We start from the raw sequence: 67,732 nt of genomic DNA on the forward strand, positions 1-67,732 counted from the left end.
AAACCGTAGCTATTGTTATTATATATCTACTATTAAATTGGAATAATTGAAATCAAATAGTTTAGCTTTTACTATTAGGCTGAAGTTCAATAGAGTTCAAACTATTTTTGAATTTTTGCCGCCAAAGAACGTATCATTCATCGACTATATAGGGCAGGTTTTCACCACCGACAATGGCACAACGCGTGCTTCTGGTAGGCGTTTTTAATAAACTGTCCACTATTGACTTACTGAAAGGTAATTGCTAAACATGATCGAGTATACGAGAAATATGGAGCGCATCTGTTAAGCCAGAAAAATCCTTTTCTATACAACTGTAGTGCTTACGAACATGGCTAAGTCTCAATAGCTGAATACTTTAAAGACCGACCCGTCGACTAACGGGTAATCGGACATAATTGAAAATCTAAGTGTCCCTTTTGGCCCAATACCGTACACGAGTCATTCTATTGAAGGTAGCCGACATGTAATACATTAGGGCGCGAGCATTTGTCATGCTTCCGAGATAATTTTCCTGCGGACTTTTATATTAATCTACAATAGCTTTCTACAACGACTTGTCAAGCTAATCTCAACATTTGGTAAAACTTTAGCAATTTTGCGTTCAAGATGATTGATAGTCTCGCAAATACTCCGACCGACCGACGACGTTGACCATTGTCCGATTGCTAATAGATGATTCAAGGCCATCACTAAGCTTTACTTAGGTAGACCATTCGGACGTCATATCTTAAGATCGCCAAGTTGTCCTTAGCCATCACGAGCCTATATCTAACAAAAGTAGCTCAATCTGCACGTGTTAGTATCCTGAAGTTACTTCATCGCGTTATTTCGCCGAGTGATCACTTCTTAACAAGGCAGAGCATTTGGGCAGTATTCTACGCAGTCAATGAGAACTTCTGACTGCCTTCGGATCAACGCAGTTAATAATTATGTAGCATTCAAAACTGTAAATATCGCCTGATCGGTGCGCATCGATACACACTGATGGTGGAACGGTGTCCTAAGCTAAAGCTGGTTGCAATGTGACAATACAGGACAAGGCCTTCATGTTGGTGCAGTGGTAACGTGTGTGTGCCTAATATTTTTGGAGACACGTCAGACGGTCTGGGTTTGAAACCAGTACTTTGTTTTCCGTTGGGAACCAGCTCTATGAAACGATTAACGGCAGTGAATTCCGAAACATTTTCCTAGTACTACGGCACCCCCGTTTTTGCCTTCCGCCTGGGTCATATTCTACTCAAGGCCACGAAGAAGTTCCACAGTATCAGCAATTAACGGATCACTTCGAAAATGGCGCATGATTGGTACTCGGATCGAATCATATCGCATTTGCTTCTATCGGCGGTCTATAATCTTTCTTGGAAAACCTTAGACAACCAAATCGGATCACATCTTCAAAAACCCATCAGTCTTTATCCATATGTCTGGCTGAATCACTTTATGCGTGAGTTGGTACGCTGGCTGAATTTTTGTCAGAAAAAAAAATTTCTTTGTCATTGGACCACCTACTGACGCTTCGTTTCTTATAATAATCGAACAAAGGATGTTTGCGTTGAGTTCTGCTTTCTGACAAACAACGGGTTGGATCCATATAGCAGCGTCTCGAGGGTGTCTGCTGAACGTGATTCCATATTGGCACCACTGACGATCTGATAATACGTCATAGTAGATCATTCGTAATATGGTTTAACTAGTCCAATTTTACCGTGGAGTTTTTTGTGTCTGCTATAATTTTGTAGTGCCATTGCGCCCAGTATATTATCAAGAGTTTCTCATTAAAGTAGAGTGGAGGCGTTAAAGGGTGCTAACTTCTGATTTGACAGGACGTTGTTAACAGATGTGGCACAAAATTTCACTACGAAATTAGACTCTAGTTCTGTAACTTGTTTATTGTAACTTCTATAATTGCTGCTATTGCAGGCCAAAAACTCTCGCTATTTAAGATACGGTTGTGGAGAGCGTATGCATTCTGTCTCAAGACAATTGAAACAAATTCGACCGAGCAGCAAAAAAGTGAGAAATAGACTGAGATGTACCTCTATCAGTTTCTACTTTTGAAGCTTACCATAGATAAGTATATAGCCATTTTGCGGGCTATCAACTATAGTCAGAATGTTAAAAAAGTTTTCAACATGGTAACCTCTTTACATCTTTGAAGCAGATTGAGTAGCTTTTTGTTTTGCCGTATCTTAGTTAACCGTGTAGAACCAATATAGTGTACAACATCAAGCAAGATGGACCTGACATGCGCAGGTAAAATGTCCGTGTTCATTTCATTCCTACAACTCCATAGGCATGCTTATCTATGCTTTACAAATTCGTTCTATTTCAAGGAATTTGTGACTTCGAAATGAGTCGCGCAAGTTATAATTGTTAATAACCACAGGTTAAGGACGTGCTCACTTTCAACTTGGTAAAAATTTGCTTCTATATTTCTACTGCAACTTATTATTTGTAGGCAAAGATCTTCGTCGGGGAGAGAATAACTAACAAAAGTAATCCTTCTTACTGAATAATCAATGATTTCTATTAATGCGGTAAGAGAATACCAAGCTTGTAGACAGCTTCCGATCGGGAAGGGCCTACACCCTGATCGATGCGAAAAAAATGCGGTTTACGTGTGGATGTCCATTTTTTTATCCATGATATTGCTCTGCATATCTTTGAAACACTGCATATCGTGGGAGCGTAAACGGGAACATAGACTAACCACAGAAGCTCGATACGGCAGCACTAGTATATAAAAACACCGAATATATTCTGGGAGACCGAGGCAATGTGATGGCTGAGATGACCATAAGCGCTAAAATTGACGGTCACGATGTCCGGCTTGCTTGCGGCCCTCACAACAACAGCAGTCATTAGTCCAGTCTGCAGCAGTCACAGCTAAGATTACACGGAGTACCTGTGTTTAGCCAATCGACGACCATATTTTCGAAACTTAGCTCCACTTCGGTAAGCAGATGATTGAGAGTGGCCAAAATTATGGCGTTACACACCGCTGCTGCTCGAGGGGATCCTCAAGGAGGTAAAAACACCAGTGTAATTTCCTATAGATGGCGGCCATTGTTGGCACTCTAGAACAATGACGTAACAATCGTTTGTTGAGATGGCCTTGCTAATTGAGTGGCTATACATTGGGTAATCGCAGCACTTCTTGGGGCCAATGGTACTGAGGGAAGTAGACAAAATGGTTTTAAACTATGTTGCTGAACAGCCAGTAGCAGCAGGGCAAACGGTGATCAGACATCTTGACTGTTTTCTAAAAGGGGTTAACGGCTCATGCATTACGCAAACCAGACTTTAGCATTAAGTAATATCCGTCCGCTACTCTTAGATGATCATCCACGAAACTTTGTGCCTAAGTTTTGTTTAGAGACTGATTCTTAAGTTACCACGTTTAAACAATCGTTTTGATTCAGCTAAGGTAAAAAGCTCAAATGTAAGATACCATAGATTTGTATGAGCTGTATAGAAAGCTGCAATAATAGTCTCCTCTGGGACACACCAGCACTTCGCTATTATCCGCAGGCTCAATGATTCGTCTTTCCTAGACAACTAGACGCGAATGATACATTTAGATGTCTTGGAAATTAATTTAATCAACATTTGTGACAAATACGAAAAATGAGTGCGTAGAATATTATATCAATGAAAACCATTTGAATGATTACAGGCGTCGTTTAACCAAACAAGGCCTCCTTAGGCAGTGGGTACTTCTAGCTCTATTTTTCCGGTATTTCAAATAAATTGTCATTAAATCAACGGTATGTTTGGTTGAAAAAAATATTATTTTTAATCGATTTTCCGTATGGCTCACAGCTTCTTTAGAACTTTAGACTTAGAACTTTAAACAGGGGCTAGAAGGTCGGCCGTGCATCTGAGCCTTCTAGACCTATGTCCTCATGGCGTTTTTGACAAATTAAATTACGGCAGCAACGATCGCGTTGTTGTCCGTGACTGTTCGGACTACTTTTTGTTGTTTGTCAACAATACAAGGTCATTTTAATACTCCTGACGCTTTCCGCAGTTGAGCTTCAACTGACGTTTGGAATTTCAAAAGTGAAAGTTAATCAGCCCACTGTCGTATATACCGGCGTCTATATATATAGGTCGGCGTACCTATATATGGCGATATATACTCATATGGCAGTTTCGAAATTTAAATCTTAAGATAGCTTCCCTTTGCACTCTGCCATGACTTTAAATGTGTATCTAGCTGACAAAGATTATAGCACTAAACGAAGCAAGGGAGTGCATTAGTCCACATGATCTGGTACGCACCTCGTTCACTCGGCCTTTTTCAAGATCGTTACTGCGTTCAAATTCACTAGCCTATGCATGGAATAGGGCACCCAATAGATGTTCGGCTTGCTTCTATTCGGTAACTTTTACGTCGGTTTTTTGTCATTCAAACAACAGTCTAGACACGAACGATAAAAGGGAGCTGGTACAAGAACATGGCCGTTTGAGAATGATGTCGCTGTCTAGCGGCACTATTGCAATGGCGCTTTGCCTTCCTACAGGCGTATAACAAAAGCGCTAGCAGCATCAAATGACCTTACGAAGCAAAGAACTAGCTTACCCCTTGCGTAGAATTCGGAGGCAAAGTGACATGTTTTACGGTAATAATATCACAGTAACGCAAGTCATTGTGCCAGGTAACGTCTTGCATTCTTCACTTCCTTTGTAAAAACTGTTGTGTAGCTGTTGAGCGACAACATATTGTGCCAGTGCCTAATATGGGCCCGAGGATCGGCAACGAAGGCCACTTTAGAGGCTGGCATCTCCGAGGAATCGCAATATTCTAGCAACTTGTTGCTTCATGAGGCTATGTGTTATGCATCGATTGTATACCCGTCTGCTCGTGCATGTGTCGCCTCCATGTACATGCTGGAGAGTTGGCGGCGGAAGCACGACTCGGGCTAGCGCTTTACGCCGCATACCAAGCAGATATTTTCATAGGACTTCGACATGACCACCGTTTCGTCTCCGTTCACTTCCCTTTTACCCCCAACCCATGATGCTTGTTCCCGACCGCTATTGCAGCTCTCAAACTTGCCAAAACGCCAACTGATTCGATTTGGTTGCCATGCTCTTTTGTCCCCTTCGCTTTTCCTGCAAATAACAAAAAGTGTGAGCGCACTTGCACTGTGGGCATGACACGTGAAAGATCTAATAAAAAGAAGGTGAGCGGAGTAGAAACCAGGCATGGGAATACCCTGCAGGATTTCTCGTCGAAATTACTCTGTTGTTCAGTGGATAAGATCGGTTCGAGTGAAGCCTACTCTCAACGTTCGGTCGTAGCTTTCGAAGTAGGGTGGGTGAAATGTTCTTAAAGCCTAGCAAGCTGCCAGTGGTAAACAGCTGATTTTGTAGATATTACAGCCCGACAGGTAACAGGATTTTTCCTAACCCTGGAGTTCATAACTGTGATGAGTTTTCCCGTCATGTTAGGTTAGGTGCAGAATCTACGTTTCAAATACAAAAGCTCTTTATGGGAAAAATGTATATTTACTTTTAAAAAATCAAGGGCAAAGAAGCAAGCATATCGCAAATGAAGTCTATCAAGATATATCACATTACACAAAGCGTACTCGTTAGTTTAATGAGAGGACTGAAGAACAATGATCACTAGAAGAATCAGCTACAGAATATTCATATATAAACAGTTGGTTCTCTAAGATTTCCTACTGTGAACTTGAGATCAATCAGAATCAGAAGGTGAGTCCTCTTCATGTCTGACTTTTTATAGATAATCCTGGGTTTCCCTCTTGCACAACTTTTTTTTATTAAAACATTTGAATTCTAAGACGGCGAAAACTTAACTTATAAATAAAGATCCCAAATTGATCGACCTTTGTCAGTCCGTCGTATCTGTACATATCCAACTTGCAATTAGAATCTAAAAAGCTGCTACTGTTATTTCGAAACATGCCTTCCAAATCTCCAATATATTATACGAAAAAAAAAACTCTTAATCACTTACCCTTATTTCACATGCCTACGTGTGATGCAGTACATCAACGTATACTCATTACCGTAGCTACGAATATTGGCCTGGACCACCAGTTCTCTATCCGATTGAGCACTCCGGCCAGGTTCCCCTCTATGAAAATCCTGAGATTGGCTAAATCGGGTCTCGTTGTGGTTTGAACGAGAAGAAAGAACGGAAAAACGTATGAGATCCTCCATCCTTCATCTATCGTTTTTTGAGTCCCAAGAAACGGATTCCGATGAATTCTACTCAGAACAAAATAAAGTTTCAGATGACTTTTCTTATTTAACCATTACCGCTGCTCTTGCTGGTGCTACTTCTTCTACAATGGCTGTTACCACAGATGTGGCGAGCAGCCGTCCGCTTTTGAACGGACCAGAAAACCGTTTGATTTGGGTGAGTTTGTCCGCCAAGTCACGAATGGGGTAAGGGGTAGCGCGCTTGTCCCGGTTATCTTATCCCAGTCGATGGTAAGTGCTTCTGTTGAGCAGGAGAAATAATCGTCTTTTTTCGTCGATATCTTCGAAGACAAGGTAGCCTACAGCGATATTTGTGAGTCTGTAGAACTGTATGATCGTCTTCAAAGACCACTTTCTCTTACAGACATTAAAGTGATTCGTTTTTCCGTAGCTAGCAGTTAATACGGGTTGATATTTTGAATTATGCAGTATAGAAATAATTAAGGATCTGATAACATAATAAATAGGTAAAGTATCAGGAGCGTTAAACCACACGCTTAGTAGACTATACTTCCTATTTCCATTCTGGTACAAATAATTAATTTTTGATAAAAGAACTAATTTCGCGTGTTTAAGAGATTATCACACGCTCGTCACCACTAAGGATAGAATCGATCTATACTATCGAGATTTTCAATACTGCCCAGGATACCTAACAAACTAGTATTGGTTTATGATCACTATACAGATGGCATTGCAGTCATCTACTCAGTGATCCTTCGATGCTAGATTTTTGGGACATCTTAGATAGATTGATAAAACTTTCAGACTCTGGCAGCGAAAGAGCAATGTATAATTGCGTTATCTGCACTACTATCTATATACAGATAAAGCTAGTGGCTGCTGGCTTATAACGTAAACATACGGGCTACGCAACCGATACGATGAGCACCGAACTTGCATTACTCAGATCCCCTTCAGATGGTTCGACCCTTCGATGAAGGTCTCGGATCACTCAGGTCGAACATTTTGTCTTTCCCAACTTCGTCCTCTGCAAATCGCGTCATTCCTTTCGCTTGTGAGTTAAAAGTCTCGAAAAGACCGAACAGGCGTCTATTTAGCTACGCTCCGCCCATGGTCTAATGGGTCTCTATTTCCATATTAAACAGGAGCTGATGGTATGAATGGGTACCGTCTCGGACTGTTTGGGAACGATTTACTTGTGAAACCTTGCGTGATGATGCAGTAAAACTCCACCTGTTTTATGTGGATCCTCCACCCCTTCCGCTCTCTCATTGGGTCGTCTTTTAACTTTCTGATGTAGTTCCACTGACCTGTGTAGGCTCTTACATTATACGGTCATGGGTCAATCCGTTAAGATCGTCAAATATTGCTGGCCTTTTCTGAAGCTTTTTCGTCGTTAGGATCCTTGTTAATGGCGTTTCGGCTCCGTTTTTGCAATAAAAACGCTTCGCGTGTTTTCGTAGAATATATTACATTATATATATACAACATACACAAAAAGAGAGATTCTCTAGTTATTACAAATAAGCATTTCTCTACTGGCAAAATGCACCAACATCGCCCCATTGGTGTCACATGAAAACGCACTGTGTATATGAGTAACTTAACATTAGCCAACTAACACGAATAACATGCAAGTAGAACTCACTTAACTTAGGACGTTACGCTTTCCGGTAAATATCTCATATGACTGCCTGTTCATAGCATCTTTAGGTGGCAGCAGTAATCGTGAAAAGTGCCAGCGCTGAACAGGAGCGCCTTAGTCAACATATAATGGCCCAAATATGCCGAAAGATAGTGTAGAAACAAAGGAACTGGGAATTTCTTTAGTGATGAATAAGGCACAGCAAATTTTTTTAAACAACTCTTAATCCTAGTGTAGAAGACGGCTATAATGTCCACCTGGCACCGATTTGTAACTACTCGCGGATACGCCCTCCAATAAACAGCATCATACAGCTCAATACTATACTTTCCGTATCCTACTCAGCTACTCTATTGCGGTTAAGGCAATACAACGAACCGAATTAGTCTCGTCATTGCCTTCTATTATTATACGTTTTGATTTCGAGGAAGTTGACAAGCCGCAACTTTTTAATGGTGCATGCGCTTGCATTCGGCACGCTCTTTCTTTTCGCTTACGTTACATTCCCGCCCGTCGGGCCCTGTGATCAATCAATCTTCAAGTTCTTCTTCTGCAAGTTCTTCTCAATCAGTCTTCAAGTTCGCTCCTCTCTACAGCTGCTCGATACAGATTCGGCGAATTCCAGTATGCATTATTGCCTGTATCGTTGCAGTCTTCGATGAGATAGTACGGCGCAGTCGTCAAACGCCGGCTAAGATGGCGAAAAGCAAGGTCACTCACGTACAGATGATGAAACAGAGGGAAATAGAAGACAAAGAGGTAGGATAATAGAAAAGAGGCTTAAGGCCAAAAAATCTGTTATTAGAAGATGCTGTATCTCGACACATGAAGGCTCTAACATTGCCGCTAAAACCAACACGAAAACATTATTTCGCTTGCTCCGTTTTCACTACGGTGTAAAATGTGTTGTACACATGTTCAATGCTCAGACAGTTACAAAGACCTTCTTGATTTCTCGCATCTCTTTGATGGTTTTTGGCCACAGCCGCATATATGGGGCTTCTCTACCAGTTGCGTCCAAGAAGTATCTACTCAATCCGGTAATCGAGCCGACATACAGCTACACAAACTTAACCCCATGTTACCATACACATGCAATGGATATAGAGAAAGATAGGGGCAAAAAACTTTTCTTCTCGGGTAGTCCACTTTCTGGGTCGAGCTTAGCCGGTCCAAGTGACGTGTCCGCCGAAGGTGGCAGCAGGTGAACGACCGACCCGAATAGCGTTTCTTGCCGGATGGAAAAATGCTGCGAGAAAAAAGAAAATCGACGTATATCAGGCGAAGTAGAAGTGCAAGCCTTACTGCAGGCAAAACTGCTACACAGCCATAGGTCTGAGGCCAATGGGAAAAACAGTAGCCAGGATTCGAGTGCTCCGAAGTCCTGGCAGTTCTAGGATCCCAGCTTAGCGGCAGAGGTGGCCGTGTCTTGCAGTGGTATCCCTTCGCAGTAACAAACTAGTTCTAGTCAAACTAGGTAGGCTTGTATAACAGTCGAAATAGCAGGGCTAGTGGCAGGTCGCTGCTTTTCTCACGCGGTCCTTCCGGTATTGGCCGAGGTCGACGGTCGCGGTGGTGCGCGGAGACTGACTGCCATAGACGGAAACCTAACGTCGACGTCTGCGAATATAAAAGAACAGGCGTATCTGGCCTTGTTGGCTCGCCGCCAACCACAACGCCGACAATGTCTACATTTGCCGGGTCTGTCGTGCTCTCGCGCCGGCTACAGCCTATGTACGCGAAATTGTCCTGCAGACCACCAGACTGGCTGCTTATTTGACGCCTGCTTGCTTGAAGAGCGATTGGGAGAAGAGTTATATCGAGCCTTAGCCATTTGTCCGTCAGAGTCAGTTCTGCTGCGTTTCATACTACTACTGTTGACACTGTTAGTGGGGCTGGTAAAACCGGCCAAGCAATGGTTCTCGAAACATTCGCAGGAGAAGGTTGCTAACCGAAGCTAAGGGATAGATGAGAGTGCGTACGAGGCCATACGATGGGTTATCTTGCCGTATGCTCGCTCGCTCGCGTATAAGCACCGACAGCGTGCGCATGTATGGATAAATTAGGCTATTCCGTCTGTACGTCGGTAGGCAGAGTTTGTCTGTCTGCCGAGTATACCGTCTACGACCTGAGGCTCAGCGCAAGCGACCGAATGCTCCGCGCAGAAATAGAAGATGGATCCTCAAGCAGTAGTGAGATAGCTGTTCTTCTACCACAGCAAGTCTACGAAGGAGGAATGGTTGCACGGAACGGTAGATTAAATCGAAAACTTGCTCGTACCATTGCAACAGCTACGTATGAGCCGTCGCACTTGTATTTACCATCCAACAGAGATAGCAACACAACAAGATAAAGGTAGATTTTAGAATTTTCCTTTCGTTGTATATCGTACACGCCGTTGCATGCCCCCATAGCGTGAAACGCATCTGAGGCGCTGAAAACTGCTAGTGCTGGTAGTAGTGCAGTCTCTTTGAAGCGGCAGTTACTGACATTGAATAACGTAAAAGCTCGAACATTTCTTAATTTAGTTAATGATAATAGTGATGCTACTGGTGAGGTCTAAATTTGTTGTTTAGTAATCAATTTTCCTTTATATAAATCAAAGAATGGGGTATTAATAAATGATGGAGTAGAAGGTTTATATCACGAGACGTATGAGTTATCATGGCTGCTTTAATGCGATGATGGCCTGAACTCGAATGGCCAATATAGTTTTACGGGGCAAAAAGAAATCTAAAATTCAGGCAAGTGTAAGTTTGCAACGAGGAGAAATAGGCCCGAAAAATGGTGTGGGGTCGGAGTTTAGATAAGTGTTATAAAAACAATACTTCGCGAACTTTCTCTAACTGGGAGGATCTACAATATTTCTAACACAGAAAGTATGTGATTCATAATTCATCTTTGAAATGGGGTGGAAACGTAACTTTATTTGACTTGCTAATTTTCTTACTAACATATTCTTTGAAAAGCTTGAAATTTGTAGCGCTAATATCCGTACAACTGATATCATGCCTCTACCAAGTAGAGGGCTAACTGACAGCATATGAGGGGGTTGAAAGCATAATAGTATATAAGCTTTGCCGCTAAAATATTTTTTAAATATTTACAACTGTCACGTGAAACCTAAAATATGGTCAAATAAAATGCTGGCTTTATTTTCTTTAAAGCTCTATATAACTACAGGAATACTACACGGAAAAATAGAGAAAAACTACATAAATGGTGTGAATAAATAAACTATATACAATCAAATAAAAGATAACAGCCAATGGTCAATGACGATCATACTAATCTTCATCATATTATGATGATTATTGGGTAACCTATAATTTTCCCATTTCCTTTGACCACCTCTACTCTTGCTATTATTTTTTTGCCGCATTTTAAAGGAAGTCGGTCGTTTCCTTCACGGGTTTCCTTTTGTGTGAGGTTTCCTCCTCCTGAGAAAAGTGTAAGAATGGAATCTGCAGTATCAGCAGCGGCTATGGCTGTTCCTACCACCGCCACCCTAGCAGGCCAAGCCCAAACGCGCCGTACGCTGCGTAAGAAAGAGAGCTGCGACTTTGGCGAGTCTGGCTAGTTGCTGTAACCCAACCCCCTGCCGCCAAGTGGAGGCAACCCAAGGGCGACAAAGCTGTCGCCTCTTGAGCGCCCCAGCCTGCCGCGTATCCGCCATCCTTTTCTCCGTCTGGATTGCTAAAGGCGCCGACCGCACGGTGTCGTCCTCGTAGTAGATACGAAAAAAGAGGCGACCCGGTCGGTTTAGTCGCAGGCTTTCTTCTGACGGCTAGAACCAGCACCGATTCACTGCGCAGAAGGCGCCAGTAGGCAGTAAACTGCACATGCTCAAAGGCTCTCACAGGCCTCAGGCTACACAGCATTGCCATCGCATCGACTACCGCCACTTTTCGACCTCCTGTCTGATCTGAACGCCTTCTCTCCATGTCCCCTCCCATTCCGGAGCTGCTCGAATGTCCCTCCTACCAGAGCACCCCGCTTGCCAAGGAAGTGACTTGGAGATCGATCGGACTTCATTTTCTATTTATCCAGCCGATTTGAGCGGAAATCCCCTCTAGTGCTCAGTGACTGTCGGTGTCGGGGCACGATCTCTCCTTACCCCGCTCCAGAAAGAGCTCAGGGTCCTGGCACGGCCATCCCGCTTCGCCGCCAATCCGTCTCTGCAAACTCTCTGTATTCCTTGAACGTATAGCTAGGTATTTCGAACTTGAGGGCTACCCTTTGCCCTCCTTCCACGTATGCCCCTAAGCTGCAATGATAGACTTCATTTCAGGCATTTGGCTTTTCAAAAGGAAAATATTCAAGATACAAGCGCATATTAGGATACTTTTTGTTTTCAGATCATTGAATAATAATATTTATAGACACCTGAAACGTTTTAGTCATAAAATCAATTAGAGCGTTATTTCAATCTTGAACTACGACAAGGCATTACAGAATCACTACTATTTCTATCGAGTTTATTATTTTTGTTGTCAGCGCCTTAGATACCATTATAGGCGGTTGTTGCTGAAGAAACAAGTTAAAAAATCATTTTTATTCACCTATCACGTCTATATCGACCTAGTTTGTGTATCAAGTGTATCCTGCCGACGTCTGCTGTCTATTTGTTGTCAATCCAAAACGTATTATCTTAGTGCTGTTCAGTCCTAGGGATAAAGTTGTTACCCCAGCAGCAACTACTATCATTAAAGCTGGCTCATGGAGCTTCATCATGGGACCAGCTTTATACAATATAGCCATGGCCAACGTGGGGATCAGCAGGTCAACAATTATTTTTCGGCAAACAGGGTTCAGTTAAGCACACTATTTTCGCAATCGACACCCCTTCTTCTCTTTTTACCGCTTCTCCCATGATTAAAAAGGTCGAACAACGAAACACAAAGGTTTAGATAGACAGATAGGGAAACCAACCCGTCGAACAAATAGCACGACTTCTCACACTATCCCTATCACCGCCGGAGCATGCCCGTCGTACGGGGCTTGTCGTATAAAATACACATGTACTTATCTCGTGCTACGATCACGCGACGACGAAGTAAGCTAGTCGGCCAGCTTGCCAATCCATTGAAAGCTGTAGGGGTTGCGGCTTTGATCGTTAGGCCTGAGCAGGCTTAGGCAACATTTGGTAAGCTGCTCGGTAGCCATTGGCTACGCGACCTGTCGTGCTACCTATCTCACGTTCATATCTATGCTAATGAAAAAGCCACGAGCAAGTCGCGGGCGTTAGCCGGGCAATTCTGTTTGAACAAGTATGCCAGCATCGCCCTCTATCCCTCGATGGCCCCTCGATAACCTCCTCTCTGGTGACCCACCAGAAGCGGTGAAGGGTCCGCCAAGAGAGTGATAGAACGCACACTGAGGATACTAGCGATGGTGAGATATGACCATCCGCGTCTTTCACGTGAACCATTTTTGCAATTATATCCTTAACCCTGCGGCGTGTTGTGGAGTGACGTTCCCCTGTCGACTCACGGACTAGTGGTAAATAAACACACTGTAATCATTTCATTTTTTAATGTAAACTAAAAATCACTCCTATGATATGCCTATGCGTGTATTTGTCATTTAGGTAAATCCCTATCTATATGTATAGGAACGTGTGTCTTTGTTGGCTTAGTATGCAGTGATCTATAATTGTGTTTTGTATTATAAAATGCGCTATTATTACGGTTTTTATCTGAACCTACGGCGAAATGGCTGTGGACTTGTCTTACATTCTACCTATACTACGAACTGAGAATACTCATACTATGATGATGTAATAAGGGTTACAGCCTGGATTTGGATTGTTAAAGTACAAACGAATTCCACGCCCCTTCATCAGACTAAACTTCACAGATATGTCATCCTGTTGATCACCATTATATAACTACATAATATTGGTCGCTTGTATCGAAGATATATGGTGGTGCGTGCGTTTTGCTAATGCGATTAAACTGTCCGCTAAGCACCTGCCGGAGACTCCCGGTCGTCCACTGCCATATTAGCAGTGTGTGAAAACTTTATTCCTTTACAGAAGTGTAATAAAATCTAGTTCTGGTTTTAAATCTGCCTTCTCTGCACGAATCTGCAAACTCGAGACAACGTAATGGTAATGGAAAATAACGAGTTTTCTATAGAGGCCTATAAGTAAGCCGTTCGTCGCTTCACCTAACGGCGTTTGTTTAGAACCTAGCGAAAACCGATGTATCCTTCTAAAATATTTGCTTTGCCAACTGTGGAGCTCACATACTCACTAAAAAACTCATCTCTAGGCCTTGGGAGTTCACGCCGGACTCGCTACCTAAGATTTTTACCGGTTTCGTTACCTAGGATTTTTCCCAAACTAATAAGTCAAACAGGTCTTCACAGGGGATAAGTAAATAGTCCTTTCCTCTATTTACTCTGCTTTTGTCATCCCCTTCGTGTCGCTATGTGCCCATTTCTGTGTGAAGTCTATCGCAATGTTACATTTGCTTTATCCATAGATCATCGCGATCAGAACCGTGACTGCTTTTATTATTATTCGTTCAAGCATCTACCTCAGCTGGCCTCTGTTACCGTATGTGCCGAGGGCCCTAATCTGACAAGGTCATCTATTATGTTCAGGCAAAGAAACTGTACCCTGGGAGCGCGTGAGATTGGCCATTGAGACTAATGGATTCATGATGAGCCGACAAAGGGCAGCGGTTCGGGCTAAATGATGACCTCGACATGACACACACACACACACAAACACAGCCTCGACGAAAACGCGCTCGTGAGCCATAGGATCGTAAGCGATGCCGTTCCAGTCACTGGTGAATACACATGGCTGCACTGAGTAAAAAGCTTAACCCTGCGTTGTAACTTGGCGTTCAAAGACTATACTCCAACGCGAACGAAGTAATATCGCCAAGAAGTCGCTCCACATCGCTATTACGACAAGTATAAACGAGAGCCCGTAACACTAAGTAGAATTTGATTACTTCGCAGATGCGGCCTGCTTTTTGACTCGAGTCAGGACCTCTTTTTCGCACTTCGTCTCGATCTTTCGCTTCGGCAAGCGGTGCGACAGCAACGAGGTAAATAGAAATGTTGAGCACAAACGCTAGTTATTTGAGGCAAAATGAGAAGTACGTCAACGACTACTTGAACGTGCGAACAAAAGACTCGCTACAAAAATAACCGAAATGCGTTTATTAAGGAGATCAGGACATGTTCGAGCGTGTCGTTCTAATATGGAGCAGGTTATCGCTTTTGATTTGCTACAGAACGGGAAAGCCGTTTTTAGCGTGACTGTTTCACGATCCGTGTTGCATGTTCTCATACAGATATTTGTCATCCCTAGAAGATGCCCCAAATCTGTTTCATGACGACGGATGTAATTTTACGTCAGTACTTAACTGGCTTGATTTTTCGATATCCTCCGGCCTTGGCTGACCTTGCTCAACCATACATCGATAGGTCTTATCCCTTAAACCGGTAAAAATTATAATCCGTGCATTTTCTTGATAAACCTAAGGACATATGCTATATATATATATAAAGATATGAAAATATAAGGATTAAGGATATATGCAAAATAAAAAAATTACGCAAAGACCCGGGAACTTTTGAATTTGCTTACTTAAACTGTTTTCTTAATTGTACTTTACGGGCCAAAGGGCATTGGCACGTGCTTGCTGTCCATGTTCGCATCCTATCCTCACATATCAACGTTGTACTGTCTCCTGCGCGCGCTTCTTGCTTCATTTAATCAGCTTGGGCTTCAATATATCGCTGATTACGGAGGATTGCAACGAAGACACGATACGCGAACACCCCTTACAAAGATCGATCAACCCGTTGATTAATTTTCACCTCCTCGGTACAACGCCCTTACTCACCCCTTCCCGATGCCCCAATTCAGGCAACGGGACGAATGAGCCGCTGTTATGGTGTCCGTCCTCTTCGCCTTTTTACATAGACCATTGTGGATACCGCTCATTGAATGATCTTTTTGAGCGTAGAGCGTGGGACTTAGACTCGCCGCCCTCCGCAATGTTGGCCTAGTATTTGTAGCTATAGGACATCATCCGGCTTAGCTGTACCCTGAAAGACCGTTCCTGCGTTCTCTCCATTTCTTCTAGCGACGCCGCCCACTCAATGTCACTATTACTACAGAAGAGGACAATTCGATTTTCAGTGAGAAAGGTCGAGTCAGCTCGAGCCGAAGCAGCCATGATGAACGAGGGAATTTGTGCTCTGTAGAGGCAAATATCGTCGAAAGAAGCATCAGAACATGGCGGGACAAGGCCTTAGCAAACAGAAACGTCTAGCCCTCGTACGGACTACCACCTGGAACAAACAGCCCAAGAAGTCGAAGAAGAAGAAGCTAATCGATAAGCAATGCTATATAGGGAATCTATAGCTCGCTAGCGTATTTTCCTAGATGGAAAAGTGCCAATGCATCGCAATACGTTTAGCATGTGACGAGAAGCTTAACAAGATTTGAAACTGTTGAGAACGAAAGCTTTGCTACTGCACAACTTTAAGCCTTTTGTAAGCTGTGACAGTACTGATGAATAATACAGTCAGTCAGTCAGTCAGTCAGTCCGAGTTTTATGCAGGTTATTAATTAGATTTTTTTTCAAACCACAAAAATTATGTTGCCACCGCGACACAAAAATGCCTAACTCGAACTGAGATTGAGTTTTCTTATAGAATTATAGATGCTGAAATCACTCGGTAAAATGATATGGGCCTTTTGTTGATTTCTCGTTGCGAAATGAATAGATGCGATGCTACATACCATTAAACCCTACATTATTTACGAAGTTATCTAAGTAAAGTAAAATTGCTCCACGAACTTTATTTATATGCCACCAATGAATGCAATTTTCGCGGAAATTATTTGAGTGTTCTTTTTTTTTTTGCTGCAGATTTGTTCGTCTATGTTACGTCCTATAGGCTAACAATTTACTTCCTTAAATTTATTTTAATAGAAGGCTGTTCAAAATGAATATTCTGTTCCGAATGAATATTCTATCATGGTGGAGATTTTGTCAGATGATTAGCAAACACGCAGGAAGTACGTTTCTGTTCGACCGTTTCCGTATGGCTTTATACTCGTCGTTTCGTTTGTTCATCAATGAAGAGACGTCGATGGCGATGAACCCTGATCTTTTGACCGCAGCCACGGTTATCAAACCTCATGTCGATCGTTTAAACTTCACCTTAAATACAACGGTATGGATTTTACAAAAATATCTCTGAGGCAATTGGTAACACTTGGAAAAATCTGAATGGTGAGTTGGTCATCGTAAATTATGTCCGTTCATTTTTTCCACTAGCTCTCAGAGTTTTAAAAAAAAATCGAAAGATAATATTACTGGATGCGTCAAAGATCAATCAGCAGACCACCTTTTGAATTTTTAGCTGTTGTCCTTGTACAAATGCCTGGTACATTTGCTTTTCACGCAGCAAAACTAACAGCTTTGCTATCTCACTATGGTTGTACCGGTGGAATATTAGTCACCCTGGAACACTAGGGCTCGTTCAGTCGACCTTAACGACCGACTTACCATATGCCGAAGACAAAAAGTTTGTAGGGATCATAGTAGTTCCTAGAGGGGTCTTTGCCAATTGTGCAATGTTTTGTTGATCCATGGGTCGGGTACGCGTTTGATTGGATACGAAATATGTCTATACGCCTGGGTAGAGTTATTTTATTTGAAACCGTTAGTACGATTCGAAGGGGTGTTTCTTACCTTCGACATAAGTACATCCAGTCAGCTCGCAGGATAATTCTTTCATACCGTTCAATCACTACTTGATGATGCAAGCCTGACATCAGATCTAGAATTCGTTGTATAGCTGAGAGAGTCGTTACGACACCGCAGTTAAGCTGTGGCACGTGTGCAGTTAGGTAAAATGAAGTAAAAGGAATGGCAAATCTATGGCCATAACGTAACGATTACCTATAAAAAAAAAAACGATGCATATATGAAGTGCACGTAGGACACCTAAATGTGTAAGCTTTTAAAGTTATACACAGAAACTGATAAATAAAAGTTTAATGACGATAAGTTAAACGACCTTGCACAAAGAAGATATAATTATTGTGTATATACTACTTGCTTGAACAAAATTGTTCAATTCAATCATTTAGAGTAACCTTTATCCCTCAAACTTGTCTCCGCAGTTTGTAAAAGGCCGATGAAATCTTTCAACTTTGTTAGATAACGCAGTCACCATTTTTGTATATGATGGATCGGTTTTGGTTAATTTAATTATGAGGAATATGTTATTAAAATATATAATTTAAATATGGCTTCCATATTTATCGTGCGCTCGTACGCATCAACGCGAAGGTTGTGTCTTAACGGTACGTCACAGATTTTGCACAGCTCTAAGTAATTAGACAAATATACTATTAGACGTATCTGTAATTCATCCAGCACAAAATAATTAGCTTTTTTCTTAGGCAAAAGCCCGTCGCCGCTTTGCACCTATCTACGTTTAGGCCATACTAATTGACTTGTTTACCGCTGTATTCTTGACCAGAAAACACCAAATACTGCTCGATAATTAATTAAAAAGGGGTTTTTCCCTAGTATATAGTACTTGGGATAACCGAACAACGTCCATATGGGAAAACAAAAAAAAGCCGTTTGTGACAACGACCACTGCGGCAGAAAGGACGACCTAATAAAGCTTACATTTCAGGTGTCTAGACACGGGGAAAAGCACTAAGGCATAACCTGCTAAGACTTCAAACCTGTCCGTATAACAACAATGTACGTGTTGCAGGACTGTCGAAGTCTTGATCTCAGAGTATATCATTTTGCCTAGTATGGTTCTTGTCGAAGTGATTTTGCTTCGTTACGAACGTTCACGGAACAACAGAAGTTTCGACGGCCTCTTCTCAAATTTTAGACCCCAAGTTGGTCGAGGCGCTTCTCTAAGCAAGCCTTTAAAACGATCCTAATAGTACTTTATATTTAAGTGACAAATTAAAACAAAAGAATAACGTGGTCGCGGTGCAGTCCTGCATTGTTCCGTTATTGCACTTCAAATTGCCATGTATATTATTACTGCAGCTCATACCCCTCATCTTTTATGTGCTCGTATTAGTATGGTCATCCATAATAGTCGGCAGGCTATGCACGCATAGTTTTTTTTTAAGGTATGCAAACGTTTCTAATTTTCTAGAAGATCTGTAGATTTTGTAAACCTAGTCTGACATAGTATCCCATACCCGTGCTGAACGTCAACACCAGATACAATAGAATGGAAAAGAAATTATAAGGATTATTATTGTTGTGTTCCCTAAGTTCCTAGTGGTGTTGTCCTTACTAAATACTGGCTCGGATGTTATGATAAGCCAACATTATGTTAGTGGGCATGTGGTCATTTTGGTAAAGTATTTTGAACTCAAGCATATCTCCTAAGATTTCCTTAAGCAGCTCTCGGAAGACGAACGCGCCTTTCGAGAGCTGCTTAAGAGAAGCTAAAGAAAGACAATCAATTTAGATATCGCCATGTGCCATCCTTATATCGGGTTGCAAAAACGCTCATATAGGGACAACAGCGATATTTTTCAGACTCTCGAGATCGACTAAATGCAGTGAAGCGGCTGGAACAATGGAACAAGAGAACCTTGATGCATCGCTAAGATAAAATCGAGGCGCAATTCTAAGGCATCATCTAATGAAAGCAAGGGGACTTCTGCGTCGCTAATGTTATACTAACACACTCTCGACTATATGAAAGTTCTTGCCATGAAAAACGTAGCAGGAAAAATGCGTATGACAGCGCGCTATCTTCTGCAACCTTCTATTAGATAGTGTACTATCACAAGGTGTTCTGGAGTAAATTTCGATGAAATCAAAGCGAGACAGTGATCTTGGCATAACTAAGACATTATTGTCTCAAGAACGATAATAAATTTACCGATCCTCTAACGAGGAACAGCGGACTTACAATGCATTAAACGTTATCGTGGAGCGACTACATTTGATGCAAGCCGAATGGGACGAGGTAGAAAAAATCTTTTTCTGAATTGATATTGAACAACGAAAAACGAACGATGAGCGTAAAAACGTAGGCGTAAATAGCTGGACATAGAACTATCAATGAAAAGTTTGTAAAAAAATTAATGATTTTCTCTTATTTATGATAATAATGAAGTGAGCTAACTAGGCATTTCAACCATCTTTAACCTCCGTTAGCCAGCGCAGTAGCGGTTTCCATAGAAGAAACCGGGTTAGGAAGAAAATCTTACGTTTAGCCTTCTAGCGAAACTTCCTGACTGTTGAGGTGGGTGGTAAAGGAAAAGACATAGTGCCTATGTGACGAGTACTTGTAATTATTCCTTCCACCTTGTTTAACATCGATGTCGTGAACGCTTAGAATGTCCAACGCGTTATGCCGCTATCTATAAGGAGTGAGCTGGACAATTCTAGGGCTGAGACGATATCGGACGCGTGATCACCGTTTTATATCGATTCCTTCATTTCCTCCCGAGCGTTTCACTCTTAGCTGCATTTTTGGCTATGGGACCCTGTCTTTTACGCAACGGTCAGTTCTCGTTAGATCGCCACCATCTCCGTCCACATAAAGGGCTCCATCGCCTGTAGAGTCTATTGCTTAGCGCTGTTCCGAAAGCCCGTCGAAATAGCCAAGACTTGCTGCCCTTGCCGTAACAGTTCTGCCCACTCCTGTTACTCCATTCTATGTCCCTAGTAGTTCAGCGAGAAGAATAGTGTTTAGCTGAGACTCGACGAGGCGCCGCTTATCATCGCCGCTTGTACATACTGCGTCTGTGTCGTTGAACCGGCCAAACATCTGCTAACATCAGCAACGGGCGCCGTGGCGCGAAGGACGTGCGACCTTCATGATACCGCTGCCACCCACGACACGTGTATGAACGAGAAAGCAGCGTTCGAACCGAACCCTGGCTTGCGCAACGTGAAGACGGACCTGCTTACGCAGGCTACCGCCGAGCAGACGACGACGACGGCGACGGCGAGGTCCTCTGTGTGCGCGAGAATTCCTTATCTCGACGTCTATGATTCATCAATTACCAGGCCAAACCGGGCCGCCGAACGCAGGCTAGGACCCTAGTGAGGACCAAGCTGGCACGACAAAGCTACGAAATCATCTGAGGACCACTGAACTCTAGCATACTGCGGTAACCGCAGTACTAGTCGCCGACGGCATCATTATAATCATGATGATGATTTTGGCGGCAATGCCGTGGTTGTCAGCGTGTCCTGTTAAAGTTGTGCTGCGGCGTACCGTGACGAGGCCACGTGAAGACGAGTATCTCTTCAAACTGGCCATGAACGGCGCCTGTTTTGGCTGTTGATACCGCCACTTCGGCAAAAGAAGGACATTCAACGAGAGAAGAAGCAACAGATTTACCTTAGTTTAGCCACAGGCAAAAGGCAATCAGAAATAGGTCTGGACTTTAAAACATGACCAGTGACAATTAGTTAGAAAATGTATCTTTGGCTAGGACAAATTTGAGATTATACTTTGCAGAGATGCTAGGTTGTAGCAGCTAACGAATTTTAGCAGTCATATAGTTATATATCTGACTGATCATACGGCGCCTGTTACGTGGTGTATTGAAAGGTGCAAATAGAGTCCAACCATAATTATTATAAGTGACAGGAATAAACTAATAGAATATGGTAGTGGTCATAGTATAAACCAAAAGTACCGAAGAATGTTACACTGAAAGGTGGACCGAGCATTACATTTATAAATCTGTTATTTGTTGAAGTCTGAATAGAGCACCACTCTATTTTCAATTTCTATTTTACACGGTACGCTTCGCTTACCCGCGCCCCTCCATTTGTTCCAGACTTTTCTTTTCTAATTTCTTGGTGTTTTACCTATATTTTGTTAACGGAACGTCTCTCGTCTGAGTCAGTCGTGAAGTTGCAATGCTGAACTGCGAAAAATGGGTAACCTTTCATTAGTCGACAGTGGTGTTGTGCTGGCTCCCTCTTCCCGACATTCATAATACATACACTCTTGCTCTTCTTCTATCTGTTTCTCTCGTATAGGTTTTGTACTCGCGGTGCTTCCTTTTATGCCTTCTGCTGGTGCGTATATGTCCGCCGCCTTTTATGTTCCTCCAGTTCAACCTGCCATTCACCTCCTGGCATTCATATGTAGATATGCAATTCGACGCTCCTTAAATTCCAGCCTTAGCATCAACTCATGGGCCTCTGGTGCCTCTTTACCTCCACTCTTTTACTGGCTGAAAAGAGACGACATATAGATCAAGCTTCACGTCTATCGAGGCAGTCGGTTCCAGCTGACCGGAGACGTTAGTCAATTCGTAAAGAAGGCGCAATGTACACCCACACAAACGTGCAAACGGACTTCAAAGGGGTTTCATTTTGAGGCCGAAAGGCCCCACCAGGAAAGGGCTCAAAGTGAACAACAGTTGCTACGAATTTGGCAGTTACTACAGATTGTAGGTATACTGCAAAACGTTGCATGAAACGTAGGAATGTTTGTTTAATATTATATATATATATATATATATATATATATATATATATATATATATATATATATAACTATTTCGTAGTGAAGTATGTATGGCTGTGCGCCTCGACAAGTCTTTAATAAATAGAACTAGGTCTAGATAAATATAAGTCGAGCAAGCAGTTCCCGCTAGCTTTTATTTTATTGAAATTTCACCTAGCTGTTCTGTTTTCTTCAATTTTAGCTTATGGATATTTAAAGATCTGATCTCTTGCGAGCAGTTCCTTAGCCTTTCAACACGGAGTACGACCACACGAAAATCCGGTTAAATAAAAATGTCTTTGAAGACATATTGGCTAGCGTTTGCGGGATGTCCACTTGCATCAATGGCTATGACATATAGAATGCAGTAGTAAAATGAAAAATCAATCAGTTTCCTCAGCTTCGTAATACGGAAAACCCTATTATACAGCATATGTACAATTGATCGAACAGTTTGCTGTAATAAGCAGCAGCGTTTGAATCAATGTAGGGACCCCTTATAGGCTAGATTTCCTCCACTTCTTGACGCTCTGATGAACTGCAGCCGTACAAAGCGTCAATCTACTCGTGCAAAGCCATTACAAGTTCCACAACTCTGAGCGCCCATTGGGGGTGATAACGTATCCAAGCCTACCTCGCTGCTGATCCAAGGAATTGCCCTTCATTGAATGACCTTGAATTAAAGGACAAAAGCGAAAGGTCAGCGCTAGGACAGCTGATAGTGCCGACGAGAGATACAACGTTACCACACTGAAAGCGCACCTCTTCTGTGAGATAAAACATTTCTACATTAGCTTGCCTTTACTCGGTGATAATCACCAAAAATGTATGTTTCGATCTTTGGTTTTTCAAAGCTTGGCTGATTCATTGCTTTGGCTATAATAGCCTTTCCGTCTGCTCGTGTTTACTTACGTGTGTGCTTTGGCCCTCGTATTATGCATAAGACTGCTATTTATTTTATCTATAATAATACTATTAAGGTAAAACATGCAGTGAGTTATATAATAATACAATTGTAAGAAAATTGCTTTTTCGATTTCTTTTAATTATTACGTGAAAATTTAAAGATAACGATATTAAACGTGCGCTATCACAGCGTCACCAGCACGCACATTAAGAAAGGCTGAACTGAAGAAAGAGAACTTTTTTTTATGGCAACTACGATGGCTGGTAGCTGAAGTGTGCCGGGTCGGTTTTAAAGGTTCAATGTTAACATTCTCATATCATTTAGAATCAGATTCTCCCACTAATGAATATTGGTCTTTTACGCAAGAGAAAATGTATTTCTTGCATGGACGATGGCGAAATGCCGGAATAAAGGATGTAGCTTTGTGAACTAGACAAACTAAGTGGCTACTGCAACCTAGTTGGTTGCAAGACTGAATACCTCTTGGCAATATAATGCCGCGACCTATTTTTTTATTTTTAATATTTTGCAGGATATGTACAATTTATTATCTGAGGTATCGTTCAATAGCAGAAGGCTAGAAAACATGAAATATAGAAAAATCAAGCTTTTGGCGAAGAGCCTTCAAAGCAAAAATGAACCTTGTGCTGTTTTTGTTGTTCTGCTCGTTAGCGATTGGTAGGTTTACGGAAACGTGCAACAGGTTTCTGATACACACAGATGTGTTCCTCTTATGTTACCCAAATACTACCAAAAGGTCGTTTGCAGCAATGTTTAACAGCAATACCAGATTGTAAAACTTTAATTTAAAAGGCCATTTTCTGAAATATCGAACTTTATTATTATTATTATTATTTAAACTATTCAAATCTGAGCCTATATTTTATAACAAGTTAAAATTATGGGTCCTTTTTAAATCGGGATCCATAAGTTTATTAATGACTTGAAAGCGATACCGGATCATGCCATGACAATAAAGAAGTTACTACCCTGACAATTTCACAGTCTGTGAAATTGACCATCCTCAACCTGAACACGCTAGCAGTTAGCGCCTCACAACCAGCTAACGTCTCGTAGCCAACCTGAATCTACTCTTGTTTTTATTAGGAAGCATTCAAGTGCAAAAGACTTTATAACATAAAAATAACCGAATTAACGAACAAGTAAAAAAGTGCCAACTTTCAAAACAAAATACATAGGTACAAGTTTTGGCTGGAATTTGGAGTTGCTAGTGATCATAGAAAGCTTGAAATTGTCAACAAACAAAGGACATTTCGACTATTCTGGATACCAGAAACAAAAAATAGTTTAAAGGCAGCAATGGGACATACGTTTCATACTGAGCCATACAAGCATTAAGAATGCAATCCTATATCGTGCAGACTATACATTTTTGTACAGAATGAGAAAGTTCTCTTTAGAGTTTGACAAACGTCACTCGATGTATATCTATCGTATACATTTATATATAAAATAAACACTCTCCAAGAGACTTCTGCTCTACTCCACATACGAGCTATAAGTAAACGTTTTATTTACTCGTTTTCTTGTCCGTCGTGTTATGCACGTGCTGTAACTGCTTTTATGCTATCTGATCAAGCGTTCAGACAGCGACGCTATCCGCAAAACGCTAACTCTCACTAATTAACCAGCGAGAATCGAACATGTACGTAGATGTATGTGTACGTAGATGATATGTGTAGCGGAGTAGCAAGCGAGCGTGCGGTAGGCATGGAACACATGTCTGTTTGACGGGTCGATATTGCTCGCTCCTCTTGAATTCTTATATACAATGGCTGGTGTATAAGAGCATCGTTCATAGGCCTATTGCCTTGTCGTGCGAATTGGTTTAGTGTGGGCGGGTTAGACCAGATATAGCTTGTCCTACCAGGCCACGAACAAGCCAAGCCTGAACTTTTATAAAGTTCCCTTTCTGCTCTTATTAGTGAAGCTTTCGTCGGTTTTACCAATCTCATTTTGCTGTGCTAGGCATGATATCAATAATAATTTAATGACACGCTATACTCTCAAAAATTGATTTATGAATTCAATATAGTTCCTGTATGTCTCTGCTAATACAAGATCGAACTAGTAGTCATTGAAATAAAACGACGTTGCATACGAACATTTGAATTGTCATGCCAAGCAACAATTTAAAGCAGTCTGTACGTCCGGACATCAAACATTACCGGACACGTTGGTAGCGTATAATTTGTTGTAAAAAAAAAAAAGTAATTTTTTACTTTCAAGTAGTTAGAGCGCTACAAATTTTTGCTGCTTTTCCGTTTGTTAACAAAGCATTTTAAACTACAAAGCAAGGTACAGTTAACTGAGGTAGGCGACATACGCAACAAGGTCTAAAGAGATATCTAATCGACAGTTGAATATGCATTGGGCAAATTTGGTCATACTTACTGACACAATGAAGCAGTAATTTTTATCGGTCCCTCGCTCTTGGCGCAACTATTGGCAAGACTGTCACATCTGTACGTATTCTTTTTCCTTACGTGTTCTTTCTCTCTCCGCATCCGCGGGCCGCTAGCCGGGGGTGATGTCGCTGATCTTCGACTCGGCACCAACTCGTGGCTAGTTTCTCGCGTCTAGTGTAGCAGGTGATGCTAGCTCTGCTGGTACTTATCTTCCACTCGCACCTGATGAGCAAACACAGTCTACCTTAATCTTTGCTCTCTGCCTAAGGCTGAAGGTAGCTGGGACAGTGTGTCTGAGCCAGAACCGTAGTCGCTGTCGACGCAAGCGCCACAACCACCTCAACTAGAACAGAGTGATGTTAATCGATTGAGTCTTTATGCAATGGCACAATGCCAATTTTTTGGGGTTTGTTTCTTCTGCACATTAGGGGAACGGACAACCTAGCGCTTATGTTTAAATGAGGAGGATGTGATATTCCCTACTGCAGGTACATAGAGAGGGCACGGCACATCACTCACGTTTTCCTTGTTTTGGTCTAACGTAAGTACACGGAGTCCTTTTACTAGCAATTGGCATCGTAATATCTACTATTGCTTGGGTTGAACTCGGGGTCTCCCCCAGCAAAGTTCCAGTGTAATGACATTTACACACAGTAAGCCCTGGCCTCGACACTCAGCTTCTGGAAGAGGTCTGTTCCGTGGTGTAGCCACTGGCATTCTACGACTAAGCTTTCCGTAACGACGGGCGCAGCCTGAGGATTTTGATCGTAAATCCATACGCCTGTAGCCAAAAATAAAACTACAGCCATTTGTATAAACTGAAGTATAATACTGGAAGACTAAAAAGTCAGTTTGCTTATATATAATGCTGATCTTGGGTGTTTACAAACTCAACTATCCGTAAATCTATCCAACCTCAACTTACCGACCACGAACTCAAATAAATTCATTCTCATTCAAAGCTGGGTACGTGTCTATGGGTACGCTCGATGTGTTACAGCTATTTATAAAGTACATTTAGAATTGATCATTGTTAATTTTGCCAGTGACGTTATCATTTAACATCTTATCCAAGTAGAAACCGTAGTATTTAATGTTATTTTGTATCGAAATCGGCAAGAGTGCCGATGAAGCTGGGTAGACACTTTTACGAGATGTGTTACCACTCGATAGCTTCAATGTCGTTTAGAATGTCAAACCACAAGAGGATCCACTTTATGGGATCAAACTCTAAGCTTAGTTAGGATCAAAGGACCAAACAGTAGACCGTAAGGCCATAGACTGTGTCTTTTTTCAGCCGGCGATGTTAATCACTGCATCGAGATATTTTCATATGAGGCGAGTACAACATTAGGGCCATTCAAAAGCTGCGCAATGAAATTAGAGGCAAAGGATAGGCACCGGGGCCACGGATTAATGTAAAAAGCGATAATCCCGTATGTAAAATTTGGATCAACTATCACGACGGTGCACAACTTAAGTCTATTTCGGGCTAGGTACGTACTTAGATATTTATCATTCACCGATTATGTCTATTTCAAAATTCTCAAACGTAGTAAACACTGCAAGCCTTAAGCCTGAAAAAGCTCAGTGACATCGTGTATTATATTGAATAAATCTGAAATAGAAAAAAACGTAAAAGTTTGACGTTTGAATAGCAGTATAGATGCTGAGAAATTTTAATACGTACACAGCCGTACACAAATGGTGAAAGAGAAGATTTAAATCCTTAATCTAGTTCCAATAGTTTGAATTGCAACACACCTTCCACTGAACTAAGTGAGCATCGCTGATCTAGCCATAATCCTGAACTCAGTTTTTCCATGGCAAAGATTTATATACATATATATATATCGCTTGAAACGTGATTGAAGCATCAGGTTGCCGTAGGCTTCACTGTACTCTTCTCCGTAATCTCTCTTTCTAACGTAGCTTTCTCTCCCTTCTTGCTTCCAAATCCGCACTAGGTTAGCCTTTCCTATCGGCAGGCGTTACTCCGTTTCGAAGCAATCCATTAGCCGTGTTAATGTATCAAGCAAAGTTGTCGATGATTGGCCCCACTACCAAAACTGAGAAACCGTAGTAAGTGACCAACTCCAATTCGGATTCAGCGTACTTGAGCAAACCCAAAAAACGGAAACGACTTCAAGATTTTTGGTCAGCACAGGCAGTTTGATAAGCCTAGGCGGCTTTTAAGGCGGATTCTAGGACCCTGCAAAAGGCAATGGTGGCTCGAGTATTGTATAACCTAGTATCTAAATGTGCAGCACACAAATGTTCGATCAATATTGAACAGTGGATCACGCTTTTAGTCTAGGATAAGGTCAAATTTAGGATCAATTGTTATAAAAATGAATAAGAAGAAACATATAGTGCATCTACTTCGGTACGATGCCCAGACATGAAGCTTGCGCTTCGAGAGCTATATTAAAATATACGGAGCAAGCAAACTTCTATTTCTACGCATAGATTATGCTTTATTTTATTATGATGTTGTAATAACAGTGTAATTACAGTAAGAACCAAATTTGAATACACTAAAGATAAGCGTTTATAAACTTTAATTAAAAATATATTAGATATAGAAAACAAAATACTTTTAAAAGTATATATATATATACTTTTAATAATATATACATATACATATACATGTATATAATATATAATAAAAAAAAGAAAACAATAGATTCTTAAAATGCAACTAAAGCACCAAACGTGAGCTCGGCGCCAGTCAATCTTGTACTCGTCACTTGCTATCACCAAAGTCACCAAAAGTTCTACTCGATTGAATAGGACCGTACGACTGTAACCATTTTTAGCAGAAAGTATTTTTAGCAGAATATTTTGCTTTATTACCTTGTAGTTTTCCAATTCAGAGTAGAGTTGTATCGTACTTGGTCGGGTTGGCCATTGGCCAAATAACACGACGCAAACAGAGAGCGAATAAACGCTTAACGGCTAAAAGGCGAGCAGGCGTCCAGTAAGGTCGAGCAATTTGTCGGGTACTCCTAATTTTTGTAAATTCCAACTCTTTCGCCAGGGTTTATATTGAGAAAAGGTATACGCTGCTCTATCTTCTCCCAACGGCTCCATCATTCGGAAATGTTGTTTGAGGGTTAACTACGTCAGGCCAATCTGAGAGCAGACTTCTTCCCGTAATGTTCGACGTCCCCTACAAAGCACCGGTCTAACTTCGCCCGGTACGACCAGACCTAAGAATGGCCTGAGCGTTGGAAGATAGGAGGAACATCTTGAGCCGTGCACAGATAAGCGACAATTTTACAACAGCGATTAGTAGTAACATTGTCTAGGGGTAATAATCCATTCACCGAATAGACTTTCAACTGCAACATTATTTTTGTTGATAAGCCTTTTTATTAATGTGCAAAACAGGTCTGTAGCACATCTCAAAAAGGAATCACTACGGTTCCCGCAATACCGCGCGCGGGATCATCAACAGGTCATATAGTCCGTTTCAAACACCGAATGCTCTCATTGTTGCCGCTAGCGCATCCGTATACGCAGTACTTCTGATATGCTAAAGCCATATCAAGTGGCTTTTCAACGTGTACTGGAGTACGCTACAGACTACCAAAATCGACTGGCTGACCCTCTGGTGCCAGATCAGTCGTACGGCGAGCGGTCAGCCTGTCTCAATGTTTGAGGAACGCTGGGAACACTCAATATTACTCAGGGGAGCAATTCTTCGAGTAGATTGGCTAGGTAGTCTCACCAAGCCAAGTTTATTGAACGAAACTCCTCCATTCGTCTCTGACTAGCCCCAGCCACTGCTTCCTCTAGTGAACGATCTATCTCCTAAAATCCAGGAGGTTCGCGGATCGTCGTCGTCAAAAGAGCGCAGACAGAAAACCAAATGAAAAGGGTGGAGTGCCGACGAGATGGAGCAGGACAGCTAGCCTGGTTCAGTTTAGTCCGAGTCGATGTCAGTGGAACAAGGAGACTCCAATGTCTAATGCCTCCAGCAATACCATTGCTACAGCTGGCCGGGTGGCATATCGAGGGATAGACGAAGAAACGGTTTGCAAATCTTGCCCTTCTACAGCGAATACTGCCCCCTCGACCGTTTTGTTTAGCAGAAACAGCAACAAACTGCCAGTGGGCCTTTTATTCTGGCATGTCCCAAGTGAGGTCCAGAAAGGCCATATCTAATATATCGTCTGTACTCCTTGCCTTTTTTCCCTTTGACAAGGATTTGCTACCACGTTGGTCTATTATGTCAGAGGGTGCCGGTGGAAGCATACACGCAAACTCACATAAACGCCGACCTTCAAGGTCAAAAGCTGGCTTCTACAAGCCTTTATAGTCGGCATATATAAGACGATGATAAAATAGAAGAACGGTTTTACCATTGAAGTGAGATTTTACTCGAACAACACTTCCACAGAACCCTTACGTAAGCAGTGTTTTTTATTAATTTCGCTGATAAAGATGGTAAACGATGCTGTACAGTATTACGATCGTTAGTTTTTTTTTACTAAGACAAAAATAGTCATTGTTATATATTACGATCATGTAATCCATTGATTAACCAATGCCGTGTCAAACAATAGACAAGTTAAAATACAAATTTGAGCCTAAAAGCTACTTTCGGACTATTGGTATGCCCTCATACAGAAAACTAGCACGAAAGCAAAGGCGATCTGAATATAATCGTTATGGAGATAATCATCTCCTTATCACACCCTTCGTATCATTCATTGTAGTAGCCTACAAGCCTGATAAGTGAAGCATGTCTGCAGTCGTCGTAGTACTGGTGAGATGAATACTTAGAGGTAGCCAGCGACTAATTACGCATATGACCCAGCGTGTTTTTGTTTTTTCTCCCTCGATTTATTTCACTTACCATTGTTTGTCAATTTTTTTAGGGTCACCAAGGTATTCTCTGTTGTTCGACATAGCTAAAAGTGTACAAAATTCAGTCAACATATCTGGTGAAGGAGTTTCATTCAAATGTTTGTTGCGCGGTAATTTAATGTGTGAAGAATACAGTTGTTGTACGTTGTAAATTAAAAGTATACGCCGTCAAGCAAGTAATCGCGGTTTTAGCGACGATGTGATGGCCAAAACTCTGCGGGACGTATTTTGACCTTTAAAGGGGCTAAGCTCACGCTACTTCAAAACTGTAAAAAGAAAGCTGGTTTGTCTGATACGAATTTTCAGCTAAGCTGGTGTCTTATTGGATAATCAGACGGATCAGTCAGTTTGCTGGCGTTTTGGACTTCTTTAATAGCTTCGAAACAAAGGGAGAGAGTCGTAGGGCGACTACCAGAACAATGTCTGTGGAGCTGAAAAGTAAAGCTGGTGTAGCTTTAGTTCGAAATTTTGTCGTTCGTGACTGTGAAAACGACTGGCCTTTTGCATGAAAGCCGATAAGGTTCCTTGGAAAATGGCCTTATCTCGTAACGTGTGTCTCTTACATGCAGATTTGCTATTGTTCATGACCCCTTTGGCAAGCAAACGCCGATTTCTTGAACGGCAACAGAACTTCCTGTGTGCGCCAGTCCTGTTGACTATTGATCATAGTCGGTTAATTATAGGTTCTATATTTTCAGTCACCTTGGAAGACGCTGTTTCCTCAGAAGGAAGTTCCCCGGGCTGGTTCCTCTAGACAAATTCAATGGGCAATAGAAGCTGTTTCTCAGTTCGTAGGGTTCCTTATCGAGTTAAGGTAGTAAGTACGTTAATGTTGATATTGCCATCGCTGAGGTGTAGGCTGCTCCGTAGGTTTCTGTAATCGATGTGTGGAGACTGTTGCAGAAATCACCTGCGTTGCAATAATATCTATTTTTGCCTTTTGCTTGTGGTATCTGGATATATTTATAATTTAGCTTATCCCTGGTTGTTTGATAAAGCGTTTATGCTCAAATCATAATGACTTCCTTATGTTATAGCTTTTATATCTTCCTTTCTATTCCTTATCTCAGTACAATATCCTTATACTGGTCTCTAATGTTATTATTCGAGATGGGCAAGATAGAACATTGGTCCTTCCATTCAAAATGATAACTCTCAGTGCTATTCAATAAGGCCACAATTATAGCTGGACATCAGGCTGAATAGAACGCTGTTTTTAAAAGGAGAAGGTTCATTTTCTTTGGTTCCTTTTTTATGCGCAAAGGAAAATTCATTAAATCAACTGCCTATCAGTATCCTAGAAACAAAGGATCAGTGGTCAAGGAAGAAATGACTTTTGTTCATACTTTGTGATAGTAAAATATTTTAAGAGAAGCCTATATAGTAAATTATTAATCCCTTTCTACATCCCTGCCTACAAAGCTTCGTTACATTTGAAAATTTTAGTGTAGCTGTTGCAATGTGCTGAGTGTGCCTCTCTTCAACGCTAGCAGGGTCTCAATGTAGAAAACAGACCCTCCCGTAGACTAAATTGGGAGGGTCCGTTCAAATTTAGCCATTGTCTGGCTCAACCTTCGGCAGCTTGCCGCCATTAACAGCACCAACAGAAGGCAACCTGCAAGTTATACGCCCTGCCCTTTTAGGCCGGTTTCCTTGACGGTATTTCAAAGCCTTTTTTCGTTTCGAACTCCCCCAAGAACTCAGCATACTGCTCAAATGCCATCGAGCAGCTATAGACTGTCAAAGGCAATGCCTTTTCGACGCCGGTCGTGTTCGATAATGGACGCAATGCACCGATCGGCCGGTGGTAGCTCCACACCCGCAGAGGCAAAGGGCGCGGCCAAAAGCTCGCGTGATTTTGATCTTTTTTAACGTATTTATAACGTTCTTCCCTTCACATCACGGGCACAATCCGGAAATCGACGTTCTTGGGATACACATATCTCTTACGTGTTATCGTATCAGGTTCACGAAAATACGCCTCGATATAAATTCAAAAGGCAGATCGTATAAATCAGCTGATGACAAGATTAATCAAGTTTAGTTCATTATCTTAGGTGCAGTGTGTCATATTATAAAGCAATTAAAAGGCAATCCGTTGACAACATGCGTACTGAATACTTAATGAAACAAATGGTTTCTAGCCTTAGATTTCTGTGAGCCCTTTTTAGGCCAAACTAGGCCAAGGCTTACCGATATCACGGCACTGACTTGCGACGTACACAGGGGTACCGTGTGTAAAATGGGAAACATGCTTTCGCGAACAAACAAAGCTGGATTGGTATCATTTTCAAGCTAAAATAGTGTTCAATCAAGTCAGGAGTAATAAGGCGAACTAAGAATTTAGATATATTTGCTCTGGACAATTCAGCATCTGAAAAGTACTTATTAAGATTCGCTCAGACAGTTGTACGTTCTTTGAGCCTGTTAATATAATAACGTTATGTAATGTTAGATAATTTAATTATCACAGATATCTAGATTCGAACTATTGATCATCGAACGTACGTTAGGCTCAAAGCCAATAGCAAGGCCAATCGATTCACCTGCTCTTCAAATCTACCTGCAAAAAACCACAAGATACTATTTTAGGTCTAAATATATTTATCGTGCTTTGAAAAGAAATGAGCAGTTTCTCTGGAAATTTTCAAGCAATTTAAAACGCCATTGATAATTATAATGACACATCGTCTACCAATCGTTGAGGCAGCCGCTGCCAGCCTTTTTAAGGCTGTACTAGGTGATGCGACATTGCTTTCTTGGCTATTTCGCAGGGTAATCGGACTTTGCTAAGAACGTTAGTATCTTGCGTTCACTATTGCGCCTTTGGTTGATGCATAATTAGTGCGGCCCACGAGAAACAGGTTTGAGGGATGTGGAGATGCTGCGGCGTAAAGGGCGGTGAAGATCGTCTTTTCCTGAGTTGAGAGGAGCTCATGCCCAATCACTATAAGTCGGGGTGCTCGAAATGGTCCAGAAAACACAAGTGCACTTAGCACTGCGCGAATCAAATTTCTATCGTTCCCGATACCAGCGCCACGGTCGGTGACGACTCATCGCTCTGTGAGTGCTCTGAAATATTCCTCGGGCGGGGGAAGTTCTGAAGAAGGATAGGGTGCTGGTAATGCATGACTCAACCAATCAGGTATTCTACCTTTTAGAGTCGGTCTTTTTGTAGGACGGTGAGAAACAAAGAAACTGTTTGAGTTCGGCAAAAGAAGAAAGGGCTTCAAATGCCCTAACTTCATACTCGCCTTCTTATAACGAGAAAGCAATAAGTCCTAATGGCAGTAGCCGTCCTAGTTACCCCGCGGTTGAGCTTGTGTTTAAAATACGTCAAGAAGAAAGATAATTTCTAGGCGCCCTTCCTCTAACGAAGCTCTAAGATTGGCAACGAGGACCAACGTATAGTTTCGGTATACACATAATCGCCGTTGATAGGTACCACAAGTTAATTTTATGGCGTTGTACAATAAAAAAAAAAAGCTTACGTGTAACTTGCTAAGATTCTGTCACAAGACCCCAGAAGCGACGATTATTCTGAGCTCCAGCACGAGACCCATTGTTGTCGATAGGGCAAAAAAATGACGCGTAACATTTTCTTGATATAGCCTAGTGGTATTAAGTAAGCGTGGTGACTGAAAACGTGATGTCTTCCGGTTTGTCTGCGAGAACAGCTTCGTCTAATACAAAACAGAAATGTTCATATAAGGCGAATTTTCTATGATTCTCCTCAGGAAGACGAATAGAATGAACGAAAGTTTTTAACGTCGTACATACGGTTCGTTGTCATTGATATATCCCTATTATATTTGCACCTGTATATGAATGTAACTTACACCTTGAAACGGTAAAGGAAGCCTAAAAAGCAAACTTTTGAAGCGGTCCATCTGTGTCACATGTTGACAGAATTCCCAATGAATGTACAGCTGTTTGACGATATAACTTGTCGTTCAGTGGCCTTCAGTATCTGCATCGTTGAAGCAGACGAAGATCAGGCGAAGTCAATTGGAAGTGGGCATCGCAATGAAAGCATGTGAAATCGCTCAATTGCCTACGAATGAAGCAACAGGACTCTGTATACTATACTTCTCGTTGCTTACGCTACGTTAGCAACGAATTCTGAACAGAAGTTCTGCTTTGGGGCGAATAGGGGACGACGTCTTTCTCATCCAACGGGGCACTTATAGAAATGTGGAGGGATCAGAAATAACAACGTATCATCTGGGATACGCAATCGGCTGGGGTGCTGTAGCTCCGCCCGCGAAAGCAGGCAATTTTCATTAGTCATCTCGCGGAGAGGCAGTTCAGCTAATTGCAAAAGGTAGTCCTGACCATCACGAAAGTCGTCTAAGAAATTAGTCGGCAAAGTGGCCTTTTCTTGTCGTCGTCACTTCAACGGTGACTCCCGAAGATTTTTGCATGATTAGCTGTGCTCTGTTGGTTATAGCCATCGACCAAAACCAGCTGCAGTGAACCCAAACAGGGTGTATGGTAACCTGCTGACCGCAGCGTCAACCCGCGGCCAGTTGCTTGAAAAATAGCTTATATAAAGCAACATACGATGGATAGGCCGAAAATAGACTTGGACATCAAAAAAAAAATTTACGGCTCGAATTAACTAAAAGAGAAGGATGACACGCCTATGAAACGAATTACGGAACAACAACACCACACCAACAGTAGAAGTAAAGGCGTACTACTACTATTAAAACAAACATTTTTGACCTATTTATAAAGGTGAAAATCTAAACCTATAAATACGTCTCCCAACTTTTAGGTCAAGTTCGAGATTTATTTTGATGCAACAGCGAGTATATGCTTAAGTGTATTTGTTTCCATTATTAGACAACCTTCCTTTTTATTTGTTCTTACGTTCCTTTTCCGCGTACATTTCACGAAATCGACGCCTTGCATATGAGAAAATTCACCTTTAGCAAATAAAAACAGCAATAGTTCATGGAGTGAATTGAAAGTTTAACAACTATAAGAATCGTGTTTGAAGCAGTACTTGTGGGCACAAAACAAATGCTCCGCCTCAAGTTACCCGCATACCAAATACTAACTTCTATGTTTGATCGTTACGCATATATTGTAAGAATTATTATATTCATTATTAAGAAGTCAAAGTATTATACAGATTAGTACACACATAGGTGTAGTTATTGAATACTTGTTCTCTACTTTGTAAAACCTTGTTTTCTTCAGTATCGGGCTCTTCAAATAAATATGTTCTCTTGTGAATGGTTCTGACTTGTTTGGTTGCTAAAATATTCCCCGCACCTCCGTGATCGCGCAGCGGTAGCACGCTTTGTTTCTAGAGTTAAAATCATGTAATGAATTAGGATTGAAGTGATTTAGGGCCGAACCCAGACCTAGTCACGCTTCGCTCGTGGGATATGGGATGGCTAACAACTTGACCACCAGAAGCACAACACAAGGATTCTTTTTATTCCTAGGAAAGGGTTAACTAAATCATCTTGAAAAGTCATCGTGCTTAACACATAAGGACGCGATTTATATTAAAAAAAAAAAAAAAAAAAAAAAAGTACAAGCTATAGTAAAAGAAATGGACAAGCCCAAGCTAGCAGGTCGCACTACAGCAGGTCTACCTTCCAATACGACTTCGTCTTATCATGCCACCAAAACTTTACACGTTGAATGGTAGTTAGCTGGTGATAGCAATGGTGCAATGGGGATCTGTGGGTGTGGCATTTAGCTACAGCTTTCAATGTTAGGCGTGTGACAATTCGTGTGATAAGTACAATAATATACCATATTAACCGAACCAAACCCCAAGCAGAATTTCAGAACGCCACTTCGAAAGCCAGTGGAAATATATAAGCTGAAATAGCGCCACAATCAAAGCTTACTGTCATCTTTGATTGATGACGAACGTTTGAATAAAATTAGTCTAGGTTGCAGCAGTGCCAAAATGGACGGGGCATTGAGATCACAATAGTGAGGTCATAGGTAGCTCCTTATCTACCGCTCGATCACTTAGTCTGGTTTATTAAAATTAGTTCAGCATGTGGACGTTGCTATGTAAGCCTGTCATGAATAAGATTATTAAAGGCGTTTCAACAAGTGTAGTATTATCAGTAAATCATTAAAAGTCAACAACTTCGAAAATAAGATTCGACATATTACAGGCAAACTCAGTGAGGACGTATGTCAAATTGTAATGAAAAGTTCTTTGAAAATAATTAACATTTGTAACTAAATGGATGGATATTTTCAGGTATTTGAGTCAACCAGACCCTGATCATCCTTCTGTCCGATATCGTACTGCACTGAGAAATATGGTAACTATAACAGAAGCTATTAGATTAATTAATATTATTTATTCGGAATAAGTAAGTTGTTCAATTCCGCCAAACTAGAAACTTTGTGGTACCACGATATAATTCACAATATATAGCTGGCCGTCCGTCCCTACCGAAGCTGAATTAAAGGAACACATAGTACTGAATGCCTTAAAGAAATTCGTACTCTGTGTACTTGTGCATTGTCGACATCGAGGTGTGTATCTCACTCCTTCGTACGGGGAGGGGGGGGGCATAAGCTCCTGGGTAAATAGGGCCGAACAAGGGTACCAGATCACAAGCAAGTTCCATTCAATGGATGTGCTCGGCCGAACCACATAAAAAGTCTCTTTCAAAAATCATTTAAAAACGACTCATTTGCATTGGATGGCTATCCGACCGCAGTCACTGGCTTTTGTCATGAAGCAACTTAAAACGTGGTCAAAAACGTTACCGGCGGCAACTGAGCCGCATGTTACAAGCAAAGGGCTTATGGCCATGCGGATTTGAAATGAAAGGCATGTAATAATTTTATCAACCTAAGAGGCCGACTCAAGGCTTTCTATTTAGAACGACAGGACGCTCCAGGAGAACATTTAAAGAAGTCTTGAAGAGAAAATTAGCTCATAAAAAAAAAATAAAAATATTTAAAAGAGAAGCAATTCGATCCAATTGATATTACATCATAAAATAGATGACAACTGTGTAAATTCGTCCTAAGATACACTTTGTGATGAAAAAGGAAAAGCAGCGAATACAGCGAAAAGGCGTATCAAAAAATCCTATTTTTTAGAACAGAATGACCTCTTTACATATCTTCCAGGCATATTGCAGTACAATACGTTATATAGTTGCATTTACGAATCTTTATTTTCAAAAATTTACGAACACCTTTGATTATTTGGATATACTTGATACAAGGGTTTACTCTGTGGGACCGAATCTACCCACAAACCTATTCTTGCAAACGCTAATAATAACCCCATCGTAAGTCCGTTGCACACTGAAACAAGACATACGATGTTTTGTAGCAGGGTCGGCGCGATTTCTCAATTCTGGAGAGAATAATCCAGAGATGATAGCGGTCAGATGTCGTAGGTAGTTCACTAGCTCTGTAATCATTTGTCGACTGTTCTGCTGTCCGTTGGGGATACCTAATAGAGCTGGTTGTTGAGTCAAGCAGAGATGAAGCTCAGTCTGATCATGTTCTTCGGATTCGAAACGAAAAACAAAAGCGGACAGTAAACGAGTAACCGAACTAAAGCGCCGCAAGAGGATAGACGGGTTTCATCGATCTGCAATCAGCCTAAAAAGGAAGAGTGAACAAGACAGAAAAAAAGCGAAAAGTAAGAAGAGAAGATCCTTGGTCTCATCGCAGTACGGGAGTACCCAAGGTACGGGAAACTGCTCAGCACACAGGAGGACCAACGTCAGGCTTCGAGTCTAGAAAGAACGAGATGTATCCGGTATGTTGTTTCCCTTACCCTCCAAATACCGACTTTAGCGCCCCTCCACTTAAGCGCTACTCCATCGAACCAAAGACAAGCTTCGTCCTCCGCACCAGGACTCACAGACACTCCTGCCGCTCAGCTGCATGAACGAACGGAGTTACGTAAGTTCCTTTGATGAGTAAGTGATTTTTAGCGCCGCGTTTAATTTTTACACTCATTCTTTTATCCGGCGGACCCTCGCGATTGCAGCAGGAGTTAGCGCTCATCTCCTCGGCAGCCGTGTCGAACCGCTCCAGCGTCCTGAATACAGCATCACCGCTGTCGATTCTGATTCACTATAATGGCGTTGATTTCTACTAGGACAACAAGCCGCCTAAGACAAGAGAATCAAAGAAGAAAAATTGAGAGGAAAGAATGAGCGACAAAAGCATCTTCCAGATGCTCGATCTGTTTCCACTCTGGAGCCCGTCTCCCAGTGAACTCTAGTCGTTGGGACAAGACGAAGCTAGTTTTTCAATCGGCCAACGTGTTTTACTATTAGCACCAGTATAACTGCTGCTAGTGCTGCTATGCCTGCAGTTGATTCAAAGGAATAAAGAGCACTTGGACTTACTAGAGCTGACAGGGAACAGCGCTCGGTTAATTATGAACGTTGCTGTTTCCGGTGACACACCGCTAGCGTGTGAATTCCCTTTCTGAGAAGTTTCATATGCGTGTATGGGTCACGACAAGCGGCCATACTGTATTTCTCTGTTTATCTGGTCATTCAATAATTTTCATAGCAAATTATGTACGTAAGTGGAAAGATGATTTTAACCAAAACAACGTTACTCAGAAACAACCTTAATCAGATATAACAACTAGCATTGCTCTATAAGCATAAAACGAGTGTTAACTAATTAGAAGGAAAACATTCTTGGATTTTTCCCCTTCCCAGTAAAAGTTATGCTTTCTACGGAGAGGGAAGATGCAAGACAGGACAAATGCCGATGTTTATCGATTGAAACGGTCAAATTAGCAATGCTCTATATGCAGATATATTGATTACGCACCTATCTTGAACTATTTGGCGAACATATTTCGAAGACTTTTGTTCAGGACCAGCCCTTTCGAGACCCATAATATTTATGCTCAAACAAATCATAGCGCATTGACCATACGCCAATTTACTAGAAAAGTGCACAGGCGGTACGTCATTGAGCTGTTCTGGCTCCTTTCATCACATACTGAAAATAGTCGCATTGTTATTTTATGTAAGTTTCATAGTATAATGTACCTGACAACTTGAAAACTATAGGAAGCTTTTTCTTATCGCCCCTCATCATAGTCAAAGCCCTATTCTGCAGTGTGTTCTTTACTGAGCTACATTTACAATGCTTTGAAAGCAAACGAACCTTGTTTCGCCGATTATACGTAAAGATGCATTCGGTTGTCTCATTAGCATTTTCGACGTTGCGTTGTCAGCAAGCATCGACGGCAAGTAAACGCGCGGACGATCTCGCGCGGCTGCGAATAATCGATATAGCTAAACGATCTTAACGTGATGGCTACCAACGTGCCGTTTCGGTGTTCTGCGTCACCAGAACGTTTCGCATTATATCGTAATTATTCTTACTGTATCGTAGGGCTAGACGCCCTAACTCGTTCTCGAACTGATCTATAAGCACCGCTGTGAAAAGGAAAGTTGACACTGATCTTGTATCACCCTGAGCTCTTACAGAGTTACCTCTTACCACTGTGGACGTGTCAGTGGGCCTAAGCAATCTTCGGATTTCCTTGAGTGACTCGGAACCCCTCCATCAACCTATACTGATGATGGGCCTTGTCTGACGTCTATTAAACCGATGAGTCCGAAATTTGTACATCTCAATTCTTCTACAGGAAGCGAAGTAGAGAGCTTTCCTCCTAAAGAGATCCTGAGATAACGGCCCCCATTAGTTTAACGGGTTATTAATGTTACATATGGTTTAGATGCTAATTATCTGAGCTAGGGCAGGAATTTTTTCGCTATGAGCCTTCTAATAGATTGCAGTAGCGTCGTAATTTATTCACAAATGTTGTAAAATAAGTAGCAAAATGAAAAAAAGCTCTACTTTGCAGGTGTGGCCGTATTTACAAGCGACAGTGAGATAGCTCATTGAGATATTGTAGATGTATGCAGAATCACTGTGTTTTTATTATTTCGTTCTGTCCTGCACTAGTATATGCCTGTTTGCATTTAACTGTTCTTTGAAAAAATACAATCAATACTCGCCTGCCGGTCTGCTTAGGACGACATTTTATGCTGCGTTGTTTCAGTCGCCAGCCTAACCCAAAGTCTTTTTTGTCCTTTTATCCTCTTGCTTTATCGAGAGTTTTGATGTAGTATACTTCATTAAAAACTGAACAACTAACGTTGATTAATTAAATGGGTCTTACATTATATATTCGCCTCTATATATAATGTCTTGAAGCTTGTTCGTGCACCATAGCCAGCGCTAAGAAAATCAATCCAACTTAATTCAATTTCAGTCGATTTCAACATTTCCTAATCGGGTGTTGTTGTTTGCGAGCCGTTCGACTATTTCTACAATATTGTCGTTTTATATTTTGGCTTGGTATATTAGTATAACGCATCCTCCGGCGTGACTCATACTTAATGCTTTTGTCACTTAAGTAAAACCTTAAGATCAGCAAGATAAGTGACGCACAATGGATTTCCACCCCATAACTTGATTTGGCTCGTTCTGATCAAATAAATAGATTGTTTGAATTCAAGCCCATTCTGTTATTTTTTGTAGTTTTACTATCGGGTTGATTTACCAGCTGTTTAGCAGACGACTTTTCTTCTCTGCGAATGGGATAAAAAGATGAAAGCTAGACCAGATGGCGGAACCCTCGTCTTGTGTTTTATGATTCGTGTTCTCCCTCAAAAGTATAACCTCATTCACCAACAGAGATCATCAGCTGGCACACACCAACTCGTTCGCTACCTTCGCAGATCTTTTCATGACAAAAACGACACAAAGGGGACGTTTCACTCCAACAAGACATTCGCCCTACGCCCACCACTATCGCCTACGTTTTGTCCTAGTACGATAGCGCAAGACCAAAAAGCCCCATCCGGGCTTCTCGTGCAGTTCCCAATCCTCTACAACGTAATCACTGTCGTAGAGGGACGGAGCGTCGGCCCTCTGCTTTTTCTGCCTGAGTTACTCCAATCTCATCTATTCTGTTCATTCAATATTAATTTTCAACGTTCTTATTTCCTGCTTACTTTTCAAATCTGGTGTTAAAAGTGTGAGAAAATTGGGATACAGGCTTATCAAGGCCAATTTGAAGGGGTGCCGAGCTTTTTTCAACACAGCTTACCCACTCGCTTGCTCTATTGTCTTCTGGCAGTCTGTAGGCTTTTAGCCTTTTTGCAGTACTCTAGGCGTACAGAACCTTTGTATTTCCATTTGCGATGGAACAATATTGATTCAAGTAGCACTGGGAGGTGTACGATGTATCCCTTCCAGTTACTAATTGTAGATTTCTACATAGCTTTTGCCTGATGTTTAAACATTATATATAGAATAAACGTAAATGGAGTAACTTCCTATTGAAAACTGTATATTTCTACTTGGACAGTTTCTGGACTACCACTAGGCAGTTGAAAGTGTAAATGTATACGCTAACTATGACAATCTAGTAAAACTAATAAATTGCTCTCGGGAGAGCATTTTAAGATGTGCAGAAAGGACGAATAAGGACCTAATAAAGACGAAAAAACAAGGATGAAACTCCATTCTGCTCAAGCATGTATTTTCAAATCAGTTAGCAAAATTTGGCTGGAATAAGCCTTGCAATAGTAGCCTTTCTTTTACACACCACAGCTTTCTATAAGGATTATCCTTACATCAGTTACATAATGTACTCGGGGCATTTTCACCTCACAAACATTACTCGACCCATTGACACATCACGTTCTTCAGCGAACACGTCAGAGCGCACGATAGCCCGGTAGAATTCGGGTTTCCTGCGAACATTCGATACGATTCCCGGCTTCCCCAGCTGCCAACGTCCCATCATCTTCTCGCCCAGGCCCTATAGTTCACAGCTTCTTTTATTTCGGAGGAGGGACAGTCGGCCACGCTTTCAACGTCGTACTCCTCCACACCGACTCCTTGTTTTCGTCTCGTCGTCGCAATAGTCTAAAATCTTTCTTTACCAAGGCTTTGCTCTCGCACCAGTGGACTTAGTCGTTGACTTGGAGTCGCCCGCATCGATACATTAGCTCCTTTAATGTATCAGGCAAGGCCGTTACCAACCAAGAGGCAATCTGGCTAGTCGGTGGTTCGAGACGCTGCTTTAGGTCGCACTTTCGCAAAAGTGGAGTACGTTGTGTAGCAGAAAGGCCATCCAAAGAAGCAAGGCGTACCAGGCCGGAACGAACAGGCGCGGAAAGAGCACCTAGACTAGTAGAGGCTACGAGAGACTACAGGCTGGTCTAGCGACTGAACAGACGAGAACGTGGAATCGTTTCCACCATACTTAGGATCAGGACTGCTTTCATGGATACCTTCCGCGCCGACCAGGATGAGCATGTGTCTAGGAAAGAGGGGATTAAAGTAAAAAGAAAGGAGGAAACCAGGGCGATACGGTAAAAACAATGCCTCAGCCACTGCCTGGTACATAGGTTTTACCTCGGACTACAGGATGAGCAGAGTGAATTTTAAACGCTGGCTATTGACGTTTACCGCTGTACATCAATATGCTGCCACTGGTCTTCGGGACGCTGGCAGGCTGATTTCTGGAGGCATCTTTTTTCCACGGCATCCTCTTTCATGTTTTCCCACGTACTGATTGAAATTTAGCAGCTCTTTCTATGAAGGGAAAATGTGCGGGCGAAGGGAGTGACGAAATATGAAAAGTTACTCGCTCGAAGCGAGGATCGTTCTCGATACAGCAGGAACGGCGAAAGACTGAGACGTAAAAAGCACTTGCGAACAGTACATGCGTTACGAATTTAGTATTCAATATTTGTTAGAACTAACTAGAATTCAATAGGCAAGCGTTTTTTTAATCACACTTACTAAAATTGCAGGGTAACACAGACACTTGTGGCAGAAGGGTCTGATAAATTACTACTCATTAGAGCTACCCCAAACGCGCGAACGATTTTTCGAAGTTCTGCTAGCCATTCAGCGTCATCTATATGATTATCTAGTGATAATTTCGAGATTATGACAGTCCAAGTTGTAGTTTTGGCTAAACAGAGCTGAGTTTGAGGCTACCCGGGACTAATGTGGTAAGGGAAATAGGAACCACACTTGTTCGTTTCATTTTACTAGAAATAGAGCCTTTTGACTCCGATAAATATTTCTTAGTCGTATCTTGTATGTACATGAAGGTAGCGAATAAAATATATTTCATATGCATCCAACGTTCGAGACTTTTTTGAGGCAGAAAGGGCATAACAATCTTTAAAGGACTTGAGTAACCCCAATAAGACATACAACAACTATTTAGAGATAAGAAATGTGCTCTAGCTTCATGACGTCCGGTACAATGTTTTCTATAGTCACTCGTAGACATAGATAACTTCCGCTCCATACGTGACGACTATGCTTCAAAACCAAGAGCAGTTTTTGCTATTCACTGCAAATGTCGAAAGCCCTCCAACCGAAGAAGGTGCCAACAGTCTCAACATTGATGGTGAGCCCCAAATAACTACACCGCGTTGTCCCGCTAGAACGTCACTTATTCTCGACGTTGGTTTGTCGTTATTTTTCTCTCTTTCACGCACGTTATCTAATCGTATAGGGAATAGCGAAAAGAAACAGCTGAAAATAGGAGACTTGAGAAACTTCATTCATCTTCTGTGCAGCAGCGCTGGATAGAGCAAAGACTGTCGCCAAGCTTTTTCCCCGTTTCTCAAAATGTTCTTTGCACTTTTTGCGTTTCGAACTAGTATGCACAGAAAAGCACATGCGTGTCTCCCTTTCTAAAGGGGTATTTATACCCAACCTGATGAGGAGGGAAGAGGACGAAGAAAAACCTATGTAGACTACCAAGAAATTAGTATGAGAAACTTAGGTTCGGAAAGGTTTAAGATCGGTGGGTCCGGGTGGTTACGTGCACTTATCATATTGTTAGAGGAATATGTTTTTGTATAACATATATACTACGGTAAATAATCCACCATTATTGGGGTATATAAAGCTATGCGTAACTCATTGCTTGCCATCCATTGTCATGAATATATCCACTGTACATCGATGTGTATCGAGATTTTATCTATTCAAACAAAAGCAAAAGCGATCTTCCTGAATGTTGGATTGCGGTGCTTTTTTATTACCCTTAAGGTCGAAATTCGCGAAAATAAACTTGCGAAAAAATACAAAGGCAACGTAAATTGACGTAATATAACTGAAACCTTTTTTACAACTAGATTTTAGGTGTACAGATACTTTAGATGGATTTTTTCAAATACATGAGGTTACTATGTTGTTCCAATAGTCGCGTATTAGTAGTTTCACGTATAGGAAAGATCCTCTAACTATCGTTAGGATACATTGTCAGTTTTAATACTAATCCTATTATTTCTTCTTTAACTTATTTTTAATATGTAAATTTAGAATGCAATTTTCTTTGAATAAAGTCAATTCGTCCGTGTGAAGAAGAGCAATCAAGAATAAAGCAACAATATTGGCTCATAATATTGTGATTATCGCATTAAACGAGGGGCCTCGAAAGCGCAATCCCCTGTTCCCTGATTACCTTACTGCAGTTAAAGCTGTTACATGGTAAACGTTTATTTTGTGGCTACAAGCTATATAAGTTCACATTAAGATACTTAACAATATTGGTTTGTTTGTGTATTTAGTAGTACGAACTTATCGGGTTAGCCCTCAATGGCTTTTAGATAAAGCGAGACAGATCAAAACTATGGTGATCTAGGGAACTATAGATCAAACTATAGAACTATAACTAGGTGACCACCTATTCACACTTTTGTATCATTCAGAACTTGTTGATTGTAGCTCGATGACATACGAAATGACTCTCTTCAAAAAAAAATCGCATCTAAAGCTAAAGAATTTTTTTATGTGTCTAACGTGTGCTTGTAGATAATAACAATACATTTGCATCTGCCTGCTATTAGGTTTGAACTTCGAAATAAGTGTATCTTTTCCTTAATTAAGAGAGTCAAGTGATTCTACATTCTACGCCGGAATTCGAATGTGTGATCTCTCGCAGATACAGAGAAAATTATATTCATATAGAAACACATACACAACTTGAATGGCTTACTTACGCATTATAAGCTCGTCGCCTCCACTCCGTCTACGAGGTAGCGGCAGGCACTAACTATTATTAGAAACGCTATGGGCCAAAACAGCAGGTCTCGCAGAGTGATAATAATATAAATAGAGATACTAATAATAACTATAGATACGATTTGTTCTGTAGAACAGTACAATGCTCAATCAAGGGTCAGAGAATTTGCGTTTATTAGAAACGAGGCCCATAGGGGATCGTGGGGCCTACTCTGTTATTTTCTGACAGGGAAGCATCGACTTTAAACATGAATACTATTATATTTTCAGAGTTTTTAACATGTCCCTATACTTGGTAAATAGACACGCTACCACTGAACTGTCATGAGGACAGCACGGATATTCAGAATAACACGTTTTATCGCTCTAATTTGTTATAGTGCGGCATTGCATATTTCAAATGGTAACTTCAAGTGATACAATTTAGTAACATTATGGCTCCTAACATCGAACTCCTGCGTCCAACGTGCAAAGCTTGTCTGTAAGCGCATATAATATAAAAAGACTCATTCTTTCTTCATCGTCTTATTTGGCCAGATTCGTCTGCTAGAGCGCGCAATTCAAATCCTCTAAATAGTAAATAATCACGACATCGTCTTTTCGTGCTCGTTGTGCCACATGTTGTTATCATTAACAACTTAATGCACTGAAGTTAACATTTGACGGTCCTATTGGCATAGCTCGTCCTTGAGATCAGGCAATATCGCCACTATTTGTATCGCCATCTAAATACTTCTGAATATATATCATAATTAAATATAAATAGCTCACTGTGCCAGAACTACGGTAGCTATGCTTGTTGCATCGGCTTAAGTAGGGTCAACGTGGCTTTGGAGCACATCGCTAGAATTTCCCCACACTTCTCAAACCAACTGAATATTTTAGCAAAACCTGTCTTCATAAGAACCTATGCTAGACGACTTGCGATTAAAATCATTAATAGCTCATATAATCTCACCTCTACTTCATCTAGTCTTATTTTGTGGGACAATATTTTTCAGTGAGATCGGCGTTTCTGAGTAGTACGTTCTCGAAAACTGATGAATTAATAAGAGATTTTTTTCAACACAGTTTTGACCGAAACATCCGTAAATTTGCTCGAGCATCTATGGCAGAGCTTACTACCTACGGTTCATAGGGTGTCATCGTTTTTTTACACTGTGTACTTTGTTAAATGCATATCAGCGGAATAGCAAGTTTTGTCAGGTTTCACTGAGCTGCACAAAAAAATTATTCGATATATTCGGGGGTCGATATAGACGTTGTAGGTGTTATATCCTCTATGATTACTAAATATTAATTATTCCCAGTTAGTACATATCAGTACTACGGACGTTAACCTCATTTATCCTTTAATAATCTCAAAAACACGGGAATATCTGAAATTTGGCGCCAGAATCGACACACGTTAACATAGCGAAGCTATCAGTCTATTAATGTGTATTGCTAGCGTTTTCCTCATTCCCAACCGGCCCAAATAAAAAAAAGTGGGATAATTTACTATAGATAACGGCTTTTATGGCATAGATATATACACCTGTAAATCAATTGCGCAGTTATATATACCAGTCATAATATGTTGCCATACGTGACCATATCAGAATCAAAAATCTTCACGTAAAGCGTCAAGCCAACAGCCATCTTTAGGGCGACAAGAAGCGCACTAAGTCATTATTTTTTCTTTTTTTTTTTTCTACTTCCCCTAAGGTGCTATCCCTGACTTCGGCTTACCTCGTTTGCACTGTCGCGATCTTTCTTTAAACTGCTTTACTACCGCACACTGAGGTGATATTGCACACAGCGTCGAATACTCATCTTGCACACAAGAAGCTTCAGTTGCTTTACTTTGAAGGAGATCGCCTTATCACAACCAATGAGCCTTCGACGCCGTTCACACCGTTTCTTTGTAGCGCGTTTTTTCTCTCGTTCTCTCGCTATCTTTCTAAGTTCTCATCGTCGCTGTTTTTTCCCTTCTTCGTCGTTCTTTTTCTTTGTCGTCCTTACCAGAAATGTGTACTGACATTCGCCTGGGTCACGCCATCGAGACGTAGTACCTTCGCCTTAAGCTCTACACTCGAAAATACCCTTGAACTCGTTGTTTGCCTCCATGTCCTTCTGTTCAACCCCTTTCTTAGTTCTTTGTCATTTCTTTTTATTCGAGCGCATCTTGTCAACCCTTTCTCGACCTACGCTGCTTTTTCGTGGGTCGAGGTTTCCTGACTACCCTAGCTATTAACCCGCGCGTCAACCCCGCTCTATATTGGGGACCAGTATATAAGCTACTTGCAGCACTGCGGTGACTACGGTGACGGCGACAGAGGCGTGGGACATGAAGAAGACGAAGAGAACAAAAGTTGTTCCCAAAAAAAGCTATGTATTACCCCTTAATGATAGAGGAACCGTTCGCGGACACCCCTTAGGGGCGGTTCGTAGCTAGTGTGTATAGGCAGGTATAATAGTGTATGCCGGCCATGTGTGTTTAGCGTGTTCCCTTGAAGCCTGCTTGCATTGTTAGCTTAAGGGGCGGGGACTGTCGCCTTCAGTATCGCGCAACGCTCGTTTTCATGATCAGTTCACTTACGCCCAACATCTAGGACCAACGTACTTTACGAAGAAAGAAATTACGATGGTTATCACTTTAGCAATCTGGCTGCTTACATGGCGAGGGTGAAACGAATGATATACCTAGCGTTTTAAAAGTGACTTGTGTCTAGTAGTCATTTAAGAAGTAAGTTAAAAGCTTTTTCTATTTGAAAGTGTCCTACTAAGTTATTAAAATTATTAATCTCTCCCGTTGGTTTCGGCAAAATCATGTAGGCTTTCAATTTGCTTAATGTACCGGGTATTTGACAGATCATGCAATTTCGCCCCGATCCATAGACCATAGCTCTAAGGGTGTCAAAACGCATCCGATTAAGTTGTAAATGATGATGGGTTGGAGATTTTTTTAATACACTTATCAAAATCCGTAAAGAAAGTGGAATTGTCTAAGTAATCGTTCCGTAGGCCTGCAACATATTTTAGATACTCTACATAGACCAAAATATTACCTTATTATTATTTTTTTTTAATTCTTCTAACGCATTTGATGTGACCTAGATGAGCGGGAAATCGCTTATCACCTGCGGAGCTTAATTTTAAACTATTTAATTATCTGAGTATAAGCCCCTCATCCGCAAAAGTTTTTTCAGTTTTGACAATGCGCCACCACCTGGCTCCCGTAAGCCGCGATATTACAGTTAGGCTGTCTCCAGCGTTAAGTATCAGCTACTTTTTTTTTTTTTTTTACTACTTACTACAGCTACGATTTACTACTTAATAGACCGAACAATCGAACTTAGGATGAACCTAACCTACGACTGATTGCATTCTCAGCTTAGCGTAACTATTTTCCTTAACCTAGATCATCTAAGCCTTGTGGAATTACAAGGATTTAACACTGAACTAATTAAATTACTCAGACGAAAAATGTAATAAAGAGAGTAAATCTAACGAGCTAAAATAAATGAAAATTGTGCTTGAGTGCAATAGCATACCCTACAAGCTCGAAAACCAAATATTATCACAAAAGCGTGCTTAACTCCAGACAGTTTAGAAAACATGCCAACTTCAGACCAGTGCATCCTTCTTCCTGTCACGACCGACGATGACCCACAATAGGCAGTTGCAAAGGTATCGCGCAAAATATAACGGTCCTTTTCACTTGTCGACTTAACCCTATGCGAAGATTTCGCCTAAATTGATAATGGAAAGTAAAATTACCCTAATAACAGGGTTTGTTTAACGTTTCCACTTCGATTTTCGGCCAGTCTTGGAGGCTTATTAATAGTCGAACCACATTGAAATACTGTCACAAGAGAAGCATAAAGAACATTTGAGAAGAAAAAATACACAAATGAGTATTTATGCATTGTCGTTGCCACGTGTCATTTCACTACATAAGTTTTTTTTTTAATTTTTTACCGAAAACTGCTACTGGCATGGCAGCGCTTTCCGAACGGGTAAGTGACAACGCTCGACTTATCAAACAAAAAGGACTCACGATGTGGGCTCTTAAATATTCGAGCGGCGGAAAAAAATCAATGCCAATCCCAACTTTAGACAAGGAACTGCGTAAATCAACTAGGAAAATCCGATAAACCTTTGGCGTCTATACAACGAACGTCAAAGTCTCAAGATAGGGAATGCAAAAGAATTAAAATAGCAGAGCAGGCGGTACCGAAAAAGGACTGTGAAAGAGAAGGCTTCCAACTGAAACGGAATCAAAGGCATCGGGCCTAGTCGTTCTATCGCCAGGTGGGGAATATTGACGACTGGATCAGAGGCAAATATATGACTGTGCATCCCGAATTTACTAGATCTAATAGTTCTGTAGTGTAGAGATGCCAACAGATGGCTTAAGGAAGCCATCTGTTGGCCTTTATAATTAGGGCATTGATGCTGTGAATTTTCTTGACTTAAAATTAGGATTACTCATACATCGAGATATATCTTTAAACAGGTGTTTAGAAACGTCTCGTCCAAATCACCGCTTTCGCTTTCAATCGACCCAGGTACAGTTGCAATTAAACGCCTTCCTTTGCAAACAAATGCTTTCCCGCAACGATTTTTTGAGTCCAACAACCATAGTATGATAATACGCAAGATGTAGTATACCCGCATTTATTACTTTTGAACTATAAAATGTTCAGCGTATGTCTCTGCATTTCGTGAGCATGAACATTTAGTTATCCTCTACAGCTTCTAGCAGGCATTATTCCTTTTGGTATTCCTTATGCTTCTAATGTGACCATTCGAAAATGTCATGGGTAAAAAAACTGACTTTTTAGCATCCGCCCTATAATGCCTTCTCACTTTCAAAACTACGGCAGAACCTCAGTGAGTATGTCAATGAGGTCATAACGCAACCTCATTCCGACGTGAGTAAAGGCCATCAACGATGAATAACAGGCCAGAACCCTGTGTTGCTGTAGTAGGTAAAACTTCGATGGTGCCGAAAACTAAGACCTCGTACCGATTGCTCGGTGGAGCAGGCCGAACTGGCCTAAACAGGTTAACAATGGCTTGGCGGGCAGGTCCAAATGGTCAAGCGACGCTGACAGGAATATGCATATTCCGAATCATGTTCGAGAGAAGGGCGTCATCAGCCCCAAGGGTCAGTGCTTGGCCGATGAATCGTTGTCGGGAGTTAGGCAGCGTTCTTACAGGTCGGAGATTGTGCTCTGCGTGCCAACAGAGCGTAGCGAGTTGTAGGAAGAGGCCACCGTTTGCCTACAGGACCCTACATGAACACTACACTCGACGGACCCTTCGTGGTAATATGCTGTGACAGGAGACAACAAGGGGAAAAGAAGAAGAGACTAAACGTCAGACCAACCGGGGCGAACCCAGTGGTTAGAGATAGTGCAAAGTTATGGTTGAGGTAAAATACCGCGGTTTTGACATCATGGCAAGCCGTGGTCACGCCCTGCCAAAAATGACAATGCGCGAGGTAACGCAAGTGGTCACAAAACATTACATGTTTGGAAATATAAGTTTTACGTAGCACCGTTATCCCATGAGGCATCCCATGAGATACATATATATGCGTTCCCGCATGTGGTGGACACCAATATAGCCGGTGATGAGGGAATTGACCTCAATCTCCCTGTTGTCACACACAGAGTCACACAGGTAGCTCTCGTATACAGTCACAACACAAACGACTATGCAAAACGCGATGTTCGAAGGTATTCTGACAACTCTGCCCAAATCAGCTCGCTATGGAGTCAAGATGAAAACGTTAAAATCGTTAAACAATTACTGTAGGAAAGGTACGAATTATTTTCTGCGATAATGAAAAAAAAACCTACGAGGAATACATATAGAAATCTATACTATTTTCACATCAAGTCGCTTTTTCAAGCATTCTGTCATAGATCTATATATCTTTATATTGAAAGTTATTGAAGCGTCATCACGCAAGGCTTGTCTTGGTCACATACACTTATGTGGTAAATTACATTCATTGCATTATTTGCCATCTCTGCAAAATCAATTAAATGTAGTGTTTTAGAAACCGCCCTGTACGTGTTACTTACTATGTTATAATAAACACTTAGTTTTGTCTATACGTTACTATAAGCGTCAGTGACATCCAAAATTGGGCTCTTTTCTTCTGAAAGTATTGCCTTTCCTGCAATGTTTATTATAAAAAAACGTACATTTTCGTTATATCAGAACACCACAAAACCATTGCTTAAAGATGATTTTCGATCGAGCTCTTTGCTTTAATTACTTGTTTTTTATATTTACTTCTTCGTACTCAAACATTTTGTCTAACGACGGTGAATAGGTTACAGCTCAAGTTATTTCGAAAGAACACCTGCAGTCTTGTCGGTCGTTCGCTTGGTAGCGCGAACCCTCACCGTTAAGGATGCTAGGCCTCTGACAGTGTTCCGACCTCACGTAAAGGTGGCGCTACTCTTTCATCATTATAATAATAATAGAAATCTGATTTTTAAGTTGACCGGCACAATCGATCGAGATGTCCGAGTCATCCGTGACGGTAACCATAAACGACGTGCGTAGACTTGGAACGCGCCTTCGTTCAATGCTTCGACGGGTCTATGGGCCTTCAGAATACACTAGAAGCATCCATGAGGTATAATATTTTTCGTCAAGGGTTATTTCGAAGGCGAAGCGCCGTCTGTTGTGTTTCGACAGTAATTCTAGGTACGTTCCAGCGTTCTACCGCTACTCTGTAATGGTAGAGTGAAAAACTAGCGGAACCACAACGCCGATGTGGACAGATCTTAGACGGATTCCTACTGAAAACGAAAAAGATTCAGATGTTGAATTTTCAGTTCCGAAATTGCAAAAAATTAGATATGAAGTGTCAAAATCGTATTTGTATATATAGTCCGTGCTAAATAATAGATTCAACCTAGATAGCTTCTATTTCCGAGGCCAATTGCGTAGCATTAAACGATATGTTTAAGAGATTTTGATCTGTGAAAGCGGACATGTTGATAGAGATACCGGCAAATATTTTCAAACTGTTGTCAAACGATAGTTGCGATCGTCGGTGTTCTGTGGCTTCTGATGGTTCCTTGCTATTAAAGCTATATGTGGATCTTGTTGCCATACATTAGTGATCTTTTTACGGAGATCGGGACCATTCGTTATTTCCTGTTCCTTCCAAAGCAACAATCATATAATTTTTGAGCTCTCTATGTAACTGACACCTGCCGAATTAGCGGGTGACGGCAACAGCGGAACGTTCTAACATTAAGCAGCCTGAAGATGCTCCTAGCTCTGTAACAAGGCGTCCATCATGCATGAAGAGAATCGTTTCTGTTGCTCTAGATAACCTCAAAATACTGCTCCTGCTGCTAGTATTCCCTCTGCGAATTATATATCAATACTGGTGCCTTTGTCAGAAATTAGAGCGCATCAAAACCTTCGCATCAAAACGGATGTCTGATTTTTAGTGTGACCCAGTTTTTGGAACAACGTTTTAAAAACATATCGGGATTTTTGCTAAAAATTTCGAAATGAGAAAAATAGACTTCTTTTTTTTTGTTTTGTAAATAGTCCAAATCTTTATTTGCTTTGATCAGTAAAACTAGCGTGTTTCGTTTGACCATACAGACGAGGTTTCGTAATAGATCTACTGCCCTTGAATCCAGCTTCTTAGACTTGGCAGCGACTGACACATCCAATCTTCGGTTTTTTTAATTTGTTCTGAAGAACGTTATACGAGACGAACTTATTCTTTTGGACTTTCAAAGTAACTACACGGTCCTTTTTTTTTCATAGTAAACCTTTTCGATTCTGGTTAGCGATTTTGCGCGACACCAGCGAAAAGTCTTCCCTCAGCTTCACAGCAACGCTAGCAACTGTATGCTGAGAAACATGAAACATTTCGCATTTTCTGCGTTGTATACATCCGTACTGACGATGCAGTCTGTTAATCAGCGTTTTCTTCTCGTCAGTGGCGCCATCTGCTTCTCTTCTCACTGAACGCTCGACGTGCGGAAATGCGTGAAATCACGAGGAAATTTCCCATTAACTGCTTAGCGCCGGTAACAGTTGTGTTATATGATGGGATAGAAGACGCCGATTATAACAGGATATCACAACTGCGATTGCTGGACTGCGGTAGATCAGTCCTACCAGTTCACCAATGCCTTTATCGACACATCTATAAGTACTTTGCTTTAGTACTGCCTCGAAGGTTAAAGTCCTTGTCATTTTACCAACTGTATTTGGTCTATTGTTGAATACACTGAAAAAATTGACTGAATATTACTTAAACTGATGAATCTGCCAATCGTCAATGTACACAAAAAGCAGATAAACTTTCGACCATCTCTATATTTTAAGAATGTGTATTTTTTCGGTCTTACCGTGAGGTGCCAAACACCTCAAAGCATTTACGACGAAAATATTGGTCTTTATTAAACTGCAGGCACTTTGCTTCTCTTTCGTAAGGTAAGTAAAAGTTCGCTGTCGCAAACTCAGCAGTTAATTAATCACAGTTATGAACAACAGCGTATTGAGAAAATCTATCTAATATTTTAATTCTATGTTTTCACATCAAAAAGTAGAAAGGGTTAGTTGGAAATCATCACAGTCTTTCAATATGCAATAGTATTCCAGAAAAGAATAGCACATTACCGGTTCGGAGTAAAACGCTTACATCGATCCCCTTCGTTGATTGGTTACCCCGAAATAACAGATTCTGCCAACTCAGCAAAGGCGACACGACAGTGACAACGTCCAGTATACGCAGAGATGTATAGCAGCTTTAATCCTTCACTGGCTACTATCGCTTAGCGTCTCCAATAAGCAATGATGAACTAGACTGTCCCATGAGAATGACGGTACCGACGCTGAAGACCCCACGCGAAGACGGACTAATCACGAACGCTGGTGCAATGCTCCCGATCGCTGTCCTCGGAAGTAGTCCGTAGACCGCCGCCTTAGGAGCCCGAGTAAGCAAAACGAGCCTATTCGGCCGGTTCAACAATCGCCAGGCCATTGAATCGTTTTTGATGATAGAAGAGAATTGCTGGCTGCTAGATGGACCCGCAACAGCTGCGAGGATTTCCTTCGATGCCACATAGTTCAATGGCGTTGACGACAAAGTACTGGTCGCGACTCGAAGATGCTTCACTACATGACGATCCTCGCCGATCGGCCATTGACTAACCGCAGAACGATAAGTATCAGTTGCCTTATACGTCTATACAAGTGAGACAACTTACACACGCAGCTAGGTTCCCCAAAGCTTCTTCTCACTTCTGAGCTCCTTCAGCGGGTGTTCACCGTCGACTAGAAGAATGATCCGAGTTAAAAAAGACAGTGGTAGTTCATACGTCAAACGTTGATGTGGAGCCAGTCGCAACTCAGCTATTGTGCCCTAGCGCACCAACATGTAGAATCATAATGGGACCCGTAGTTGGTGCTTAGTCAAAATAGCAGATGCATGCCATTGACTGGAATAGATAAGTCTCAAAGGAATTACTGCGTTTTCAGTTAACTCAGGGTAGACTCCATCTTGAATGGAAAATCGCTACGGTTGTTGCTTCTATAGGTGGCATGCATCTAATTAGGAAGATCTGCGCCTTCGTTAAAACTTATGCTAGAACGTTTCACAGATAAATTTATATCTGCAAGCAGCCGAATTAAGTCTGAGTGATTTATAAGGCAGTCATATGACTGTCTTTTAAATTCTTATTTTCTTACTTCTGAGCTTCTGCCGGCTCCTTAAGCCGGTAAGTACATATTTATTCTATGCATATTACTTACATATTATGATGTAAAGGAAAATATTCAGTGTTTTTTAGCTAGGATATCGGTCATACGATGTCAACACAATCAACACAAACGTACATACACAGACGGTCGCGAGAGGGTAGCTGGCACAGAATGGACATGATTCGAGACGGCCATTGTGCATATGCCCTCGCTCGTCGTTCAGCGAATGCGCCGAGCCGCTTTGGGCAAAACTAGCTTACTGACGTCCGGTTATAATCTGGCAAGCATTACTCGACCGGCACTGATCAATCTGATAGAGCCGGCTGAAACTGCAGTCTTACTATTCTGTGATAGAGGTGAGGCGCATGTAAGACAAAGATGAATGAGGAACTACCTCATCCTGATAGCTCTTATTGTCTTTGACCAGCGCGACACTGCCGAGGTCGCGTCTGCTACTAGTGAACCCGAAACAGTTCATTAAGCGAGCCCCCGGCCAGCCGGTACATTCATCACGTTTTACTCCTACTTTTAGTACAGGGACGCTCAGAAACTTGGATAGAAGTCCCTGTCTCTTCTTCAGTCTTATAGAATAGCAAACACTGATCTGGGGGAATAAGAAGTAGCGAGGTGCTTCGGAGACATGGAACACTGGCAAGATTACGACCAGATCGAATCCTTATAGACACAGATTCAGAGATGATCGGGTGCTGGATTCCTTCGACTTCATCATCATGAGTTCGTTTCGCTTACTTTGACAGCGTGCCTCTCTGAAGAACCCTAACATTAGGAAGAGATGTGTAAGCTGCGTTAAACTTCACTGCTAATGAGTAGGATGACACTGAATGGCAAAGTGACGCAACGATTAGTCAAACTGTGATGAAAATCAGGTCAAGCAACCAGAAGGTGGGACTTTTTTTGAAAATAAACACATCAGAAAGCTATTTTTGTGAACTCCAGTTGATATCTACATCTACTACGCACTTTGTGCCATTATTACCTTACGAAGTTCTCAAACCAACAGCTTTATTTTTATTATTATTAACTGAAAACAATAGCAATCTTAGCTCAGATAAATTTCTGGGGTTAGAAACGAGATACGACCTGACTATCATGAGTCTATAAATAGCCTATTTACAATTTACCCTACGATTTTTTGACCTGTGGAGGCCTGTTCACCTTTGTATAACAGCCAATGGACAGCAAACTTTCCTTAAGACTGAAACAAAAATTGCTAGCAGTAAATCAGTGGAACTACGGGACAACCAGGAAACGGTTGTACCTATCTGAAAGAACGCATGTTTTAGAATTAAATCGTTGTTAGCTAGGCGGGATGTACGGCCTATTGGCACCATAATTTCGAGCAACCTCAGAACAGAAACTAAAAATAGAATTTTTGTTTTGTTTGGCAACCTTTAGAGTCATATAAAATCGTTGTTTTATCAACCTATCATACAACCATAATGTTTGGGCACTTAGGTGACTTAACCGTGATATTCTTTTAAAGATATGGTCTGTTTCGTACTAAACAAGAGAGTTTGTGGCGGTCTACCACGTTCACCACGGACGTAATTACGAGCCGCAACACTTGTTAATAGAAAGGAACCATAGAGCAGAAAACACAATCAGAAGCCGGTTATTAAAAATTATGCTGTCCTTGATAAACTTTGAATTCACCGGAAGCTTCGTATAAACTGAAGCACCTCTAGAGTTACTTTGTGTACTTCTGCTGCACGATTTTGCAATGTCTTTGTACTTAAATATCAGCACACCTGTTAGTATGTGAACTTCGACGCTTTCAAAGTGAAGTTTGTTTATTAAACGGCTTTACACCTCCTGTCTGTAAAATGCATAAGTATTGAGTTTTCAGATATCCTACAATCCCTGAACGTTCAGCTCCCCGAGCATAATAGTTATTCTTATTAGATTCATACATATGTTGTTCGTGTTCTAGCTCTTTTGCACGATAAGAATTGGTAGGAAGTCAGTGGGAGCCAAAGGTCAGGGCAGCTGACTTTGCCGCTTCTCCGTGGACTCCTTGTGGCACCCCGCAGCGCGTGCTTTGCCAACTTTTGGCGAACTTCCCTGCTTTGCTGGACGAGCTGTCCGTTCAGTGGACACAGCGCTCAACGCAATAGACTTTTCCCATATGCTGGCACGTATGGTAGTAGCTCTTTGCGTCCATAGGTCTTGCCATGAACCAAAGGGCTCGCCGGCTAATATAAGCGTTTATGAAGATTAACTCGACCTGTTACGTCTTTATCTCCTTTATGAAGTTATGGTTATGGCGGGCTGCCTGGTCGGCTAGCTGGCAGGCAAGTCCCTGCCTCTATCTAAGTTGCGGCTGCATACTAGAGCGAGAAAAGAGAAACGCAGCCCGTCTGTCTTGCCATCCTGGTGCAAACGAGCCGACCGTTTCGCTTGCGCTCATATTATGGTGTCCCACTACAGGACGCCCTGCTGGCACATCACTAGATTCGCCATTGCTGCTACCAGGAACTCCCCACTTGCCTGAACCATGGTACTCCGCCCTAAGCGGCAAAGTCCTGTAGAGACCGTAGGGTGTTATCGTCATAAGGTCTAGGAACACATGGAAGCTCAATGGAAAAACGTTCCTCTTATTTTATGTCAAGGCTGTGCAAGTTAGGCTAGACTCGTCCGCGCTGCTAGACTTGTTGTTTTCTCCAAGAAGAAATTGACTTTGGTTTGACTAGCCAGCCGTGATGACAGACATGTGGTATAAGGGGTGATTCGAAGCTGCTCGCTGGCGATGACCTTGCCTCCGTTAAGCTAATGATAATGATGATGTTGATCATAGAGCCAGAAATGGCTATGCATGCGTAACGAACAGAACGACGGGACGAACGGAGCTGCTGAGGGAAAGAAATGCCCTTTTGAACACCTTCTGTTTATTTACATACGGTCAATTGTTGTAGGGGGAGATGGTCCATTTAGACTAAGTTAACCGCAGGTGTAAGCAATACTAGTCTCGCCTAAGTTGGCCGCAGTACCGCTGTGAGTATCGGCTGTATAAGAATTACTAAGGTTATATGATATGTTACGGGGTTGCGGAACTGTCTGTACTAAGAATCATAACGAGCTAACTAAGTTGTTTCGTATTTGCAAAGCCCAGCACGGCTTATTTTTGAAGTAATGGATCTAGATATGAACGTAGAATCCGCCTGTCGAAATTATTATGCTGAGTATAGCAATAATCCTGTGCTCATTATTACACGTATAGTGAAATTAATATACACAATTCAAAAAACAGTTTGTGTGTTCTTAGTAAACTTCTCCTGTAGCTATTATAGTAGGTCTTTCCTAAAATATTCAGCCACTCTATAATAGAATGGGTGTTGTTTTCCATCCCTTTCATTGCATCACATCAGCTTCACCTCTACCTTATACTCGATGATGGCACTTCGTCCAGGCACAGGTTATTTCATCACCCTTCGTATTATCAACTGGTGCGGTATCCTTTTGACCATGAACTACGAAGTAGTCAACAGTCTTTCTTACCTTTTTCGTCACACTCTCAAGTTCGCTTTTTCGTTCAGTGTTACCCACACTGCGCTCCCTTCATTCTGCCCTGCGCGCTTCTTAAGGACCGATTCTGTCGAATGATCGTTGCCTTCTTGCCACCATTGATACTGCACCCAAAAGTCTTGACCAGTAAGCGATGATATGCTTTATAACGTGTACATGATAGAGTGCCTGTGTCATCTTACCTGTTGTTGTTATTCTTGCTTGTCTCTGCTTTAGGCTTACTTGTTTGAAGCTTCGAGCCGACCTGGCTCTCATCGGCGTCCGTCGGCCACCCCTAAAGCAAATACCAGTCATGTACGGAGTTATATGTCAATTCTTTCTGTGGCTCTCTTATGGCCTTCAGGTTCAGAAAAACTTGCTACCATTTAACCATCCTGCACTGATCTGCACCGGCGACCTCTCGTAAGCACAAGCCTCAATGGGGCCTGACTTGAGATAGCCGAACGTGAACTGCGTAGGTGTATGTGAGTGACGGATAAGAGCAAAAGTAGCACTCACGTCCTGTTCCTCTACCAGTGGAGCGGATGTCCGAAAAACCTGCGGTCAGCCGATAACGACGAATTCGTAGTGGTACTAGCTTAATCGAAGCGACGAGTAATAGGATCGCACATACACATACGCCCGCTCAGACGCCCCTTATCGTACGGCAAGGATTCTTTCTAACCTAATACCCAATGATCGTTGCTATTTGTAACGATGAGGAGCGCTAGCTTGACGAAAATGTTGGTTTCAATTGATCTAGATACAAGGCTCAAGAAGTAAGAAAGTTGATCGAATTAAGACTAAGAAAACTACAAAACAATAACCAAGAAGGATTACCATGTAAAGTAGGCGTTCATTGAGCTTTATGAAACATGGGCACACTCCATGTATGCTTGAAGTTTCATTTGAGTTTAGAATTTTAATTGAAATCGATTGAGATTAGTGCAATAATAACAATATTCACAAGGTATAATTATTTTTTACTTGCAGAATATGGTGTCTATTTAGCGTTAGCTTTACTAATGGAGTTCATTTTATTAAAACTGAGCTCTGTGTTTTACGGCTAGTAAGTTGAAAACATCTTTCGCCTCCAGTTACACTGCTGAGGATTTCTGCAATTTCTTGTACACTATTAATAAACCAGCTTTATTCAAACTCAAAGTCACATCGCTTTTTCCGAATTCTGTTCCTAACAGATCATAGACGTCCACTATCTCAGCTACCTTGCCATAAAGTACCATGCCATTAATTTACGATACCTATTGTGCAACTGGGTTACTCAATACCTATATATTATTATTGTCGTATAAAAAATGTTTCATTATGACCTTAGGCGGCCTTCGTTTTTGTTTAGTCTTTTTTTTCAATTACCTTTAATATATACGCATACCTAGTTGTATGTTTCTTTGCCGTTGTTTGCCTATACGTTCGTCGTACCGTCCTGCGCTTTTTTCGTGGCCGAACTCGATACCTACTTTAGAGGGGATCATTCTTTTGAACGGAATCCATTCCAGCAATATTGTTTATACGTTTTCTTTCTCTGGTACAATTCTGGTATACATTTTCTATTTTTTGGCATACAGGAACTTGTAGGCTCTGATGTCGCTAGTGGAATCAGTTGCGCGTGCGTTTTATATGAGGCTGTATAGTAGATTTACAAGTTCAAGGAACAAATGTTGATTACAGCAAGAAATCGTCCCTTCCTTTGCGACGTATAGAGGAAAACGTGTGCAGGACTAGTGGGATTTGTTGATGTTCGCCTAAAGGGCTGTCCTACAATGTACTGCACGGAGATCAGATTGATGTCATGTCTGCAGGGAAGCAACGCTCTCTACATACACTTAGTTCCTTAGAGCACAAATTGCACCATCTTTCTTACTTGAAAAGTGGCAGCAGGTACGGAAGTTCGTATGTTTCCAAGGATAGCTGAAACCTGACAAAAAAAGGAGAATAGGGACAATAGCAAACTCACACTAGGTAATGTTAAACTCGAAGAGAGGGTCTGAAGACCTCGACCTTGCGATTAATGGTAAGTACCACCTCTATATTGGCTCATGAGGCCTGTTCCGTTGGATTTTTCCATATTAAAGATTTCTATTTAGAGAGAGACTAGCCTAGAATATATTTCTGCAATGAAAGGAGATCGGTTTCGCATGTGGATAATTTTTATATAGCCATTGTCGCATTTGAAGTCCCCTGTCAATCACTTTCTTCATTTGTTCAGCTATACGATGTATACAAGTACATTTACAAAGAACGAAGTCACAAAAGCTCCAGGTAGCAATGCTGATTCTGTGCTCGGTGAGCTACAAGCAGAGTTTCAATTTCAAAGAAAGTCTTGATTAAACAGTCAGCCTATCAATAATTTATTAGGTTTACTGAGGCCAGTCGAGCACATTTGCATTATTACGAGTTGAGGGAAACTGTAAAGCCAGACAGTATCATTATGTAACGACGGTACAAGTACACAATCAAGGAACCGTATTCGCGTCCGATCGCACGTCCTGTGAAAACAGTCCAATAATGAGTACCTAGCGGGATTCCTTCAACAGGTCCGCTTCTTCAGAAAACTACGAGCGACAGCAATGATCAGCACTGACCGAACAAGACTGCCCGGGCTATCATATGTTTGTCAAAGTGAACTTAAAATTTCAAATATAATAGTCTTTTCTTCTGATACTTGGGTCGTCACTATTTGAATAGAAAACTAACCGTTCCTTACCTCTAGTTGTTTGCGTTTATGCGACTGTAGGGCAATGTTTACAATTTAAATGCTAGATTTCATCGGTACTTATCTTAGTTGCTGTCTGGAACAGGCGGAAATCTAAGGCAGGAATATACAGGATACGGAGAGGAAGCCACATAAGAGTGGCCTGCGATTTGGCCTAAATCGATGCCAAAGCGAATTCGCCTGATAATGTGCTGAATTAATGTACTATCAGCCGGCCGAGCTTTCAGTCTCGAAGTCGCTCGTGTTGTTGTTGTTCTTATGGTCTTCAATTGTTAATCAGAATCTATTAAACAAAAAAGATCAGGGCGGATCCTAACGTTCTTTAACAATCCTGAAAAGTATGATATGTACTTTTATATGATGAAATATTAAAATAAACAAGCAATTATTTGTTGTCAGTGGAAATAGATAAATGCTGATTTCTTAGGAAATTTCCAGTCTCTTAATAGCATAATAGACTTTGACCTAGTTGAGGAATCATAACAATGTATTATATACTTTTATGTCTTATGATGTTCAAATAACGACTTAAGATATGTTTATTAATAAGAGACATTGGATAAACAATAATATTATAACGTTATACTATTTTATTCCTCTCTGCGGTACTTACCAACCACCAAACCATCTTGCGCTCTCCAGCAACGAAGTAATCCTTTGAGTGAAAATCTAGCTCAGTTGAGCCTTACATTATTTTATTCTCAGTGGCAGGGTTCTCGTCGACTGCCACTTTACTAGATTTCCTTCTTATCTCGCTTTCCTCTATGACGAAAAGGCTCACTTCTAGTCACTGTGCTTAATGACTCTTTAAAGCAAAAGGTAGCCGACCTTCAGCATTGCGAATCATCACGATGGTAGTAGAGAAGTTTTAGCGTACAACGAGGTTACCGCAACGGCCAACGTGAATACCGATTGGAACTAATAGTAAGCGGTACTGAATGGTGGAACATAAGCGAAAAAGAAACGATATCGCTATGCCCATTGCTGCGCTTACTGCCTTACATAGCACTGCATTGCCTGCGCAGCACTAGCGTTTTCCCGAGGTCATGGGAGAAAAGGACACGGGACTTTAAACGAGATTCTTCGTAGCACCGCAGGTCCAAGTTTGGTTTCAACTGCTTCAGCAGCCAAACGATTGAGTTGGGACATTGGAGAGCTTAGTAAACCTAGCTTCCCATATCTCTATTCCATCTCTGTCTTAAAGTATTTGGCAGTGCGACTGTACTAGGTTCTCATTGCCCCAGTTTACCCCGGGAGGGCTAAACCGCCTGCTTTTTGCACTCTGTGCTTTTACCGCCGTTGAAGTTGGTGGTAATCGCGCGGAAGCGACTATCGAACGGATAGGAATGGTGGTCGAACTCTGGGGACGCACGGGAATTGCCGGAAGACTGTGAAAGACTCACTTGGAGTCGTGGCCTGCCGCAAGAGGCTTCTGTGGGGAAGCAAATGAACAGCTGCAACTATCAGTTACAAAAAAACATAGCGCCAGCACTGCCCAGCACCCAATTCACTGCTCGACAGCAGACGTATTTGGTTGACTGGCACCGCAACTTGTGTTAGCATTGGTAGCGGTTGTTGCAGTGAGAGTTGCGGTGGTCAGTGGGTGTTCATCGCTCACTTTGGGAGTCGTCCGATGGCTAAGAGAATCTCTGATGACGTTCCTAGCTATCGTTCGGCTATTCATACTGCTCGAAATCGCTGCATACGCGCTTGTTCTCACAAACAACGAGCTTCTTAGCCCGTTACTCCGGCTACCCCAAGGATTCTCAATGGCTTGTTTGGTCCCAACATCTGAGACCCGGAGATTCTCGCTCCAGCTTTCAATGACTCTATTTTGTGTCCGTTAATGGTCCTTTTGGCGAATCCCGTTATTAATCGTGCCGTATCTCTCGTTGACGCTTTTTCTTTGCCTGCTTGTCTTCGTCATCGTCATTGCTCGTGTATGTGTCGGTAGATGAAAGAATGAACATCTCGTGGTCTAGATGATCCTAGCAAATGTTAGTTTGTTCTGGACGTTGTTCACTGCTTCTCACTCTACATTCATTCACGAAAGCCTAGGAACCTTATTTATCCATTTTCGCCCCGCCCCTCCCAGCTGTTCATGCGTCCTGCCAAGCCCCTGTATTCCCATGAGCACATTAGTACCACTTTATTCCATCCTTCGAACGCCCTAAAAGAAGCACTGTTTGACCAAACGTTCGCCGGCAAAGCCTTTTGGCATCACCGGATACCCTTGATAAGGGGATCGTCCATCGTCCTGCTATCGTCCATCGTTACCATGGCCGGCCGGAGAAAAAGAACTGCCTATAGGAGTCTGGCCGTTTGGCGCTGATGAGCGTACCGTCGTAAGGTTCTGTTCGACTGCACGAACATGAACGAGGCAGCCCAGCTCCTGCCCCAGCACTATTCTCATCGCTGCCAAAAAGTAGCAAAGACGACGGAAGAGACAGGAATCTAGTAAGCTAACTGAACCCTTTTTAGCATACGATAGAAGTGCATTGAATTCTTGCAGAGACCAGTGGTAGCTACGAGGAAGGTGAACAGATGACTTACGCGACGGGCCAGATGTCTGCGGTAGTTGCCGCGAAGAGCCTGAAGCTTCTCTTGCGGTAGTCAACCCTGACTACACGACGGAACGTTTCGCTTATTGGGACGTATTTGGACCGACCTGGTAGTGATCTGTGTATAACGTGTGAAAGGAAACATGCAAGTTTAGTGATTTTGTTGTACAGGGGGACCGGTAAGCGTTTTAGATTAGAGGAAACGCAAAGGCAAAAAAAACGTGTCGTTTTTTTATACACATTTACGGCTTTCAATGAGTTTTATTTTACATTTTGTCTTATCGTATCTATTCAGGCTGGAAAGAAGCTAGTAATAATATGCTGCTTTTTGACGTATAATCTCGATTTCATAAAATGAAAAACTATCAAATTTTCATAAGTGGGGCCTATAGCTATTTATAGGCCACGTAGAAAGCTGTACTGTGATTCTTGTTGCGTTTGTCGATGATACATCTGTACGTTCATTCTCAATAATCACCAATCAACAAGCTCCATAATAGATTCATTCTGGTAACACTTCGTTCTGTAGACACAACTCAAGCTGGACGGACTATTACAGTTGTCCACTGTGTCCTACGCTATGCGATCCAGGACACGCAATAGCCACTCGTTGATTCCTCTCGTTTGCTTCTATCTTCGTTTACGCTCCCGTTGCTAACGAGTACACGTCTCTAGGGAGATATTTCTCGCACGGAATGATATCCCAACGAATCAGTCCTTTGCAGCTTTTCAGATGCCGTTCAGTTCATTGGGCACATTCGTTTGTGCCTTAAAAAAAGGGATTGCCCTGAATGACTATGTATCACCAACATCCACCCGAAAGCGGGTTAATTCGTTAGAGGTTTCCACGCAAGTTGACTATTTGCCGTACTTAGCAATTCTTCGTCGCTTTCTGAATAAATGCTGTTCTTATCAGCACTAATGAAAACGCACCTGTAGCATGAAAAGAAAAGAAAAAAAAAAAAACTAGAATACTTCCTACGAATTTGAAACATCATAACTGACTGCGTGGCTCGCAGAAGGCTTGCAGCACGCAAGACCACAAACGATCAACGATCTTCTGTACTTATGGATCAGCAGGCGAAATGTTCATAGACAGAGTGCGACGGTTTGTGTCTTCGATGTTCACGTGAAAAAAATAACAAAAATTCAGTATGACTGGTACGATATATATACCATGGGGGTAACTCAAGTTTTTGGGTAACTATTGACGGAGAAACGCTCGGCGTTAACTAGGATAGCCATATAATAAATGCTGAAATATTCACCATGATGAAACGAACCTATTTTGATCGTAAAAATTTTGCCAGAGAACGTACGGCGTTAGCTGATGACTTTGAATGAAGTGCGTCAGAAATCGGTCAGGTTACTGCGCGTTTGTTTTCATGAAAGGCCAGTGCTACTGGTTACTAAAATGTTTCTTTGAAGCTGTAAATCCACAGAATGTATGGATTAAACGAGATCGTAATCGGGTGCTGGTATAAATTTAGTACTATTTAAAGTTTCATCCTTTGCCACCCATGCTGTATAGATATCTGTCAAAGAAGCATTCTGTTCCTATACATTTTTTTGTTGAACAATTAAAAATAACTACGATTATATAGTTAGATGGTGAGTATCGAAAACGAAACGAAAAAACAACAAAGATCTGCAACATTAATCCACTGAAGATTTCGTAAGAAATGCATGCACAATCTGCCAGTTTCTACGGAAAACCATGAAATAAGGTTTATGATATCGATGTTTATAACAAACAATACATATTTACTTGTATTACAATGGCATTTTTTTCCTCGTCATATCACATTTATTACGTACATACTACATTCATATCAAATTTTCGCCATTCTACATCTAAAAAGAAAAAAAAACATCTAAAATGATAGATTACAAAGAAAAGTATTCCACAATGGTTAACACACGCCCACATCTATGTCATTGTGTCTGATCATATTTATCCTCCCCTTATATATGAATAGATGCAGGCCCATCTCAAGAAGCTTAATCTTTGTTTTCGACTGAAAACTGTCCCCCCCTAATCCGACCCAAGGCACTCTGTAGGACCGAGGACGCGTGAGAACATAAGGCATAAACGATGAGACCGAGCTTAGATGTGGGCCCCAATTCAGACTTACGTTCCTTTTACAGTTGGAGTTCTCTTCTTACGGCTTTGTGCAGACACACTGTAATATATGTTGAACATCACGATACACACAAGCTTATAGAGCGTAAAAAAGAGCTGAATCTGAAACAGGCGTTGATGTTCCCAGCAGAATCCCGAATGGGATGGGAAATGAGTTGTTCTATTGGGCTAAAAGAAAGAGCGGAGAGGCGACGGCAACGGGCTTCTAACCGAAATTGGAGAAGCAGTCGGGAGGTGGATATATCAACGCCTCACTGGCGGAGAGATGATCTGCTCAGAGATGGATGTCTCGGAAGACGAACAGGCGGGCAGTAAGAGACGATGAATTAGTATTCTTTCCCTGTGCTTCTTAGGCTTCGTAAGACGACAGCAGGGGCTATCTTCACATCACGATCAAGGACTTAGGTCGTTCTCGGGGATCTCTTCGATTTTGCGTCGAACATTAACCTCAGAGGGACACAGCGGAAGTTGGACGCGTTACACTCCAAGCAGTCTATGAGTTCGAAGCTGATGTCTGACAAAGCTATCTTCATCTTTCAGTTTTTAGGAGCTTGTCGTCTGCTTAAGGAGGAATGATGTATTTCTGAGTGCAATTTTTTCGTGGTCAGCAAATGGCATTGCATCTAATCAAATCGTAGTTGTTATATTTGGAAATTCTAACAAAGTACAGCATTCGCTATTATGGTTAGAATGGCTACCGTTTTATGTAGATGAAAAAATAATTGGGTTGTATTAGGGTCGAAAATAACGGAACATAAAGTAAACGATTAGATTTTTTAACATTATGAGTAACTGAGGCCGTTGAAAGAAATAAATATAGAAAACGCCGTTTTCACGCCGAAATATCAATCTGTGTTGTTTATTACTTTTTTTTGTTCACTATTTTTGACAGAATGGTTTGCTTGTTAGCTATGACATCTTCTAAAAATCTAATAAAAAGGAAATTTTCAAAGGATCATAATAATAGTACAATGAGAACTTGGTTTATCAGTAAGCCACTCAAATTTCGTAGCGTGCAAGTGTTTCTCCAGTCTTCTCTTAATCAACAATTTCGTCAGGGTCTCCACCAAGCTAGGATCCGCCAATGGAAGAGGCAGGCTCGAATTACCTACTGCCAATATACAGGGTAACGTGCCTGAACAGAAAATTTCTCTTATGCTATCTTTCTAACCAAAAATAAATATTTTAATTATTCTTTTTGTATTTATTAGAAGTATCGTTCCTGACAATCATGTTTGTTTAATATGTGAGTTGGTGCAAACTCGTTAATGTGTCGTCCAAATACGTTACATGCGAAAAATTCCAACGAAATTACATTTTGGACTCATAGCAGGCCAAAGTTCCAAAAACGCAGAGGTTCAAGATGGTCAAACAACTTTAAAGGCATAAACGAATTC

The 67,732-nt window shown here is 41.5% G+C and overlaps 2 long non-coding RNA genes across 6 annotated transcripts; one reads left to right on the top strand and one right to left on the bottom strand.

The window, feature by feature from the left end:
• The first annotated feature begins 9,916 nt into the window (after positions 1-9,916).
• Positions 9,917-59,839, top strand: LOC147758180 (uncharacterized). Its single transcript, XR_015319075.1, has 3 exons — positions 9,917-10,204; positions 36,813-36,876; positions 59,135-59,839. It is a non-coding gene; the product is annotated as an uncharacterized LOC147758180 (long non-coding RNA).
• Positions 16,663-26,905, bottom strand: LOC111251980 (uncharacterized). Of its 5 annotated transcripts, none has more exons than XR_015318398.1 (6): positions 26,622-26,905; positions 26,216-26,477; positions 25,683-25,918; positions 21,715-22,085; positions 17,581-17,790; positions 16,663-17,046 (listed from the first exon to the last, which is right to left on the bottom strand). It is a non-coding gene; the product is annotated as an uncharacterized LOC111251980 (long non-coding RNA). The 5 variants fall into 5 exon arrangements; XR_015318397.1 differs by having other exon boundaries at positions 21,792-22,085; positions 26,622-26,903; XR_015318399.1 differs by lacking the exon at positions 21,715-22,085 and adding an exon at positions 22,995-23,033 and having other exon boundaries at positions 26,622-26,895.
• Positions 59,840-67,732: the final 7,893 nt, after the last annotated feature.

This window comes from Varroa destructor, unplaced genomic scaffold, assembly GCF_002443255.2.
Source record: "Varroa destructor unplaced genomic scaffold, Vdes_3.0 BEIS01000001.1, whole genome shotgun sequence".
Lineage (NCBI taxonomy): Eukaryota > Metazoa > Arthropoda > Arachnida > Mesostigmata > Varroidae > Varroa > Varroa destructor.